The 70,523-nt window shown below is 48.3% G+C and overlaps 4 protein-coding genes across 11 annotated transcripts; 2 read left to right on the forward strand and 2 right to left on the reverse strand.

The window, feature by feature from the left end:
- Window positions 1-4,997: 4,997 nt before the first annotated feature.
- Window positions 4,998-8,523, forward strand: LOC114773214 (zinc finger protein 750-like). The gene is made up of 3 exons (XM_028965721.1): window positions 4,998-5,029; window positions 6,618-7,778; window positions 7,896-8,523. Exons 2-3 carry the CDS (start codon window positions 6,691-6,693, stop codon window positions 8,521-8,523), a joined length of 1,716 nt encoding a protein of 571 aa, XP_028821554.1. The 5' UTR covers window positions 4,998-5,029; window positions 6,618-6,690.
- A 434-nt stretch (window positions 8,524-8,957) lies between these two features.
- LOC114773219 (epsin-3-like) lies at window positions 8,958-28,674 on the reverse strand. 2 transcript variants are annotated; one of them, XM_028965724.1, is made up of 11 exons: window positions 28,441-28,674; window positions 21,986-22,310; window positions 20,638-21,016; window positions 17,291-17,406; window positions 15,958-16,044; window positions 15,498-15,615; window positions 15,233-15,409; window positions 15,062-15,163; window positions 11,345-11,575; window positions 10,962-11,256; window positions 8,958-9,313 (listed from the first exon to the last, which is right to left on the reverse strand). In XM_028965724.1, the coding sequence occupies exons 2-11, from the start codon at window positions 22,211-22,213 to the stop codon at window positions 9,034-9,036; spliced, it is 2,013 nt and encodes a 670-aa protein (XP_028821557.1). In that variant the 5' UTR covers window positions 22,214-22,310; window positions 28,441-28,674; the 3' UTR covers window positions 8,958-9,033. The 2 variants fall into 2 exon arrangements, 1 of the variants encoding a protein (XP_028821557.1); XR_003744250.1 differs by having other exon boundaries at window positions 9,169-9,313; window positions 10,838-11,256.
- Window positions 28,675-29,891: 1,217 nt separating this feature from the next.
- Window positions 29,892-47,332, reverse strand: LOC114773220 (MYCBP-associated protein-like). 7 transcript variants are annotated; one of them, XM_028965731.1, is made up of 20 exons: window positions 45,632-45,935; window positions 44,251-44,405; window positions 43,664-43,766; window positions 42,576-42,738; window positions 41,996-42,102; window positions 40,591-40,765; window positions 40,316-40,431; window positions 39,730-39,880; window positions 39,416-39,522; window positions 35,807-35,934; window positions 35,623-35,731; window positions 35,335-35,527; window positions 34,649-34,836; window positions 34,436-34,579; window positions 33,001-33,126; window positions 32,652-32,797; window positions 32,468-32,571; window positions 30,680-30,732; window positions 30,372-30,518; window positions 29,892-30,023 (listed from the first exon to the last, which is right to left on the reverse strand). In XM_028965731.1, the coding sequence occupies exons 2-20, from the start codon at window positions 44,292-44,294 to the stop codon at window positions 29,934-29,936; spliced, it is 2,394 nt and encodes a 797-aa protein (XP_028821564.1). In that variant the 5' UTR covers window positions 44,295-44,405; window positions 45,632-45,935; the 3' UTR covers window positions 29,892-29,933. The 7 variants fall into 7 exon arrangements, with proteins under 7 accessions (XP_028821564.1, XP_028821559.1, XP_028821561.1 ...); XM_028965726.1 differs by having other exon boundaries at window positions 30,372-30,732; XM_028965728.1 differs by lacking the exons at window positions 44,251-44,405; window positions 45,632-45,935 and adding an exon at window positions 46,878-47,332 and having other exon boundaries at window positions 30,372-30,732.
- Window positions 46,101-47,447, forward strand: LOC114773221 (dexamethasone-induced Ras-related protein 1-like). The gene is made up of 2 exons (XM_028965733.1): window positions 46,101-46,587; window positions 46,902-47,447. Exons 1-2 carry the CDS (start codon window positions 46,185-46,187, stop codon window positions 47,393-47,395), a joined length of 897 nt encoding a protein of 298 aa, XP_028821566.1. The 5' UTR covers window positions 46,101-46,184; the 3' UTR covers window positions 47,396-47,447.
- Window positions 47,448-70,523: the final 23,076 nt, after the last annotated feature.

Below are 70,523 nucleotides of genomic sequence, written 5' to 3' on the forward strand. Positions count from 1 at the left end.
ATAATAAACCGCTTTGTGTATGTATTACAGGCATTACTGAAAATGCATTGAAATGATTACAGTAATAACAGTAAAATATTAACAGTAATACCGTAAAAAAAATACATGGGGGATGTTTTACAAAATGTAATTTTTTAAAAAAGGAAAAATCCGGAGTTGCATTTGTCAAAGTGAGAATCCGAGTTTTCTGGGCATTTACATTTACATTTACAGCATTTTTCAGACGCCCTTATCCAGAGCGACTTACAATCAGTAGTGACAGGGACAGTCCCCCTGGAGCAACTTAGGGTTAAGTGTCTTGCTCAGGGACACAATGGCAGTAAGTGGGATTCGAACCCGGGTCTTCCGGTTCATAGGCGAGTGTGTTACCCACTAGGCTACTACCACCCAGGTCACCCACGGACACTGACACCAAATCGCAGATGACCTTTGACCCCTGACCGTGGAACGTTTGTGCAGGACTGACTTCCTCGCTGTGACCACTCCCAGCACTCAGTCTTTACCGTCACCCGCCTCAACCTCACTGCCCATTATTTAGGGGCAGTGGTGGCCCAGCGGTTAAGGAAGCGACCCTGTAATCAGAAGGTTGTTGGTTCGAATCCCGATCCGCCAAGGTGCCACTGAGGTGCCACTGAGCAAAGCACCGTCCCCACACACTGCTCCCCGGGCGCCTGTCATGGCTGCCCACTGCTCACTCAGGGTGATGGGATAATTGCAGAGGACAAATTTCACTGTGTGCACCGTGTGCTGTGCTGCTGTGTATCACATGTGACAATCACTACACTTTTTTTTCTTTTTCATTTAGCAGTGACCCCAGATCCTGCATCCCCACAGCATCCTGCCTCCTGCTGGCCAAACCATCCTGGCAGCAGAAAGACCTCAGATCTCCAGACAGGACCAGGGCCCAGATCCACAGGAGCTTCAGAGGAGCACATCTGATCTGTCTATTTTTAAATACATTTACATTAAAAAGTACTGTGACGTCACACCTAAGACAAACTAGCTTAGAGTATGAAATAACTCACTTCTTCATAGAGTTTCTCCACTTGAGGCTGGCTGTTGTCTTGGACGCAGAGTCCCTCCTGCTCTGGCGCCCTCTGACGGCCTGGCGGACGAGCGACAGCAATGACACAGGGACAAAACCTTGAGTTTTACAGTCGGCAATGTATTAGAATTACACACAGCAACACGCTGTCAAAATCAGTCTGACTCAACTTCCCCTTTTCTCTTTAGATTCAGGAGAATTTCTGGTCGTAATTATCAAAATGATTTTTTTTTTATTTACAGTCTGGTTTAATAGTCTAATTTACCAAACTATTTACCTCCCTTTTTTTCTTGTTTTGCAAAAGAGTGGCAGCACCCTTGTACTTCAGCGTACTAGGCTGGAAATCCAGCGGGTAAAAAAGTGGACCCGTAATTAGAAGGTTGTCGGTTCGAGTCCCGAACCGCCAAGGTGCCACCGAGCAAAGCACCGTCCCCAAACACTGCTCTCCGGGCGCCTGTCATGGTCGCCCACTGCTCACCAGAGGACGCATTTCACTGTGTGCACCGTGTGCTGAGGTTCACAATGACAATCACTTCAGTTTCAAGTCTTTTTTTGATCCAGTTATGACCTTGTCCCAGTCTCTTAATCCGATGTCCTCTTGCACACGCAAGAAATAATAGTGTCCCTTGATGAGACTCTTCAGGTGGAGGAAAAAAAAAAATTACGAGACCCTTCCAACAGTAAATCACTCAACTTTTACACATAAATGTTTTAACACGATCAATTAAAACTATTTAATGCATTTTCTATCGCAGCACAGTACAATGAAATGTGTCCTCTGCATTTAACCCTGCATCAGCCCTGGTGAGCATTGGGCAGCCATGAGAGGAGAGGTGTGTGGGGACGGTACCTTGATCAGGAGGACCTCAGTGGAACCTTGGCTGTTCGGGATTAAAACCCACAACCCTCCGATTACGGGTCCGAACCTGCTAGCCACCGATACCCCATATAACCCACATATTCACAAATGTATCATCAAAGATTTGTGTATTTTATTAAAGAATTAAAAATAAAAGTGCTCCGTGGGAATCTACTATTTTTAATGTCTGGAGTTCTGGTGGAAGAATATTTTTTTTTTGTAACACCATCCCAGAAGAAGCACTTCTAAAGGATTCAGTATGTTGAGGAATTTTGATGTCCTAATACTCTGGGAATTCACCCAATAATATAGTTAATGTGCAGGACCTTAATTTAATTGAAATGTAATATCTTTTCCTATGAAAATGTCTATACTTGATCAAGAACTTTTTCTACCTCTACCTTTTTTTTCTACCTCTACAGTTTTTTGTTATAAAAATATGAAAGCGATTGTGATGGATGGTAAGAATTGTAAATATGTTATGTTTTATGTATGCTTTGTCTGATCCAATAAAACTGTGAATTAAAACAATGTTTTACACTATTTTAAAAGTTCCTTTAAGAGCCACTAAGCCACACTTGACGGCGACATCAATACGTCCCCACCCTTCTCGAGCTCTCCCGCAGACTCCATGGGAAAGCCTGAAGACGCCACGTCCACGGGCGGAGGCGTGGCCGGGCGACAACTTTCAGTGCAGCGAAAGTGAAACTGGAGTATCGCCTCATTATCAATTCTCCCGCTCTTATTTATTCTGAATTAACTTCAATAAAAATTAACGATATTTCAACCATTACTTTTATTACATTGAACAATAACAATCCTTATGGTTTGTCGTCTCTTGCCCCTGGCAATTAATTCTGCATAAGTGTGAATTTATTAAGCTAAGATACAAATGAAGCCTGATTTACATTAGGTTAATATAAATAATAAATATATTTTGGATAGGAATTTTCACATTTTGCTATTGTCCATTGGGCTTATGGTCATTTCCACCACAATGCTTAAAACATTATGCTTGGATCATTGTTTTTGATTTTGTGTACTCGGTAACCATAGCAACAATGGAAAAGATGGCTGGAGAAAACATTACTTACGCACTGAGCATGTTTGTTGGGTGTGATTCCCAAATAGATCGTATTTCACATCCTGTTTCATGTCACCTATCATTTTTCGAATGTCATTTCCACCGCATTCATTTTCACGACCGTGTTCTCTGGGTTGAAATGTCAAATAAATACTCATGTAAAAATATGCATAAATAATATTTCTGTTCCAGGGTTTGTTTTTGGTGCACAGCTATGAATGTATTACTTCCAGCCACATTTAATAATACAGGGCACTGTCATTTCTGTCGACTTACAAAGTTTGAGTTGAGTTGGAGTTAGGGACTAAACAGGCACAGTGGCTGGTGTCTCACTTCCTTTGGTCACTTCCATATAAAGGTGATGGTCAGCATTTAAAAATTTAAACATTGCTACATGTCGAACAAACTCAGAAATTTTATTCAAATTGATGTAAATGAAAAAGCAAAAAAACATTTTGACAAGTGGACTCCCTTAAATGATGCCAATGATGTAGTCGTGCATGTAATCAGGTTTCATTCAGAATGTTGTAAAGTTTCAGTAAAGCAGCGGACTGTTTTAGGTGGCCTGGGATCGTATGTGGCCTTCAGAATTTTTACTTTACTTTACTTTACTTTACTTGGCACTTTTATCCAAAGCGACTTACAGGAGGAAGACACCAGCAATTCTCATTCTGTTTCTATAGATTTTGAGTTACAAAACTAAGAGCCCTGATAAGGCCGAACTTGTCAAGAATAGAACATGCCAGGGAGTTGTTAAGTGCTAGACGAATATTTTTTTATTGTTTGAAATACTTTTTAAACAAATGGGTTTTCAAATGTTTCTTAAAGGTGGTGGAATCATCCTGCTGCTTGACTGAAAGGGAGTGTGAGAAACGGGAGGGAGTCGAGCTGCTACTCTGAAAACGTTGGACGGGTCCGACTGGACAGCGGATGTGAAAACCAGTTTTGGTTCGTAACTGCCCAGGCCGATAAAGGCCACGTTTACACAAGGCTGAATGTGTGGGCTGCCTATATACAGAAGTTCATTTAAAAACCACCAACTGAAATATATCGTGTTGTTTTAACCCCGAGACTGATGTGAACCTCATTTCCCACAATGCACACTAACACTGCAGCAAATTTACAGGAAACACACGAAACATAATGCATCTTTCAATGAACTGCACTACCCGTCATAAGTCCGGACGCCCCAACTCCATGGCAGCTATGACTGAGATGGAGCCGCTCTGGAGAATCCATATTTTAGAAATGGATTTAGTATTTAGTTGTATCAGGAGAAAGTGAAGTTTCGTCACTGTTGTCTTCATCAAAAGCCGCTTGACGGGCTGCTCATTACCACGAGTGAATGACAAGAAAGTGTTGAGAATAAAACCTTCAGGAGTGCTGGAAACCGTCCCCGCTGTCCAACTTCAGGTGGTGGAGAGAAGACAGGGGTGTGAAATGCTGCCATCAAACTTTCTGTTTATTATGTAACCCTTATGTGTGTAATTTCTTACTTTTGTACCTTCAGTTTTGTTCTACAATGTAAAAACCTTGAAAAACAGACGCTGTAGAAATTTACAAAAATTTGATGGGCAGAAATTAATGAATTGATTTATTTTAAAATGTTTATTTCAAAGGTTTCTGCTTTCTGAATTTCCCCCCAAATGTAGTTTTTTTTAATACTTTTTATTGGCCAAACTCAAACACACTCACACCTTATTCATGTCAAACCTGCATGACTCTACTCCAAAGACGTGGTGTCTGCACGCTGTAAAAACCCCTGTTGCAAGTGAGTGTGTGCGGGGGGGCGGCGGTCCTGAATCTGGACCCCGCCCGATTTACTGTAAAGGCTGAACGTGGTAAAAACAGGCGCGCAGGTCTCTACCGCGGCTGCAGGCTGGATTCATTCTCGGGAGCATCGGTGTGGCCCCAGGGCATCACAAACCAGAATTAAGCCACGCCCAGAGGGGCGGGGCAGGGAGAAACTACCAGGGCGACGGGGACAGCGCACGTACATCAGCAGGACTGAGCAGGTGAAGCGGACGGTGTTTTCTCACAGGTGAGACCATTTCATGAAATATACACGCAGAACAGCCCAAACTTGAACTCTGAACTCCATTCGTCCTTTAGTAAAGACGTGCAGAAGATTTAAAAGGGAAACTAACCATTTACAAAATAATTTTGTTTTTTTGAAATTCCATGAACGTTCATGTACATTTTCCATGTTCATGTCTAGACGTTTTAATGACATTTCAATGTTTGGGAGCAGAAGTAGGAACTGAAGGTCAGGTGAGACCATAGAGACGCTGCCTATGGCAACTGGGAGAACTTGAGGGGTGACTTCTTGCAACATCTTGCAACGAGGGTGGGTCAAAGATTACCATACGAGAACAGAAGAGAGACAGAGAGACAAATAGATGGTCCTAAAATTAAACAAACAAGCAAAAACAGAGAAGTGGGGTGTTGTTGGTGGCCTAGTGTGTCCCTGAGCAGGATACTTAACCCTGAGTGTCTCCAGGGGGACTGTCCCTGCTCTTACGGACTGTGAATAAGGCTGTTTGATAAAAGTGCATTCAGGACCGCAGGTCGGCCAGACTGCCGTTTCCATCTAAGAATAATTCCAGGCGGCTTCATGCAAAACTCCCCGTTCTGGCCCGGGGCAAATTGCAGAACCACGAGTGGGTGTTTGCGCAGGCGCAGCCGGGACATAGCTGTTATTTTGGCCGTGGGCGGCAGTGCAACCGTTGCCTATGACTAGACCCTTAACAAAAAATGCAAAACCAGAAATGGATCACTTACATCCGGGAATTATCACAATTTTGGATGCACATTTAAACATTTACATTTACGGCATTTGGCAGACACCCTTATCCAGAGCGACTTACAACGTTACCATCGATGAAGAGATCAATTCCGGTTCACTAGGACCCCAACTATGAATACATCTATTTAATTCACTCTGTTGTAGATTCTGTACACAAGTTCGACAACAAGAAAATTACAATTTAATCTAAATATTCTCTAAAGAGGAAGGTCTTGAGCTGTCGTTTGAAGGTGCTCAGTGACTGAGCTGTTCTGACCTCGAGGGGAAGTTCATTCCACCACCGAGGGGCCAAGACGGAGAAGAGTCTAGATGAATGTCTTCCTTTTACCTTCAGAGATGGAGGGACCAGGCGAGCAGTACTGGAGGCTCGGAGTATACGAGGTGCAGTGCGAGGTGTAATAAGGGCTGTGAGGTAGGATGGTGCTGCTCCATGTTTGGCTTTGTAGGCCAGCATCAGTATTTTGAACCTGATGCGTGCAGCTACTGGGAGCCAGTGAAGTAGCAGAGGGGTGGTGTGGGAGAATTTGGGAAGGTAGAAGATCAGTCGTGCTGCTGCATTTTGTATTAGTTGTAGAGGTCGGATGGTACATAGTTGTAGACCAGCTTGAAAGGGAGTTACAGTAGTCCAGTCGTGAGACAAACGGGAAGTTTTCACGTCGGGAGGATGTTTTGGTACGTGTATGATGACCTGCTGGCTGGTGCTAAACCTTATCGGGGTATTTGTCACTAAACCAAATCAGAGAACGGATGCAATGACAATGTTTAAAATAGAAATAACTATCTGGACCTCGGTGGTTCTTCATTTTGTCATTTTCCTTTCTAGTCCAGAATCTGGAAAGGTAACTAATTTGGGAAGCCATCCTGCAGACGGAGCTCCAGTACCCTAAAAGAAAAGCATGGATGGAGAAAGTAAGGAGCGCAAGCCAAAAAAGCCTCACTACATCCCGCGGCCGCGGGGAAAGCCGTTTAAGTACCACTGCTTCCAGTGCCCTTTCACCTGCGACCGAAAGTCCCACCTGTTCAACCACATGAAGTACGACCTGTGCAAAAAGTCCATGTCCCTCATGTCCAGGCAAGGGCGGAGCACCGGACCTGCAGTTACTGCCACGTCCAAGGTCCAGGATCCTGACTCTACCACGAAAAAGACCACAGCTTCAACTCACAGTGTGAAAAGGAACCATGAGAAGGAACCACTGGCCTCCTACAGCGGGACCAATGCGGAAGGTCCCAGTGCGAAAATGCTAAACTGCGATGAAGGAAGGGACCAGAGGGAAGAACCTCCAAACAAACCTTCTCCTGCCATTGCCCACAGGGAGAGCGTTGAAGAAGCAGCCTCATCAGATTGTGCCAAGTGTGGAGCCCTCATCCGTCCAGTGGCTCACATCTACGACCCAACTCCAGCATGGATGCTTCCTCCTTATCCTGAGTTCAAAGTATCGCTACATGGTCTGATGGAGCCTTTAACTTATCAACCTTACTCCCTTCCTCATCATCTCCATCCCTTTTTTGACCCCTACGTGCAACCTTCAAACCCAGATTGGTTCCTTGAGAACCAGAGGTGTTACCCTCCAATACCTGGACAACTTTTTCCAGGGTCTTCGTTCATGCCACCTCCAGAGCATTATGGGCAGTATACCTCTCATCTGCATTATGGGCCATATTACTGGAGACACCTCCTGCATCAACCAGCAAGGCATCTTGCAATGTATGTGAGGAACACCGCCTCAACGTTCAGGGATCCTACGTTCCACAAAGAGCATCCGGATAATTGGGATGGTGAAGGAGGAGGCCAGGAGAAGTGGGAAAGTGAAATGCCGTGGATGAGCCCTAGGTCAGGAAGTGCTGCCTCGGGTTCTCCAGAGCGACCCAATACCACAGACCTCAACAAGAGGCACTCCAACTCCCATCAGCCAGTGCATGAGTGCCTGGAGGCTGGCGGCCACAACCGAGAAGTTTCAGAAAGCAGGAGGGACAATTCATGCAGGTATGGTGGTCATTTGGATACAAGCATTTGTCCACTGGTCCTTGAACAAAAAGGGTTGGTGTACACATCCTGTCATGAAATGTCAACCGTTGTTTTTTTTGACTGCTTTTTCTGCAGGTCAGAATCAATGACACCCAACACTGAGGGGGAAGAAGCTCCATTGAACCTGTCTAAGAAGCCTCAGTTTGGGATGGACCATGTCACTGGCGATCAAACCAACATCAGTCCTCAGCCCGAGTGGCCTTTGAACCTGTCTCTTCAGGGTTCTTCTCCTCTGACGGCTCCTTCTGGCCCGTCAACAGAGCCACAGAAAATTACTGCAGTTTTCGATCTTTGTAACCTGGTACAGTTCGGTCATTCGAAGGAAGAAAATCTCATTTCAAACTTCAAAGAAGCTTCTTGTCAGGACCAAACGACACAAAGCTTCACCCAAACCACCTGTGAGGTCATCCCACCCAAATGCCAGACCACCACAACCCTAACCGAAACCGTTCCAAACCCAAACCAACCATCTTCTCCACCAACCACTCATGCCTGTGACACCACCCACGCATCCAGCCCCATAAATAGCATTAACCCCTCACCGGCCACACCCCCCACCCCTGCCTTCTCACCTGGGCCACAGAGCCACACGTCCTTTAGTTCCTCCACACCCACAAGGCCACAACAGAACCAGGGTCGGACTAAAAGACCCCCAACTTCCAGCCCTGACAAAAGGGCGTTACGAAAAAGAAGCCCACGTTAATATAGAGGAAACTATACTGTACAATATTATACATACTACACTATTTCACTTGTATTAATGTTACGAGTTACTATCGATGCGTATTCCTCTTCATCAGTGGACTGGACGGTTTTAAGGTGTTCAGAGCACAACATCATGCAAGAGACAGATGACTTTTCTCCAAAATGATGTAATTTGTGCATGCCGACGGAAAGAGACCACATATGGAACATTTCCTCAAACCACGCATAGTTAAAGCTGTAGACAGCAAAGCAGTGTGCTGTCTAAAACACTACTTAAAAATATATTGTTTACAGGACCAATTTTTCTCACGTAATTCTGCTTTGTGAACTCCCATCAACACCAAATATATAAAAATATACATAAATAGTCTAACAGACAGTGTGGGAGGGAGGGAGAAAAAAAGAGAGGCTGAAAGAGAAAAGGCATAGAAGTGAAACTGCAAACCACATTCATTTATTGGTGCTTCCGGAATTATTTATCCATACTCATCATGACGAGATTACATTATCACCGAGCAACCAGCACATCTTTGCCAGGCCTTTTAAAACACTGAACTTCACTCCGTACAACACAAAGCAGGTCGCACCAGAAAGCAAACATCCCTCTCGCGGTTGGGTGGGGTGACCAGTGTTTCACAGGCCTCTCAGTGGCCTTCCGGTGAGTGGAGCCCCCTGAGATCCCGTAAGCGAGGTGGGCGGGGCCAGCGCCAGCGCATCGTGGGTCTGTTGGTGATGCAGGCACCTGTTTCTGGAAAAGGGCGGTGGGGTTGGTAAGATTCCAGAGCAGCCTGTAGATGCAAAGGCAACAATAAGAGAGCCACAAAAAAAACGACAGAAAAAGGGGGAGTGACAACATTTAACATAAAAATTCTACTTTCCAGATTTGTATAACAATCTTTAGCACTATCCAGATGGAATTCCAAGCCCTGGGAATGTTCATGTAAATTTAACTATATATATAAAGTTTGGACGCACCTTCTCATTCAACGTGTTTTCTTTATTTTCATGACCATTTACGTTGGTAGATTCTCACTGAAGGCATCAAAACTATGAATAAACACGTGTGGAGTTACGTACTTAACAAAAAAAAGGTGAAATAAGTGAAAACATGTTTTATATTCTAGTTTCTTTGCTCTGATTACTGCTTTGTACACTCTTGGCATTCTCTCCATGAGCTTCAAGAGGTCGTCACCTGAAATGCTTCTCCAACAGTCTTGAAGGAGTTCCCAGAGGTGTTTAGCACTTGTTGGTCCAGCTCACCCCAAACCATCTGGATTGGGTTCAGGTCCGGTGACTGTGGAGGTCAGGTCTCCACTTTTTGTTAAGTACATAACTCCACATGTGTTCATTCATAGTTTTGATGCCTTCAGTGAGAATCAACGTAAATGGTCATGAAAGTAAAGAAAAGACTTTGAATGCCAAACTTTTGGCCCATACTGTGTGTGTGTGTGTGTGTGTATATAATAATTATTATAAAGTGTTTAAGAACGTAATAAAACAAAGTGCTGCTCTTTGCTTATCAGCTACCTGTCTTGAAATACCACCACAAGAGGCGATAGAGAGCTGCTGTAGCCTCATCCCTCCGAATCCTCTTGGCTTTAGCACCGAGACTGGTTATTCGGTAGCGCAGTGAAATAAATTTTTGCCAGATTTGCGTATGTTGCCAGAACTGCTTTTTTTGCCAGTTTTAGTTTTGATCAGCACGGACCTGCTTTTTATTCCACCTGATTAGTAAAGTTACCACACGGCCACAGCATAAAATGACCAAATGAAGTTGGGTAGCAACAACACGGTCATAGTCGTGCTTTCAAAAAGGAAGCTAAATCTAACGTTTCTCAGGCAATAGGCTGTAAAAGGCCAAAACAATCTAAATTACTGGCAGCATCTACGAGGGCCAATCGCGGGATGCTGAGGCTTATGTTGGTTTAAAGATGGTCGAAAAATGTGATTTTTGACGTTTTTAAACCACTATACGATGATTCATATTATTCCCAGGTGGAGAGGGCTTTAGAACCTGTTGTAGTTGAGCGCGAGGAGGCGGGTTCTCTCTATAAGGTCTAACGAAGCAGCATGCTAGAAAAGGCTCGATATTGGAATGTGTTTGCGCGTGTGTGTGTGTGTGTGTATGTGCATGCGGTGTGCACATATATTTACGTCGTTTGGTAAAGCAGTCTCACGCCGTGTGTGTCTGCATCACAATTGAGGATATTTGCTGTTGGAAGCGTGTGTGTGTGTGTGTGTGACATACTATGCACACGCGCTCAGGTTTTTTTTTTTTTTTTTTTTTTTGCACGTTGGACAGTCCGACTCACAGAACTGTAACATTCAGTCGACCCCGGACCCCGTCACATTCGAACCAGGGAATAGTGGGTTTCAGTGTAGAAAAATACGGCTGCTGAGCGCAGTCCAAGTCCGCCCCCCCGGCGGAGCTCTCACAGGAAGGGGTTGTTGGCGTGGCGCTCCGGCTGCGGCGGGGCCGGCGAGAGGGGCAGCAGCGGCTGGGGCAGGTTGGGGGGCAGGTCCAGGAGGCCCTGGGCGGGCTGGGTGTAGGAGGAGGGCAGGGAGGGCGCGGGGTGCTGGGGCTGAGGCAGGGGCAGGGAGGCGCTGTAGGGGAGCGCCGCTGCGAGGGCGCCGGGCGGGAGGGGCGAGGTGGAGTTTGGCCGCATCTGGTTGAGGGTCAGCCGAGGCTGGTCACAGTGGAAAGGGTTGGTGGGGGACGGCGCGCTGAGGCCTGCGAGGCAGAAGGAGGAGAGACGGTGGGGTGAACACGCCCTGTACCTCTATTCTGGATTATTGAGGCGCATGGCTCCGCCTCTCACCTGAGAGGAATGGGTTTTTGCTCTTGGCCGACTGTTTGGAGGGGATCAGCGCGTCCAGGTTGATGAGGGAAGCGGCTACGGGACCGAGGAAAGTCTCTGGGGTCCGGCAGGGCCGAGGAGGTGCTGCTGTCAGTGGAGGGCCCAGTCGAGAGAGGTCAAAGGTCACAGGGCTGTCTCCAACTCGCCCGTTCATGTGATGCATCATGACAGAGTCGCCAAAAGGATCCGGACCTGAGATAAAAACAGTCAAACAGGCGGAAAACAGGTGGAACAGAAAGAACAGACGAAAGGACAGCCAGTCAAATGGATAGGCGGATGGATGGACAGACAGACAGACAGATGGTAGACTGACAGATGGATGAACAAACAGACACATGATGGACAAATGAATAGTCAGAAGGACACAGATTGATGGATACAAAGATGGACAGATTCATAGACAGACAGATGAATACACAGGTGGAAAGACAGACAGTTGGATGGAGAGACAGACAGACATAGAAATTGATAAACAGACGGATAGACAGATTGATGGTTGGATTGACAGACAGACGGGTGGATGGACAGACGGAGGGCTGGACACATAGAAAGAGAGACAAACAGACAAACAGATACACAGGAGGAAAGACAGACAGCTGTATGGACAGACAAGATGAATGAAGAACACACAGACAGAAATGGATAGATGGACGGACAGACAGATAGACAGATGGGTTGACAGACAGACGAATAGACAGAAGAATGGATGCATGGAAAGACAGATGGGTGGACAGACAGACAGACAGACAGTTGAATAGACAGAAGAATGGATGCATGGATAGACAGATGGGTTGACAGACATAAAAATAGACAGAAGAATGGATGAATGAATAGACAGATAGACCAATGGGTGGACAGACAGACAGATAGACAGTTGAATAGACAGAAGAGTGGATGCATGGAAAGACAGATGGGTGGACAGACAGACAGACAGACAGTCAGTTTAATAGACAAGAATGGATTCATGGATAGACAGATGGGTGGACAGACAGACAGACAGACAGACAGTTGAATAGACAGAAGAGTGGATGCATGGAAAGACAGATGGATGGACAGACAGACAGACAGACAGACAGTTGAATAGACAGAAGAATGGATGCATGGAAAGACAGATGGGTGGACAGACAGACAGACAGGCAGTCAGTTTAATAGACAAGAATGGATTCATGGATAGACAGATGGGTGGACAGACAGACAGACAGACAGTTGAATAGACAGAAGAATGGATGCATGGATAGACAGATGGGTGGACAGACAGACAGACAGACAGACAGACAGTTGAATAGACAGAAGAGTGGATGCATGGAAAGACAGATGGGTGGACAGACAGACAGACAGACAGACAGTTGAATAGACAAGAATGGATTCATGGATAGACAGATGGGTGGACAGACAGACAGTTGAATAGACAGAAGAATGGATGCATGGATAGACAGATGGGTGGACAGACAGACAGACAGACAGTTGAATAGACAGAAGAGTGGATGCATGGAAAGACAGATGGGTGGACAGACAGACAGACAGACAGTTGAATAGACAAGAATGGATTCATGGATAGACAGATGGGTGGACAGACAGACAGACAGACAGTTGAATAGACAGAAGAATGGATGCATGGATAGACAGATGGGTGGACAGACAGACAGACAGACAGACAGACAGTTGAATAGACAGAAGAGTGGATGCATGGAAAGACAGATGGGTGGACAGACAGACAGACAGACAGACAGTTGAATAGACAAGAATGGATTCATGGATAGACAGATGGGTGGACAGACAGACAGTTGAATAGACAGAAGAATGGATGCATGGATAGACAGATGGGTGGACAGACAGACAGACAGACAGTTGAATAGACAGAAGAGTGGATGCATGGAAAGACAGATGGGTGGACAGACAGACAGACAGACAGTTGAATAGACAAGAATGGATTCATGGATAGACAGATGGGTGGACAGACAGACAGACAGACAGTTGAATAGACAGAAGAAAGGATGCATGGATAGACAGATGGGTGGACAGACAGACAGACAGACAGACAGTTGAATAGACAGAAGAGTGGATGCATGGAAAGACAGATGGGTGGACAGACAGACAGACAGACAGACAGTTGAATAGACAAGAATGGATTCATGGATAGACAGATGGGTGGACAGACAGACAGTTGAATAGACAGAAGAATGGATGCATGGATAGACAGATGGGTGGACAGACAGACAGACAGACAGTTGAATAGACAGAAGAGTGGATGCATGGAAAGACAGATGGGTGGACAGACAGACAGACAGACAGACAGTTGAATATACAAGAATGGATTCATGGATAGACAGATGGGTGGACAGACAGACAGACAGACAGTTGAATAGACAGAAGAATGGATGCATGGATAGACAGATGGGTGGACAGATAGAAGAATAGACAGAAAAATGGATGAATGAATAGACAGCTAGACAGATGGGTGGACAGACAGACAGACAGTTGAATAGACAAAAATGGATGCATGGATAGACAGATGGGTTGACAGACAGTTGAATAGACAGAAGAATGGATGAATGAATAGACAGATAGACAGGTGGGTGGACAGACAGACAGACAGACAGACAGTTGAATAGACAGAAGAATGGATGCATGGATAGACCAATGGGTGGACAGACAGACAGACGGACAGTTGAATAGACAAGAATGGATTCATGGATAGACAGATGGGTGGACAGACAGACAGTTGAATAGACAGAAGAATGGATGCATGGATAGACAGATGGGTGGACAGACAGACAGACAGTTGAATAGACAGAAGAGTGGATGCATGGAAAGACAGATGGGTGGACAGACAGACAGACAGACAGTTGAATAGACAAGAATGGATTCATGGATAGACAGATGGGTGGACAGACAGACAGACAGACAGTTGAATAGACAGAAGAATGGATGCATGGATAGACAGATGGGTGGACAGACAGACAGACAGACAGACAGTTGAATAGACAGAAGAGTGGATGCATGGAAAGACAGATGGGTGGACAGACAGACAGACAGACAGACAGTTGAATAGACAAGAATGGATTCATGGATAGACAGATGGGTGGACAGACAGACAGTTGAATAGACAGAAGAATGGATGCATGGATAGACAGATGGGTGGACAGACAGACAGACAGACAGTTGAATAGACAGAAGAGTGGATGCATGGAAAGACAGATGGGTGGACAGACAGACAGACAGACAGACAGACAGTTGAATATACAAGAATGGATTCATGGATAGACAGATGGGTGGACAGACAGACAGACAGACAGTTGAATAGACAGAAGAATGGATGCATGGATAGACAGATGGGTGGACAGATAGAAGAATAGACAGAAAAATGGATGAATGAATAGACAGCTAGACAGATGGGTGGACAGACAGACAGACAGTTGAATAGACAAAAATGGATGCATGGATAGACAGATGGGTTGACAGACAGTTGAATAGACAGAAGAATGGATGAATGAATAGACAGATAGACAGGTGGGTGGACAGACAGACAGACAGACAGACAGTTGAATAGACAGAAGAATGGATGCATGGATAGACCAATGGGTGGACAGACAGACAGATAGACAGACAGGCAGACAGTTGAATAGACAGAAGAATGGATGCATGGATAGACAGATGGGTGGACAGATAGACAGATACCTGCTGGGCTTTCGGAGCGGGGGCTGAAGAGGTCAGGTAGCCCATCATCTCCGTTTTTACCCTCCGGTTCCTGTAGGCTGAATGGATGCGTCCCAGCAGCCCCTGGAACATAACGCCGTTCGGCCACAGCGCTTGTGGTAAAGACGGAAGGTCAATTAGTGGGAATATTACCTTTATTAGCCGGACTTCTCCAAGTTTGATCACCAGGGCTGGAGCTGGGATTCACGGGTGGGGCTTCCCAAGGATCAGTCGGTGACTGGCTGTTGCCCCATGGCTGGGCGGGGCTGCTGGACACAGGGCGGGACATCCAGGGACTTCCAATTTCCGGTGTGCAGTTATTCACTGCAGCTGAGAGACGAGGAGAGACGAAAGAAAGCGGTAAGCATCACAAACCATCTTTTCTTTGTGCGTGTTTATGTGTGTTTGTGGGCGCTACCAGCAGACTCCCAGGGGTCCGAATTCACGGGGCAGGTAGGCTGGGCATCCCAGGGGTCATCGCCAGGTGGTTCACCAGATGCAGGCCCAAATATGTCCACCAAGTCGATCATGGCCGACTGTACACACAGGAACGAGCACGGCTACATCTCTCATGTGACAGTGAAGTGATTGTCATTGACACACGGGGTGGCACACAGCACACAGCACTCTGCTTCGAACCCGTCACCCTTGGTGAACAGTGGGCAGCCATGACAGGCGCCCGGGGAGCAGTGTGTAGGGATGGCACTTTGCTGGGTGGCACCTTCGAACCAGCAACCTTCCGATTACGGGTCCGCCAGGCCACCCCTGTCCCACGTACACACACCGTTCTTTTCACACTTCCATTTACACGTAGACAGTACACTGTACGTCGCTCTGGACAAGAGTGTGTACACACACACACACACACACACACACACCTCTCCTGTGCCTGGATCAGTGTCTCTCCTACTGTTCTGTAAGGATTTCTGGAGCAGCGACTCGTCTCCTTGGCGACTGCGGTGTTCCTACAGAGAGAAGAGACTGATGGTTCTGTACTTCTACACACACACACAGTACTCGGACATTAAACGACGTTAGCACATTTTTACATCAGGGACTTGGCCATGGAGTTTCAGTACAATTGTTCATGATATCTGCGCAATCTCTCAAATTACAAAAACTACAGTTCAAAAATTCACCGTAAAACGTCCATACATCAACGAAACAATAATTTTTTAAATGCTAACAGACAGATAGGCAGACAGACAGACGGATCCATATCCTGAAGCAGCTACGGAAGACCCTTAGAGGGAAGGACGATGATCCGGGAACATTGCCCGTGTCAGGGAGACCAAGTGAGACCAATGACGATTTCATCATTTATGATTAATATTTTGACAGATTTTTAAACAGTTACCTCTACCACTCTAACCTAAACTCAGTCTCCATAGCAACGGGGGTTGGAGGAAAGGGCTACCTCCATGCAAGATGAACAGCCACCTCTGAAATTCTCTCAAAATGAAAAGCCAAACTGACGAAAAAAAAAAAAAAAACTTGCCCGATTGTATGAATTAAAAAAAAAAAGATAAATAATGTTAATAAAGCCTTGAGGAAAAGCAAGCACATCCATGAGGCATTATATTATGTTAATACGAAAAACCTTTTAACAGGATGTGTTTGGGATAAAGGTCTGAAAAAATAGATCACAGGGAAAGTTTCAGACTGCAGTTCCCAATCGTCGCCATGTGGTGGCAGCACAAAACCTAAAAATGAACATCCTCACACACACAGGTGGACGGAAGTTTTTCTGTGTAAGAAGTGAATTTATATTCCCAAAGACAATCAGCCACAACATTAAAACCCCCTGCCTGATGTTGTGCCTGTCCCTCTTATGCCACCGAAACAGTTCTGGAGGCTTCTGGTGCCGAGATATTTACCAGACGGCCTTATCCAGAGCGACTTACAATCAGTAGTTACAGGGACAGTCCCCCCCTGGGGACACTCAGGGTTAAGTGTCTTGCTCCGGGACACGATGGTAGTGAGTGGGATTTGAACCTGGGTCTTCTGGTTCATAGGCGAGTGTGTTACCCACAAGGCCACTACCACCAGATTTAATTTCAGCAGCAAGCATGGAACCAGGAAGCAGCTCCGGGCATCATTTATTTCCTGCTCCCTTGGCCCTGTTGCTTATGAACTCCGTTTGTTGAATGACCCAGCCGAGTGTGTTCGTACGTGTGTGTGTGTGTGTGTGTCTGTGTACAGCGTGTGTACCCTCTGGCTCTCCTCCCTGCTCATGGCGAGGGCCAGCTGTAGCTGCAGCTCCTCCTCTCCGCTGGTCTGCGGCCGAGTCTGCTCCAGATCAGACGCCCGCGGAGACGACGACGAGGCTGCAAGAGAAACAAATGACGCTGTTGCTTTTATTAAATTCTATTTAACATGCAAATAATATTCCATTAGAATTTAAGTGGACAGAAGTAAACTGAATGTACCAGTGACATCAATAAGGCACCATGGTGTGCATGCAGGGGGGGTTTATTTATATGCGTAATCTATCTAATTGATTTCTCCTTATTTATGAGGCAGGACACGGATGCTGCTCTCGGGTCGATATCAAATGTCTAATAAACAACACAAGTGGCACCCAATGCCCATTATAACAGTAATAAAAATGATTAGAATAATAATATTAATGCTAAGTAGGTAAAAGTGGTAGTTTCATATGTTTTTTATTCAGATGTTATTAAGAGTTCACGCTGGTAGCATCTGGACAAAACCTAGATTTCTGCTCTCGTGCATGGTGGGGTGGAGGGGTGATGATTTTGGGTTGTGGATGCTTGTGAGGCAACATCTGGCAACCGGAGCAGCTTCAAAACTGGGTCACACAACAGGAGCCGGCTAAATTACAACCGAATGGCTAGAGAACAGTCCGCTACATCATCGACATGACAGAACAGTGCCACATATAAACAAATGAACGTGTATACTACATAAGGACATTAACATCTCCAGAGATTTATGAAAATGATGTGAAACAGCTGGAACTAGATAATATCTGGTCAGTAACAGCTGGGACTAGATGGGATCTGATCAATAACAGCTGGAATTAGATAAGATCTGGTCAGTAACAGCTGGAATTTGATAAGGTCTGGTCAGTAACAGCTGGGACTAGAAGAGGTTTGGTCTGTATTAGCTGGGACTAGATAAGGTCTTGTCAGTAACAGCTGGGACTAGAAGAGGTTTGGTCAGTATTAGCTGGGACTAGATAAGGTCTGGTCAGTAACAGCTGGGACTAGAAGAGGTTTGGTCAGTATTAGCTGGGACTAGATAAGGTCTGGTCAGTATTAGCTGGGACTAGATGAGGTTTGGTCAGTATTAGCTGGGACTAGATAAGGTCTGGTCAGTAACAACTGGGACTAGATAAGTTCTGGTCAGTAACAGATGGGACTAGAAGAGGTTTGGTCAGTATTAGCTGGGACTAGATAAGGTCTGGTCAGTATTAGCTGGGACTAGATGAGGTTTGGTCAGTATTAGCTGGGACTAGATAAGGTCTGGTCAGTAACAACTGGGACTAGATAAGTTCTGGTCAGTAACAGATGGAACTAGATGAGGTTTGGTCAGTATTAGCTGGGACTAGATAAGTTCTGGTCAGTATTAGCTGGGACTAGATGAGGTCTGGTCAGTAAAAGCTGGGACTAGATGAGGTTTGGTCAGTAACAGCTGGGACTAGATGAGGTTTGGTCAGTAACAGCTGGGACTAGATGAGGTTTGGTCAGTAACAACTGGGACTAGATGAGGTTTGGTCAGTAACAACTGGGACTAGATAGGTTCTGGTCAGTAACAGATGGAACTAGATGAGGTTTGGTCAGTATTAGCTGGGACTAGATGAGGTCTGGTCAGTAAAAGCTGGGACTAGATGAGGTTTGGTCAGTAACAACTGGGTCTAGATAAGTTCTGGTCAGTAACAGATGGAACTAGATGAGGTTTGGTCAATATTAGCTGGGACTAGATGAGGTCTGGTCAGTAAAAGCTGGGACTAGATGAGGTTTGGTCAGTAACAACTGGGAGGAGATAAGTTCTGGTCAGTAACAGATGGAACTAGATGAGGTTTGGTCAGTATTAGCTGGGACTAGATGAGGTCTGGTCAGTAAAAGCTGGGACTAGATGAGGTTTGGTCAGTAACAACTGGGAGGAGATAAGTTCTGGTCAGTAACAGATGGAACTAGATGAGGTTTGGTCAATATTAGCTGGGACTAGATGAGGTCTGGTCAGTAAAAGCTGGGACTAGATGAGGTTTGGTCAGTAACAACTGGGAGGAGATAAGTTCTGGTCAGTAACAGATGGAACTAGATGAGGTTTGGTCAGTATTAGCTGGGACTAGATAAGTTCTGGTCAGTATTAGCTGGGACTAGATGAGGTTTGGTCAGTAACAACTGGGACTAGATAAGTTCTGGTCAGTAACAGATGGAACTAGATGAGGTTTGGTCAGTATTAGCTGGGACTAGATAAGTTCTGGTCAGTATTAGCTGGGACTAGATGAGGTTTGGTCAGTAACAACTGGGACTAGATAAGTTCTGGTCAGTAACAGATGGAACTAGATGAGGTTTGGTCAGTATTAGCTGGGACTAGATAAGTTCTGGTCAGTATTAGCTGGGACTAGATGAGGTCTGGTCAGTAAAAGCTGGGACTAGATGAGGTTTGGTCAGTATTAGCTGGGACTAGATGAGGTCTGGTCAGTAAAAGCTGGGACTAGATGAGGTTTGGTCAGTATTAGCTGGGACTAGATAAGGTCTGGTATATAACACCATAAGGCAGAGTCAATGGCCTGTGAGTGTGTATTGAACAATGTGTACTGTGTTGCTCCTCAGGGGTTAGTCAGTATCGATGAGCAGTAGATGACTCGTCCACCCACCCGTCCACCTGACGTGGTACAAACCCACACACACACATTTAGGTACAAATAAATCAATGTGCAGGACACACAAGCACACACACTCGCTTTAGAACCAGGTGTGAAAGAGTGGCGGTTTGCGCAGAGCCGCAAGAAGCACTGTGCTCAGGATACAGGAGAAAAGCTGCTGACTCTGCAGAAAGCCAGCATGGATGCAGCCTGGGAACTGTTCATATCTGATAACGCGATGAACTCTGCTGACAGCACGTCCCTCGGATGCCCTTGGCGACTGTTCGTGTGTCTATTCTGACCATGGCTGAGTTCAGGACTGTTAAAGAACAGTCAAACATTCTAATCTCCAGCAATCAACACCATAGCCACTCTTTATTATTCAGTAGCTGTGAAGTGAAGTGATTGTCACTTGTGATACCCAGCAGCACAGCACACGGTGCACAGAGTGAAATTTGTCCTCTGCATTTAACCCATCACCCTGGGGGAGCAGTGTGTGGGGACGGTACTTTGCTCAGTAGCACCTCGGCAACCTTCTGATTACGGGGCCGCTTCCTTAACCACTAGGCCACCATCGCCCCACTGAGCTGTTTCTGCTCAGTTGACGCTCCTGGATTGTATGAGATGTCACTTGCCGGTGAATTTGTGGAGAGACTGTGGTGAATTAGGGACTAATTGTGGTGCGTTTTCCCGTTCGATCCATGCAGTTGTGGCAACTCACAGTTGAAGGAGGACGGAGACCCGCGCGAGCGGCTGAACTCCTCGCCGTACAGCGCCGCCATGCTGGGCTGGCTGGTCCTGCGGCCCGGATGAGCGGGCGGGACCGCGGACGTCCCGCCTCCTCCGCTTCCTCCTCCCCCTCCCGCCATCCTCTCCTTGGTCTTGAGCGCCTGCGCTCGCTCCTGCCTCAGCCGGTCCTCGTCCCTCAGCAGCGCCACCAGCTGCTTGGCCTTCTCGCGCACGTTCACGCCCTGGTCACGCCCGTCGCGGTCCACGTACTGGAAGTCCCGCAGCGTCTGGATGGTGAAGGCGTTCTCCCGGCACTGCTGCGCCACGCGCTCCGAACCCGTCTTCGCCAGGTAATCCAGGAGCGTCAAGGCCTGAAACAGAGTTTATTATTAATTTTTTTAAGATATCATTTGTTCACTTATTAACCCATTTACTCCCACAATTAATCCAGAGGGGGGACTGTCCCTGTAACTACTGACTGTAAGGGGCTCTGGATAAGGGCGTCCGGTAAATGCTGTAAAATGTAAATGTAAACTTATTAACCAGGACTGTGACCCTTCACCCGGCAACAATAATCGGGGGTGGATTATTGTACTGCCCTGCAGCATATTTAATACTAACCTCCCCATAAACACCCACACACAATACGAATACTGAGAAAACGCTTTAGTTGTAGCTCAAGGCGTTGCGAATTTATGATTAATTTGCGACACACACACACACGCTGCATCGCGTTTGTGGTTGTAGACGCATTTCCTGTTCTGGTCTTGTTTGTCGCGCGCACGGGGCGCGAATCTTTTTTTTCTTTCGTGATGTGATTCATCTAAAGTTCAATTATAATTCTGAGGGTACTGATCCTTGATGCATCATGCATTAATTGCAGGGGGTGGTAGTATCTTAGTGGGTAACACACTCGCCTATGAACCAGAAGACCCAGGTTCAAACCCCACTTACTGCTGTCGTGTCCCTGAGCAAGACACTTAACCCTGAGTGTCTCCAGGAGGGGACTGTCCCTGTAACTACTGATTGTAAGTCGCTCTGGATAAGGGCGTCTGATAAATGACGTAAATGCGCTAATTCAATGAATCACCAAGGGATGCTGTGGGCGTGTTCAGGCCGGTGCCACTACGTTGCCAAACTGGGCACATTCCCACCCACTGAGGCGGTATGCTCGATGAGGAAAACATTACTGTTTACCTATAGTAATTGATGAAGGCAAATATTACCTTTTAGCGCTCATGCACACACACAAGGGCACCATGGGTAATAATGATGTGACTATCTGCATAAACGAACATTGCTTCTGTCTCTGATGCCTCTTTCCTACGCGCACACACAACCTTGTAGACGTGTCTCCAGTTCTTGCCGTGGTCGTTGAGACGTTTCCACACCATGCTCATGACCTCGGAGAAGGCCACCACGCTGAAGGTCAGGTCGGCGATCTCCGACATCAGCGAGCTGGACGGCCCCCACGGGTCGTTGGAGGTGGCCTCGCGCACCTTGATCTCCGCCTCCGAGTAGTTGTGCACAATGTTCTTCACCTGCCGGCGCAGCGCCGAGGTCGTCATGGCGACAGCCGGCGTGTAGGACGGGCCAGGAGACGCGTGAGCTCGGAACAGCCGGGCGAGGCGCCCTCGGTGCCAGTTCACTCGCAGACGTCTACAACTGAAAAGAGACAAAGTCGTGATTTTGCTTCTTAATTTATGACAAAAGAGAAAGATCTCTCTGCATATATCCATATATCCTTAAATGGGCATTTAAATAGACACCCTAAAGTGAAGCGATTGTCAGCACAGCACACGGTGACACGGTGAAACGTGTCCTCTGCATTTAACCGTCACCCTTGGTGAGCAGTGGGCGGCCATGACAGGCGCCCGGGGAGCAGCGCGTGGGGACGGTCACCTTGACCGAACGGACCTCAGTGGGACTCGAACCCGCAAGGCCTCGGCTCCGGCCACCCCGCCACTCAGAGCGTTTCGAACCTCGTTTGTCGGATCACGTTGTGGATGGGATTCAATATCGGTCCCCCTGATCGTGCGGAGTGTAACGAACCTAGATCCACGTGAAACAGAGCTCAGTTCAGCCTTTTAATCAGAATCAAGTCAAATAAAGCGGTTGTGGGACGTTCGAGTTTCGTCTTCATTTCCTGTCTGGACCCTCCTGGGGTTTCTTCGGTCTGCCGGGTAAATCTCCGACCGCTGTTCCACATTCCCGGCCGGGGGGCTTCGCTGGAGGCGCCGGTGCCATTTATCTAGCTGACAAGTATCGAGCTATCCAGGCCACGTTACAGCCATGCTTACACACTCCTTTAACTGGCAGTCGGGCAACACACACACACACACACACAGCCAAACAGCAACCCAGTTTCCAAATCCGCACTTCACAGGACGGAGTTTTAATGGTGGAGCCCCAGTTACTCGGTGTGTGTGTGTGTGTGTGTGTGTGAGCGAGAATCATAACACACACTGGCTGGAGAAAGACACCCTGGCAACCACACTGTCATATTCGAGTGTGTGTGTGTGGGGGGGTGTTGTCATGGCAACCGTGGCCACGTGAAGCAGGGCAGAGAGAGAGAGAGAGAGAGAAAAACCCTCTAAATTACACACCCACACACGCACACATTTCGATTCACACCGCCGTCATTCAGTTGGAGGCGAGCGGTTGGAGAACGGGGTCGTGGCGGCCGCCAGTCCCGGCATCAGAATGGACGTGATGACAGGCGTAAAACGTGTACGACTGGAGAACCGTGCCGACTGAACCTGTGGGGAGACCTTCAGCACATTAATCAAGATCGACGGAGTATGCTGGACACACACACACACACACACACACACACACACACGTTTGCGGCTCTTTGTGACTGTCAACTATTTAACATAGAGGGTGGTGGTGGCCTAGACACTCGCCTCTGAACCAGGAGACCACAAAGTCCCAGGTTCAAAAGCACATAAAACACCCATAAAGCCCTCTCTCCATAACTGGAATACTCAGGCTGAGGCTGCAGCCGATCTCAAACTCACACACACACACACACACACACACACACTTTACTTGCTGCTTCCACACAGTTTAGGTCAAATCTCATTATTATCCAGTTTGTTTCTGTACAAATGATCCTCGGCGGCCATCGTCGATCCCCTCCGTCAGACGGAGAGTTTCGGTGATTGTCAACGAATGGAAAATGCAGCAAAACTTGGGCAGTCGCAAACTAGGCTACTACCACCCTACTTGAGTAAAATATTTGGCTACTCTAACCACCTCTGGTTTCTGTCTCTCTGCTCCCTGCATGGTAGACACGCCCACCCTCAAGCAAATCAGGGGGCGGTGGTGGCCTAGTGGTTAAAGAAGCGGCCCCGTAATCAGAAGGTTGCTGGTTCGAATCCCGATCCGCCAAGGTACCACTGAGGTGCCACTGAGCAAAGCACCGTCCCCACACACTGCTCCCCGGGCGCCTGTCATGGTGCCCACTGCTCACACAGGGTGATGGTTAAATGCAGAGGACAAATTTCACTGTGTGCACTGTGTGCTGTGCTGCTGTGTATCACATGTGACAATCACTCCACTTTAAACATCTAATTGCCATCCAAACGTTTGTCTTTATTAATTGACACACTTTTAACTGGCTGTCACACAGCACACACACGCAGACACACACCCAGGTTACAAAACCGTACTTGGCAAATCTGCTTGTCTTAAATAACTGATATTAATCAACCTTGTTATACACGCCTTACTTCGAATGGGAGTGTCTGTTGTGCCCTTGTGTTCAGGACGTCCACAGGACGTCCCACCAAAACGTATACATTTCAGCCGCCTCGGCAGAATTTAATATCGGGTCTCTGACACACCGCCTTAGCCCTGCTGCGGAAGAGCACAGCAGATGCCTACGGCTACGGATTTTGAGAATAAAAGCAAAATGGTTACCTTGGACTCAATCAAAGTGCTTTTTTTTTTTTTTTTTAGACAAATGCTGGGGCGGTGGTGGCCTAGCGGTTAAGGAAGCGGCCCCGTAATCAGAAGGTTGCCGGTTCGAGTCCTGATACGCCAAGGTGCCACTGAGGTGCCACCGAGCAAAGCACTGTCCCCACACACTGCTCCCCGGGCGCCTGTCATGGTGCCCACTGCTCACTCAGGGTGATGGTTAAATGCAGAGGACACGTTTCGTTGTGTCACCGTGTGCTGTGCTGCAGTGAGTCATAATGAACAATCACTTCACTTTCACTTTAAATACCATCCAATTTCATCTGCAGGTGGGGTAGTTTAACGTCCCAACCCAACCCTGTCCCTATCTGACGTCCTACACATTTCCTCAGGGTGACGTGCATGACGAAGTTTAATCAGTAATTGGGGTAGAGTGCAGATGAAAAGTATAATAATTAGTCACAGAGCGGATCGCTGTGATTCACCGTTTTTTGTGTTCATCTTGTGTTTAATATGCATGACCGCTCACCCCCCCCCCCCCCCCCCCCCCCATACACACATACACACAATCTCTTCTGCTCTCTCACCCACACACACACCTACGCAGTTACACACACTGCTGTAATCCATGCGCACGCGCGCACACACACACACACACACACACACACACACACACACACACACACACACACACACTTCTATTGTCAACAGGAGGCCGGCCTCGAACACACAGAGACCAGAGGGAAGATCTGCCGACGGCGGAGAATTCCTCTCCACGGCAACATAAATAAACAAAAACCTCCTTCAGACGTTAAAGGGACATTTATGTTTTAAATTAAAGTGAGTGAAGTGATTGTCACTTGTGATACACAGCAGCACAGCACACGGTGCACATAGTGAAATGTGTCCTCTGTATTTAACCATCACCCTGACTGAGCAGTGGGCAGCCATGACAGGCGCCCGGGGAGCAGTGTGTGGGGACGGTGCTTTGCTCAGTGGCACCTCAGTGGCACCTCGGCGGATCGAGATTCGAACCGGCAACCTTCTGATTACGGGCCACGAATGTCCTGTTCTTCACATTTACCACCTTCATGGAGTCCGTTTCTGGACCAGGAATGTCCTGTTCTTCACATTTACCACCTTCATGGAGTCTGTTTCTGGACCACGAATGTCCTGTTCTTCACATTTACCACCTTCATGGAGTCTGTTTCTGGACCACGAATGTCCTGTTCTTCACATTTACCACCTTCATGGAGTCTGTTTCTGGACCAGGAATGTCCTGTTCTTCACATTTACCACCTTCATGGAGTCTGTTTCTGGACCAGGAATGTCCTGTTCTTCACATTTACCACCTTCATGGAGTCTGTTTCTGGACCAGGAATGTCCTGTTCTTCACATTTACCACCTTCATGGAGTCCGTTTCTGGACCACGAATGTCCTGTTCTTCACATTTACCACCTTCATTGAGTCCGTTTCTGGACCAGGAATGTCCTGTTCTTCACATTTACCACCTTCATGGAGTCCGTTTCTGGACCAGGAATGTCCTGTTCTTCACATTTACCACCTTCATGGAGTCCGTTTCTGGACCAGGAATGTCCTGTTCTTCACATTTACCACCTTCATGGAGTCCGTTTCTGGACCAGGAATGTCCTGTTCTTCACATTTACCACCTTCATGGAGTCTGTTTCTGGACCAGGAATGTCCTGTTCTTCACATTTACCACCTTCATGGAGTCTGTTTCTGGACCAGGAATGTCCTGTTCTTCACATTTACCACCTTCATGGAGTCCGTTTCTGGACCAGGAATGTCCTGTTCTTCACATTTACCACCTTCATGGAGTCTGTTTCTGGACCACGAATGTCCTGTTCTTCACATTTACCACCTTCATGGAGTCTGTTTCTGGACCAGGAATGTCCTGTTCTTCACATTTACCACCTTCATGGAGTCTGTTTCTGGACCACGAATGTCCTGTTCTTCACATTTACCACCTTCATGGAGTCTGTTTCTGGACCAGGAATGTCCTGTTCTTCACATTTACCACCTTCATGGAGTCCGTTTCTGGACCACGAATGTCCTGTTCTTCACATTTACCACCTTCATGGAGTCTGTTTCTGGACCAGGAATGTCCTGTTCTTCACATTTACCACCTTCATGGAGTCCGTTTCTGGACCAGGAATGTCCTGTTCTTCACATTTACCACCTTCATGGAGTCTGTTTCTGGACCAGGAATGTCCTGTTCTTCACATTTACCACCTTCATGGAGTCTGTTTCTGGACCAGGAATGTCCTGTTCTTCACATTTACCACCTTCATGGAGTCCGTTTCTGGACCAGGAATGTCCTGTTCTTCACATTTACCACCTTCATGGAGTCTGTTTCTGGACCACGAATGTCCTGTTCTTCACATTTACCACCTTCATGGAGTCTGTTTCTGGACCAGGAATGTCCTGTTCTTCACATTTACCACCTTCATGGAGTCTGTTTCTGGACCATTCTCAAAGGTACAACAGGGATCCTTGCGGTTTAAGTACGCTTCTGGAGACCATGAAGCACAAGTGAGGCTGGAAAAACAAATTCCTGGACATTTTTTACACAATAAAATTGAGACTTCTCCTCATTTTAGACAAATTACGGTCTCTCATTCCTCCAAAAATCCAGCATTTTAATATGTAAAAGTATCCAAGAGCCAAGGTTGGATTTTTTTTCACGGTCGAGCCCCGCTTCTAAACTGGTTCCGTGTGGATTTCTTACTCCGGATTACTGGCTTTTGGAACTTCGTTTTTGGATTTCTGCTTCGGATTAACAGATGGCTGCTCGGGATTTCCGGCATGGACTTTGGTCCGCCTCTCGGCTTTTCCCGTGGATTACCCAGTTCCGACCCGTAGCTCAGTGTTGGACGAACTCCGAGACCCTGAACTTCACCATGGGGTCTGGAAGACGGACGGGCGTTTAGTTTAGGGGGGTGTGGCTGGAGGATGGGAATCACATGTGATACACAGCAGCACAGCACATGGTGCACACAGTGAAATTTGTCCTCTGCATTTAACCCATCACACTTGGTGAGCAGTGGGCAGCCATGACAGGCGCCCGGGGAGCAGTGTGTGGGGACGGTGCTTTGCTCAGTGGCACCTCGGCGGATCGGGATTCGAACCGGCAACCTTCTGATTATGGGGCCACTTCCTTAACCGCTAGGCCACCACTGCCCCAGCATGGCCTCCCGCGTGACGGGCGGGGATACTCCGCACAGGCCCGTAAACCGTAAATCGGGTCGAGTCAGCGGCAGGGATGAGTAATGGCGCGGGGACAGAAGCACGGGACTTCAGGGGCGCAGAGGTTGGACAATCACGGTACTTAACACCTGGGGTACACACACACACACACTCTTTATTAAGCATCGCTATTACATCCTTAGTAGCCAAAAAATATTTCTCCTCAAATGTCCACAACTTGACTGAAAACACAAGTTTTCATTTTTTCTTTGCGAAGAAAGGACCTTAAACAGATTTAAGGAGCTTCTTTCAGAGTGGGAACTTCTGAGAACGTTGTGTATCTGAATACAGACACCCACACACACACACAGCCGATTCTTAACTGATAATCGGGACAGTGGCGGCCTGGCGGGTGAGGAAGGTTGCCGGTTCGAATCCCGAGCAAGGCACCGTCCCACAGGGTGATGGTGTCTCACAATGACAATCACGTCACTTGAGAAAACGTGAAAGTTAGGCGCTGGAGGACATCATCCAGCCTGTCAGAGCGCAGCATCACCGGACCGGGTACCAGCATCATCTGCTGCGGAACCTCCAGAAGTTACTCCGTCATAACGACACACTGCGGCACGCACCACACACACACACACACACACACACACACACTCACCTCCGGCGCCGCGCAGCATCCCCTCCTGCCTCTGGAGCCCATGGTCCGCAGCGCGGCCGGCCTGCCTGCCCGCCTCCCCTGGATCCGAGACGCTCCGCTGGTCGCGGGGATTGTCGCTCACGCCTTCATGTCCACGCCGGTGCCCACACGGAGCGAGGAGGGCCGGGATAGAGGGATGGAGGGAGGGATGGAGGGAGGGAGGACGCGGCGCGTCCCTGCCGAGTCAGCCGTTAACTCCCTGCGTACCGGGAGCGACGGGCCGGGTTGCCAGGTCCAATCTTTTTTTTTACTCCGACTGGTCTCGTTAATATCAGTAAACACGTCATGTCGCAACATCGACATGTTGTAACATAGAATAAAATATATATCGCAATACACGTCGAATGTAGACAGTTTCAGAAGCAAGACATAAGATTTATAACTTACAATAGGTCCTCTATTATGAAAATGTCACTATATGACATTAATTTGAGTAGAAATGGCGATAGGGGTAAAGCGTGCTTTGGTCGTTCTTGTCCCCTAATGACATCATAAGGGGAAAGGTTACCTCCGGCTGTTTACTGGTTACTGTCACGGCTTAAAAACGTGTGAAGCGTTGCAGTTGCTCGTTGAATGGATGTTAAAATTTGTAAAAATGTATTTGTTAGTTCCGTCAGGCAAGACGCTGAACAACTGGTGAGATCTTTATATTTTTTTCTATGAAAAAAAAGCTACAGACACCGAAACGACACTTCCTGGGAAAATCTCATTGTGGGTTTGCATCAAAGTGGCTGTAATTCTGCACCAATCGATACAGTATTAGGGGACCAATAAGATATAAAAGCAAAATATGGGACCTTATTTAAAAGAATCCCAAGAATGCCACCACAACTAATAATATTACATGTGGTTCTTGTCATGTCTTGACATGAATAGCTCGTGTTACAGTTTGCGTTTAGTGAGCCGCTCGCTTCCTTTCCGGCCGACACCTGGCAACACCCGTTTGAAAATGGAGGCTGGAGATGCGCTGACCTGCTGTAATGGGGTTTATAGTGGACCTAAACACAACATACCATGACTTTCCTAAAGCCTTCAGAAATATGCACGTCTACCAACCCTTATCGAGTTTGAGATTTAATTGCATCTATGTTGACAAAAAAAAAAAAGCATTTTTTTTTTTTATATTTTGAATTTTTTTATTGAAGAGCGGAGGGAGTGAGAGATGGATGTGAAGAAAGACCCTTTTCCAGCCATTGATTTCTGTTTTTTACCTTGTTGAAATCTCTAATCACCCAGTGTTGGGTGTAATGGGAGATGACATCCCTGGTCGATTTGACATCCATTGTCACCAAATGCCCTTGAGTCAGTCGTTCAGCTCTGTATGATCAGGCTGAATTTAGAGCGCTCGCATACAGATGGGTCGCTTATGAAGGCAAAAAAAAAAAAAAAAAAAGGCGTGGAGCTTTAAAAAAAAAAAAAAAGAATAAGAGGGTCGTGTGAATGAAGAAGGACATTTATGCTTTCTGGCTGTGTGACTGGTTGTGGAGGCATTCATCATGCAGGTCACAGAAAGAGTCCACCAGTCCCTCCATCAGAACATACACCTGCACAACCAGAGAAAGACCAGTACTGAATACACACAGACAAAACGCTCTCAGACAACACATTTATATTCATCTGAGTGGGTGGTAGTAGCCTGTAAAACAGAAGGCCGCAAAGTCCCAGGTTCAAACTCCGCTTACTACCATTGTGTCCCTGAGGACACTTAACCCTGGGTTTTCTCCCTGGGGGGGACTGTCCCTGTCACTACTGACTGTGAGGCGCTCTGGAGAAGGGCGTAAATGTAAATGTTTTCCCGCCAGCTCTTGCTTGTGGAAACGATGGCCCTTTAATTCGTTTAATTTGTGGCGTGAATATCAAGGTTCGTTTTATTGAGGGTCGAACGTACGTACCTGCTGGAACAGTCGCTGGCGGAGCAGCTCGGGTTTTCGGGGCTCCGCGTGGTCCCCTGTTCCGTCAGGTTCCGGACTGGCTGTTGAGGAGGACAGGCCTCTTGCCGGGTCCTCCTCAAGACTCCTCCTTTTTCTGCCAGCAGGATCCTGCACGAAAACCATAAAAACGCTCTTTCTGTCACCGACGTCTCAGATGCCTGTAGAGCATCCCCACCTCCCCGTGAATTGTCCCCGCAGCACGGCCTGGGTGAAGCTGCGGAGGAGCAGTGCTGCCCCCTCCTGGTCTTTGTTACAGCAGGCACACTCACCTCTACAGGGGGCGCTTTCTTGTCCTCTCTCGGGGCGGGGACTCCTTTCTTTCCTTCATTTATCCCAAAGGGAAAATCTTTTGTCATAAACATGTTTCAGGGCAGCAAGAGGAGTAAAGACTCAAACAGAACCACACATTTCATTTACAAATGTCTAAAGTAACAAATAACTGTAACGATAGCAGATTTAGGCTTTAAACGCCCTGCAAAAGTATTCACGTCCCTCTGCGTTCTTCATGTTTTGTCAATTTAAAACTCGGAATCAAACTGGATTCCTTAGAGAATCTGAGAATTTCGTTTGCAGAACGTGAACAAATAGTACAAAGCGACAGAAAACATCACCCCCCCCTAAAATCAGTGCTTTGCAGGGTCACCTTTTGTGGCTGCTACATCGGCGAGTGGCCGAGTGGGGAGCCTTCTCGTGTTCACCGCTGAGTGATGGCACGTTTCTGGCCACCCTTCCATGAAGCCCAGGTCTATCGAGTGTACGTCTTATTGTTCTCAGCCACCCCAACAATGGACAATGGATTGCGGGGACCCAAATTTTCACTTTACTTTACACATTTGCACACCTTCACCCTACCTGTTACACATATTTTATGTTAAAAACATTAATTTGTAATATTTGGTTAAGTTTGCCATATTTGCATATTGGTTCAATATATACTTGCAATATTTGCATATTGAGGTCTATAGCAGTCGCTAAAGCATTTCGTACCGTGTACGACTGTGTATGTGACAAATAAAATTTAAATTTGAGTTTATTGTGGTCCTATAAGCAGATCCTCCAGCCTCTACTCTGGAAAGCTGCAACTTCTGCCGTCCTGATTAATTGCCCGGTCTGAGTTTTGGTAAGTTCTTTCTACGTGAAGATGACTGATGGTGCTTCAGATATTTGGATATCTTGACTCGCTCGTCTCGACAACTTTGTCTCTGCCTTGTTGGGAGAGTCTTCTTGGTCTTCACAGTTTTGCAGCCTCTGGGGCCGTTCAGAACCGGTGAGTGTATACCGACTCTTCATGTGACGCTTAGACACGGAGGTGAACTTCATTTCACTAACTGGTAGTAGCCTAGTGGGTAAGACACTCGCCTATGAACCAGAAGACCCAGGTACAAACCCCACTTACTACCACCGTGTCCCTGAGCAAGACACTTAACCCTGAGTGTCTCCAGGGGGGGACTGTCCCTGTAACTACTGATTGTAAGTGGCTCTGGATAAGGGCGTCTGGTAAATGCTGCAAATGTAAACTGTGCAACTTTCGAAGGTAACTGGTTAAACCGGAGCATTTAAGGGGCTTCACAGCACAACGTTGCAGATACACCTGCACATGGCAGGTTGCAGGTTTTTTTTTTTTTTTTTAATATTTTACAGATTTCGTTTTCTTTACACTTTGCCAACATAGACTATTTTGTGCAGAACAATAATTAAAAGAACATTTCAATGACGGGTTGGAATGTAAGAGGGTCGGCACTGCACCCCTCCAGGGTTGTACTGAGCGCTGTAAACGAGCTATTTCATCGTTTCCAGTGGGATGATGTGCTGAATGAGGACTGGTGTCTCCAGCTGGTAGAAACGCACCAGAGCGGGACGGTCATGTCACTTTCTTTCTGCAACATGACAACGGCGCATGACAGGTTGCTGGCAGTAGCCTAGTGTGTAACACGCCCGCCTATGGACCAGAAGGTCCACAAATTACCAGCTTCAAACCCCACTTACTACCACTGTGTCGCTGAGAGTCTCCCGGGGGACTGTCCCAGTAACTGCTGGTTGTAACCGCGTAACCTCACCGCTGTTAAGGTCCTCGGTTTCCGTATCCAGGAACGCCAGCGCCCGTCCCAGCCGCGCCGCCTCCTCCTCCAGCCCATCCAGCAGCTCCCTCCACAGCTGCAGCCTGCAGACGCCATGCTGTTAACGCGGAACAGAAATGATTAAATTAAAGGGAAATGTTGATGGGATGATGAGAACGTTCACCCGGTAGACAGAAGAGACAGGGATGGTGCAGGGAAGTGGGGCTTGTGGAGCTCTGACAGCAGGGCGTTGTATTCGGCCAAGGCAGCTTCCCTGCAGACGCCCGCGGGGGTCAGACTGGGGTCACTCTCAGGCAGAGACAGCACAGCCTTGGACGTGAGAAGCAACCAATCAGAGACAGGCTGAAGCTGACAGTGACAAATGGCATCACAATGACAATGACACTTTTAAAAACGCGACGCAAGCTTGTCCATTTCAAAAGGAATGAAAGGAATTCATCACAAATCACGCAATTAATGACATGCTGGATATGAAAAAAGAAGGTCCTGTACAGTGCATATTTGCACTCTACCTGTCTGAGGTTGGACAGTGACAGGTCCCAGGCGTGGCCCTCGGGCGAGTCGCTCCTGGCCGTGGCGGCAGTGACCTCGCACCACAGCGTCTTCAGGGCCTCGATGGTCTCGCGGTGGAAGTGCAGCTGTGGAAATGGCGTAGCACAAATAAACCACGTTAAAGCAGAGCCAGAGAGAAGTAGATGATGAGAACACCCCCGTGTGGGTGTGTAAGGGGGGTCTAATAGACAGCGTGTAATCTCCAGCCCCAAGATCAAATCTGGCAGCCTGACGTGAGACGGACTCACTCTCGCTCATAGACACACGCGCATCCGCTACCGAAGCACCGTCATTCACAGCGTTTCAGGCTCTTTGTCTGATTTGCCTGGAATATTTGTGACATTAAACTGTAATGATGACCGATTGTTATTTGCCTGCATCTCTCACCGACGATCCGAAGTTATTATTCTGCATGTATCAGTAATGCTGCTTCAGTGTGCACGGTCTGAAGGCAGGCAGGTTTATTATTGTCCTATGTAATGTGCAATGAGCAGGATTGTCAAACTTGCGCAGAAACGTTTCTCAGCTCGGTTAGGAACAGTATGTGTGCACCTGAAAAAAAGTGAACACTGACTAAACCTAAAAAAAAAAAAAAAAAAAAAAAAATTATATATATATATATATATATGAATCTGCCACACCTAATATTTTAGCATCACTAAATATTGCTTAACAAACCTGCCATCAGTATTATGGTAACACACACACACACACACACACACACACACACACACACACACACACACACACATATAAAACTCATTAACATAAATTACAGCATAGTTTAAAAGAGCAAACTAATAATTTTTAATTATGGTTTACTTTTTTCAGTGCATCCATACACTTTAAAAAGTGAACACTGGTAATCTGTCTAATATTTTTATATTCATATAATTTATATTTACATTTACTTTAAATTCCCTGATTTTTCCCTGACATTCCATAACCGAAAAGGAGAATTTCTACGAGCTCCAATATAAAGAAATGTCTACTCTGCCGAGCAGAAAAGGGCAGAAAAGGGATTCTACACATATCTTTTATTTTAGCACTAAATTCTTCATTTTCAAGCCAAATCACTTGTTTGGCATGTTTGGTAAGTTAGTGAGTGTAAGGACATTTCGACACAGATTTTGCGTTCTAGAATGTTGAGCTTTTTTAGAGCAGGAGAAACTAAAGTCCGCACTGTCAGGTTTCAGCCACTGCACTATATGCTGTTAACTTTTTCCTCATAATTCCCTGACTTGGCAGCCAAATAATGAAATTCCCTGACTTTCCCTGCACCTGTGGGAACCCTGGGGGATCATTTCCGGGTGGGATTCTCTCTGCGTGTTTGTAAGAGGACAGGTCTGGACCAGAGGGTTCCAGCGCTCCTGTTTGATGATTGCGGGGACCTACTGATGGGTTGATGCTGAGGAACTCCTCTTCCTCTGTGCCGACTGGGATGGGGGATTCTGGCCTCTCTGGAGTCCGAACACGGCGCAGCACGTCCGACAGCATGGACCGACACGCAGACAAGGCCTCCTTATGCTGCAGTTCCCGCTGTGCAAGAGAAAGCACATTTACACACTTATCACCGTCATGATAAAAACCAGAGAAACACACTGGCACCTCGATGGCTGCTCTCCGCTCTGCGGTTCTGTCCTGGCAGAAAGCGACCCCACGAAGTGTCACTTGCATTGCTGCTCCTCCCAGCAGCACAGGATGTGTGTTCAAATGCCAAACCTCCGTCGTGATCCCTGCACGAGCGGGCTTGAAGGTGCACGTCACCCTCTGGGTGTCACCAGGGAGAATCACGCCTGAGGCCGAGAGAGTGAGTGAGTGAGTGAGTGAGAAAGAGAGAGAGCATTTACCAGACGCCCTTATCCAGAGCAAATTACAATCAGTAGTTACAGGGACAGTCCCCCCCTGGAGACACTCAGGGACACAATGGTAGTAAGTGGGATTTGAACCAGGGTCTTCTGGTTCACAGTCGAGTGTGTCACCCACTAGGCTACTACCACCATACACTGATACATGATCAGTAAAAAAACACATTAAAACACATTATTAGACCAGCGTCAGTCCTGCCCATGGGTCAGACTGACAGATAGAAGTATTTCATAATGTGCTGAATGTGATTCCAAATGAATAATAATGAATGATTTCCACATTTTAGTATTAGATTATTTATGTACTCATCTATTTAATTTTGCACTTGTAGCCCCTCCACACAGAGGGGCAGAATGGCTTAAATACATATCTGTAGGGAGGCAGTTTGCTGTGTGTGTGTGTGTGTGTGTGTGTGTGTGTGGTACCTGCAGATGTGTTAAAGTAGAATTGCTGTGTGCCCATCGCTGGCCTGGCCTCAGGAAAGCTGTGGGGTGCTGGGATCCTCTGCCAGTTGTAGTAGATGGCAGTGCTGCCCTCGTTCTGCAGCTCCACGTGCGAGTTCACGCTGAGCCCCACCTCGGCCTCGAACATCAGCCGTGCCCTGATGCCCACTGCGCCCTGAAGAAGACCAACACAGGGTGGCCTTTTCTCTCACAAGCCGAATCAATCGACAGTAATCCATGAAATCGGAACATTTAATACGCCATGTATACCCTGTGCAAGGGGGAGCTGCCAGTCCAGCAACTCAACTGGCCACAGAACCTCAGCGCTGGCACCAGCAACGGCTCGGTGACCACGTCCTCGTACTGAGCCAGAGGGTCCCTTGCAAGCACAGAATGAGATGGAGTGGCAAATTTCAAGAACCATGAGCGGGCGTTGATCATTCTGAGGGTTTACTCATGTTCTCTCGGCTGCTGGTCACTCCTCTTCTCCTCCTCCTCCTGTTCCTCCAGCAGAGGTGACCGCTGGATTGAGACACAGGAGAAGGGCTGGCCTGAGCCGATCACCGCCAACGCGTCCATGTCCTGACAAGAAAAAAAAAATTGAACCGCGTACCGCACATACTACCACTTAAACGTGGGGGCCAGTTATAACATCACCTTCTTTCATAGTTCAGTATAACTAACACCTGCTACATTCTTATTACATTTACAGCCCATATCCAGAGCGCCTTACAACCAGTAGTTACAGGGACAGTCCCCCCGGAGACACTCAGGGAAGAACTGTCTCCTGCTGCTGTTCTACTCTGCAATAACTCACGTACATTTTACAGTATTTACCAGACGCCCTTATCCAGAGCGCCTTACAACCAGTAGTTACAGGGACAGTCCCCCCGGAGACACTCAGGGAAGAACTGTCTCCTGCTGCTGTTCTACTCTGCAATAACTCACGTACATTTTACAGTATTTACCAGACGCCCTTATCCAGAGCGCCTTACAACCAGTAGTTACAGGGACAGTCCCCCCGGAGACACTCAGGGAAGAACTGTCTCCTGCTGCTGTTCTACTCTGCAATAACTCACGTACATTTTACAGTATTTACCAGACGCCCTTGTCCAGAGGGCCTTACAATCAGTAGTTACAGGGACAGTCCCCCCGGAGACACTCAGGGAAGAACTGTCTCCTGCTACTGTTCTACTCTGCAATAACTCATTTACATTTACATTTTACAGTATTTACCAGACGCCCTTGTCCAGAGCGCCTTACAATCCCCCCGGAGACACTCAGGGAAGAACTGTCTCCTGCTGCTGTTCTACTCTGCAATAACTCACGTACATTTTACAGTATTTACCAGACGCCCTTGTCCAGAACGCCTTACAACCAGTAGTTACAGGGACAGTTCCCCCTGGAGACAATCAGGGAAGAACTGTCCTGTTCTACTCTGCAAGAACTCACTTATTGACTCTAAACTTTTAACTCTTACATAATGTGCAATGCTGATTGGCCATTACTGCATACTTATTTTTATTTATACTCCTAAATGTATGTCAGTCTCTCCGTCTCTGTGCACTTGTATGTTGTATGTCTTTCCCAATTGTAGCATAAGCAACCTCCATGGGGATTAATAAAGTTTTCCGATTCTGAATTTAAGTGAAATTAAGTGAGGGACACGATGGTAGTGAGTTGGGTTTGAACCTGGATCTTCTAGGCTATTACCACGCCATCGTTAAAGTAATCAGGCTCGTCCCATTTGGAGACGATGTCCTGCCACATTTTGCTGTGGGAAAAGCTCTTCTGTGCTGAGGTGAGGTTCTCCGGGAACTGCGGCTCCTTTCATCGGCCCTCAGTACGGCACCTCGTGTGCCTCCGGCCTCCCTCCCTTCCTCTCGCTGTCCTTTTCCACCTCGGCGCCGTTCGCTCCGCTCCTGCGGGCGGGTGGACGCGCGGGATAATGAGCGGCGGCCCGTTACATCACGCTCGTTACAAAGTGCCGGTGTATGTGTGTGGAGGCACGATCGCCGCGATCGCCGCTGTTACTTAAGCTGCTAATTGGAGCTAATTGCCGCAGCCAATGCGAAAAGGCGGACTCCAGATGGTTCCGAGTGTGTGTGTGTCTCCAAATGCTGGTCCAAATGTGTGCTGAAGACACACTGCCGTCCATACGTTCACAATTCTGTCCAGCGAGCGAGACGGAGGAGGCACGCCGTGTTCCTCGGGTTCCCCCTTCACCCGCCGCGGTGTGCGTCCAGGAAACTGTGTCTGTGTGAGCAGGGTACATCCAGTCTACAGGGACTTGTCCAGAGGACAATGGCAGAACAGGCGTGGGGGGGCAGGGCGGCAGTCACGACCTGCACGTAGCAGCCTAGCGGGTAACGAACTAGGGATGTGCGGATCAATACGAAACGTCCATACTCTCCACACCTACCTGGTGTCCTCAACTTGCAGTGCCACGTTCCAGCTGAAAGTAGACGTGTCGGTAGAAATACGGCTCCTGGCACATCAACGTGACGGCCCCAGCCTGTTCGGCAGCTCGGAACTCTCAGTAGGGCGGTAGTGGCCTAGCGTGTAACACACTCGCACATGAACCAGAAGACCCAGGTTCAAACCTCACTTACTACCATCGTGTCCCTGAGCAAGACACTTAACCCTGAGTGTCTCCAGGGGGGGACTGTCCCTGTAACTACTGATTGTAAGTCGCTCTGGATAAGGGCGTCTGATGAATGTAAATATAAATGAGTTCGGTAAGACACCCGGTTTAACGCGTCGGTCACATGCTGTGGCACAGATGGAACGGGGTGGCGCCGCCATGAAACCCCGCAAGACATACACTTCGTAATTAATTTAATTTCTTAACACATGTAGTTTTGGTATTAAGTGTCAGTACTGGATCAGTACTTGGTATCGGATCGAATAGGAAATCAGTGCTATCGCACATCCCCACCATCGTGTCCCTGAGCAAGACACTTAACCCTGAGTGTCTCCAGGGGGGGACTGTCCCTTAATTTACTGGTTGTAAGGCGCTCTAGATACGGGCTTCTGATGAATGTAAATATAAATGACACTCGGTTTAACGCGTCGGTCACATGCTGCGGCACAGATGGAACGGGGTGGCGCTGCTGGGTGGGTCAGGGAAGATATTTCACCGCGCCTGCTTTTCTGCCTGATTTACATACAGTACGAAGGAGACGCTGTGTGGCTTCGTTCAAGGAACAAGATATACCAGGAACTGATATTACGTACAACACTATAAATTTGCACACAATCTAGCATGTCGTAATGCCGCATTATTTTAGACACTAGTGTGCTAAGCACGGCCTTGTTAGTAAAGTGTGGGACTTGTTTGATTGGTTCTTATCCATGTACTACCGGAAAGAACCAAACTACCCTTTTTATTTTCATATATTTACTCAATCTTTAATGATGTTTTAATAAACCGGGTATAAACTGGGAGGAGCCTGATGTTTATATTTCACATTTAAGGTCCCCTATTATGAATTTTTCCCTAGCGGTCCCTTAATACTGTATCTGAAGTCTCTTTCCAAAATTCAGCCACTTTGATCCAGTCCCACAACGAGATTTCCCAGGACGCGCCGTTTCCGTGTGTTTAAATGCTAATGAGGAGGAAAGAGTCTGGACGAGGAGGAGAACGGCCTATAGAAGTTGAGGGGTCATGCATGGAAATGACGTCATCAACACCATTCACGGCGTTTTTCCAGACAACGAGTCTCGCGTGGCGGAACTGCAAGGTGCGTGCGACGTCATTCGAAACCGTAACTATTCAGAGCAATGAACTGAAATGTACCCATGATGTGCAGGCAGTTACATTTACATTTTACATTTACAGCATTTATCAGACGCCCTTATCCAGAGCGACTCACAATCAGTAGTTACAGGGGACAGTCCCCCTGGAGCAACATAGGGTTAAGTGTCTTGCTCAGGGACACAATGGTAGTAAGTGGGATTTGAACCCGGGTCTTCTGGTTCATGGGCGAGTGTGTTACCCACTAGGCCACTACCGCCCCATACAACCGCCCCAGGCAGTTGTGTAGGCATGTGTGCGCCTTACAGGCTGGTTGAAGTCCAGGTCTTGCAGCATCTCCCGGAGCTCGTCCCTGCGTTGATGCAGGTACTCACTGCTCTCCCAGCCGCTGGGAGGATCACGAAGGACATTGCCTGATACAGATGAAAAAAAACAGAGGAATGAAACCACTAGACTCTGTGCAGCCGAAGCGCTATATCAAATTTGGACGTTTTTGAATCCTTGTTAATGTCTGAGTTTGAGTCTTTGGTCCCATAATGTGTTGTGCATGCGGTATCTTTGGAGGTAATAAACGAATGCATGTGATGTGTGTGTGTGTGTGTGTGTGTGTGTGTGTACACCTGTCTCCTGCAGTATGCAGTGTGGTTGGCTGATGTGTGTTACGGGTTCTGGGTTGCCGCGTTCTGTCTGCGTAAGAGTGGCCGCGATGCCACTCGACTCGTCCCCAAAGCGCTGAGGCTGACTCCAGAACTCGCTGCCCGCACCACGACCCTAAAGAGAGAGGGGTGGAGATCAGACGCATTAAATGAATCCTGTCTGTAAATACTTTTTTTTTCATTTAGCCAGACCCCTAAACTAAGCAATTTCAAGTCTACTTTTGATCAGATTTATTATAGAAATCTTTATCAGGTTGTTCAAGGGAGGAGGTCACTGAGACTTGAAAAGGGTCCCATGTTATGAGTCTGCAATGACCAGTCCCAACTACTTTACTTCACTTTACTTATTAAGCCTCTCAGCAGCATCGTTTGTTTTGAGGGGTGAGGACGATGTGGGCGCAAATGAAAGCTCTTGATCAGTTCTTTTTACCGGCAATTTGAATAAATTCTAAATACTTTATAGCTGTCAGCCATGTGTGTGTTTTATGAAATGATCTTATGAACTAGGTGACAAAGCACCTCGGGGAAAGAGGTAAAGAGGGCATCTTACGAATCCGGAATGAAGTGCTGGCAGCGCTCGTGAGAGCAGCTCCCTCTGCTCCTGAATGTGCCTGTATCTGTAGGACTGGCTCATCAGCAGACCCTCTGCTGGCCTCTGCAGCAACCCTGCCTCAATCAAAGCGACACGGAGCAAAGGCCACTTTCATTCGTTTGTTGCCGCAAAAACACAGGCTATCACGCACGAGCACGCCATATCAGGAGTCGGCACGCACTGTTCATGGCATGCGGCGTGCTCCTTGGGCACATTGACCCTCGCTGACTCACGAGAGATGAAGTCCCGCTGGCGTCGTCGCTCGGACATTTGGCCCTGCCAGTGCCTGAGAGCGTGGCTCTGATGATCATAGCCATGGTGGGGCCGCTCTCCGGGCCCCTCCTCACTCCTCCGGCCTCCCACGGGCAGATCTGGGAGCTCCTGCCTGTCTGGCACTCGTTTTATCAGCTGGGGGAGAAGCTCATGGCTTTAGACGAGGAACAGCCCACGTGTCGTCCACAGAATATGGAAGAACTGTTCATATGTGGAATACTTGGAGAAAACAAATGCCCATAGCGGGATGTAGTAGAGACAAGTAACCCTTTTAAAAATATAATAGTAGTGTAACTATTTCAATGAATGTATAAAAGTTATGTCACTGATTATATTTGAGTACTTTTAGATTACTTTTGTGAATGAGTATTCTAAACTATGACTCCAGGCCTCATTTTAATGTAAGATCATACAGTTATAGACCACTGTTAAATCAAATATTTAACATTCAATAGCACTGAATAATACAAGGAACTTTAAGATTGGCCGGGGTTCCTCCGCACTTCCTCACCTACGCAGCATGCCTGTAGCATGTGACATTAAATCGCTATAATTGACAACGATCACTGCTGTAGTCAATCGCTCCTCCATCTTGGTTTCAGAGCCGCTTCAAGGCTTTGTTTCTATTGGTCACGTGACAATGCCGCACAGCACGCAAAGATCAAATAGTAATAATAAATAAACTTAACTTTGACCATGGTGTGCGCAGAAGCCGTTTATGCCAATAATTATACAGTAATTATTGGCATAAACAGTATTTATACTTATTTATAAGTATTTATACTTATTTGTAGTGTGTTTCTTTTTTGACTTTGAAATTGAAATATTGTGAAAGTGACATGATTGTCATTGTGGTACACAGCACAGCACACGGTGCACACAACGAAATGTGTCGCCCGGGGAGCAGCGTGTGGGGACGGCACTTTGCTCAGTGGCACCTTGACGGATCGGGATTTGAGCCGGCAACCTTCTGATTACGGGGCCACTTCCTTAACCGCTAGGCCACCACTGCCCCACTGTCACCCTTTACTTCATAATGGCAACACTTTAGTGATGGATTTCACGGACAGTCCAGCTACAACAGTCGAACAGACAGGTTCGTTGTCAGGACCGGAGACCCATCACCTGCAACTAACAACGTCCACGTCACAAAGGTTTTTATAGGTACTGAGCACTGATTGCCCATCCTGCTACACCACTATTATTGAAAATATCGGAACATGTAGCTAAAATTGTAGTCATGAATTTGTTTTTTAATGAAACCTTTTCCTACAGTAACTGTAATGGAATACAATTTTTTATTTAATACTACGTAACGCCGTAAATTGCATTACACCGGTGAGATGTTTGACTGTAACTTCTCACCTCCAGCTCTCCTCTTGCTTCCATGTCTTTCTTAAATTCCTCCAGGCTTCCCAGGATGCTGTGAGGCAAGATCATCCCCTGGCTGTCAAAGCGTGGACCACCTGGCCCTAAATAAGAAGTAATGAAGTCATGAAGTCATGAAACAGAACTTTTGGGGTCCATTTCACATTAATGAGTTCGTCCTGGTCCTAGACTAGTTCTCAGTTCAAAAAGTCTAGGCTCAATCCATGAGCTGACCCGCTGTCACGTGACTCTGGTCACATGACAGTAGGACCGCGGGACACGGTTACATGCTCCCTATTTAAACTGGCTTCTCATCACTCAGCTCTTCTTTGAACCAGTAGCCCTGATCTGTGTTTTGTCTCGCTCCCACACCGCATCGTCTCCTTTTTCGTGTTTGTTTTATGAGCGTCAAGCTGATCCCCTTTGCGCTGCTCCACACTGAGTTATTCGTCCCCTCCGACATCTGCCCTTTCTTCCTGTCCCGTCCTGTGACACCCTCAGTGTGTACAGTGGTGGCCCAGTCAACTGAAAAATACAACAGATCCCAACTTCTTCCCACAAGATAAGGACACCTTACCGCTGTAGTCCACAAGCTGTGGTGCCGTGTCTTCTGGGAGAGGCCGGGCGACAAGCACCGTCTTTTTCTTTTTTATTTCGTCTGCAGGACGGTTCCGCCGCACCACAACACGCGTGACTGTTGGAGCTTTGTGGGAGTGCCTGGGTGGCTGGGGCATCCGAAGCTGCACAGAAAAATAATAAAAACCATGAAAGGGAATGGAGAAATCCTTGTGGGAAGGAGAACCTTCCAGATTTTTAAAACCAAACATGTAAAAAAAATTCGACCCATTACATTACATTTACGCCATTTACCAGACGTCCTTATCCAGGCGACTTACAATCAGTAGTTACAGGGACAGTCCCCCCCTGGAGACACTCAGGGTTAATTGTCTTGCTCAGGGACACAATGGTAGTAAGTGGGGTTTGAACCTGGGTCTTCTGGTTCATAGGCGAGTGTGTTACCCGCTAGGCCACTACCACCCTGCCCTTCACAAGGCACGTCTAACTTGGAACAGTTACCCGAGTTTGCACTTTTTTTCACCTCATGCACGCCATTCCAAACGTTTCCAGCCAATCAGTTGCTCATTAGGCACTCGATTAGCTAAATCATAAGTGGAACAGAACAAAAACATGGCACAGCTCCGGGCCCACGCTGTCCCCTACCCGTCCCACCAGCTCGCTTTACATGTTAATGCCTGATTTCTGAGCAACGTGTATGCGGTTTTCCTCACAACCCAAATCCCTCAAGGAAACTCAACTAAAACTGGGGCTGGTAGTAGCCTAGAAGGTAAGACACTCACTCTCTTAGCCAGAAGGCCACGCGGTGACACAATGAAGTGTGTCCTCTGCATTTAACCCATCACCCTTGGTGAGAAGTGGGCAGCCATGACAGGAGGCCCGAGGCTGCAGTGTGTAGGGACAGTGGCACCTTGCCGGGTCGGTATTCAAATCGGCAACCTTCTGATTACCGCTGCCCCAAAAACCCTGAGTGTCTCTACAGGGACTGTCCCTGTCAGTACTGATTGTAAGTCATTCTGGGTAAGAGAGTCTGAAATATGCTAGAAATGTATATTTTAATGGCATAGTGAAGTAGCAGGTTCCCCTTACCTTTTCTAAGTCCTCCTGTTTGATGATGAGAGCCTGGACATCCTCTCTTCTCGGGCTGTGGTTCTGGAGCTGCTCCATGTTTGCAGACATGGACAATTCCTTTCTGCAGAGCACGGCAGAACCACGTCACTTAACAACAGAGAGTAATGGAGCAACCTCAGCAGAACGAAAGTGACGACCTCTTGAAGCTACATTTTACATTTACATTTAAGGCATTTGGCACATATATATATATTAAATGTAAAAAATGCCATAAAAATAAAGGGAACCCTAAAACAACAGAATGCAGCTCCAAGACAATCACACTTCCGTGAAATTAAACTGTCCACTTAGGAAGCAACACTGATTGGCAATCGATTTCACATGCTGTTGTGCAAATGGAACAGAGTGGAAATTATAAGTAATTAGCAAGACGTCCCAGATAAAGGCGTGGTCCTGCAGGTGGTGACCACAGACCACTTCTCAGTTCCTGTGCTTTCTGGCTGATGTTTTGGTCACTTTAGAATGCTGCCGGTGCTTTGGCTCTGGTGGTAGCATGAGACGGAGTGTACAACCCACCCAAGTGGCTCAGGTAGTGCAGACCTGACCTGAATCTGACTGAGCACATCTGGGACATCGTGTCTCGCTCCATCCTCCATCCATGTTGCACCACGGACTGTCCAGGAGTTGCGGGATGCTTTAGTCCCTCAGGAGACCATCCGCTACCTCATCAGCAGCATGTCCGGGCAGACACACTACTGAGCTTCATTTTGACTTGTTTTAAGTACATTACATCAAAGTTGGATCAGCCTGTAGTGTTTTTTCACTTTAATTTTGAGTGTGACTCCGAGGTTGGTAAATTTGATCCCTATCGATAATCAAATATGTAAAGAACAGATCTAGGATGTCTTATTTTTGTGTTCCCTTTACTTTTTTGAGCAGTGTATATACAGTACAGGCCAAAAGTTTGGAACACCATTCAATGCGTTTTCGATATTTTCATGACCGTTTACGTTGGTAGAGTCTCACTGAAGGCATCAAAACTTAACAAAAAGTGAAGACCTGGCCTCCACAGTCACCGGACCTGAACCCAATCCAGATGGTTTGGGGTGAGCTGGACCCCAACAAGTGCTAAACGCCTCTGGGAACTCCTTCAAGACTGTTGGAGAAGCATTTCAGGTGACGACCTCTTGAAGCTCATCGAGAGAATGCCAAGAGTGTGCAAAGCAGTAATCAGAGCAAAGAAACTAGAATATAAAACATGTTTTCACTTATTTCACCTTTTTTTGTTAAGTACATAACTCCACATGTGTTCATTCATAGTTTTGATGCCTTCAGTGAGAATCTACCAACGTAAATGTTCATGAAAATAAAGAAAAACATTGAATGAGTTCTGTCCAAACTTTTGGCCTGTACTGTATATATGAAAATTGTGCTTCTTTACTGGACTTTCTCTGGTGTAGGCAAGTTATTGTACCAGAAAAAGATCTCGTTATAAAACGTCTATTATGACAGGCAGGAGATCCTGCTTTTCCTGCCTCCCCCACCCCGGGAGGGAAAGTACGCTCCGAACGTCCTGTATTGTTTCATGCACCTGATGTGTGACCCAGAACACGGCGAGAAGAAACATGCTCCGTCTGAAAGGGAGACCACAGGAAGCCTCTCTGCCTCGAGGGTGGCGATGGACAGCGGGGATAAAGCAGGCTCGGCGCCTTTTTAATACCCTATAGCTTTTTAAAAAACGTGGCCGTGTTTGATGTCATCCGCAAGGGTCCCTGGTAGACAATGTTCATAAGCAATCGAATGGTGACAGCAAGTAAGGCCAGTCCTGTAGGTGAAATAGAATTATGGAGCCTGAGATAAAGCACCCATAATGCTCCAGACCTCCTCACAGAGCTTCTGAACAGACCAGGCGGCCTGGACGTGGTCTCCTGATGCGGGTTGTCTAGTTAGTTAGCGGGTTATCTAGTAACGTGGAGGGCAGCTCACCTCCTTCCTCCTGCCCAGGTCTTCTCCGTGCGCCTGTTTCTGGTTTTATCGCTATTTACTCGAGTTTACCCCCCTTTACTCGAGTCCCGTCACGTTGCAGTTGCCTCGGACGTTCACGCTCTCCCGGTTAGCGAGAGAGAGAAGGTTAATGTTTGGACGTGTGCAGCTTTAAGCGTAGTTACGCCGAGGAACGGTACAGCCATGCTAACGGCTAGCTCTGGCTGTTAGCGCGCGTCCTGGCCGTATCCATGGTAACGGGCGCGGGGGCGCGCCTCTCTTAAATTATTTTATAAAAATACAGAGAAAAACTTTAAACTACAAAACAATATGCGAACTAGATGGAACACACCCACGCACAAAAAAGACTAATTAAAAAATATATTTTTTTGTTATTATGTACGCTGCGAAACAATAGTTGTAAAATGATGCGTAATTTATTCAAGCGTGCCAGTTCCCCCGAAAACGTTATGTTCTCTTTGTGCGTCGTGTGACGTGAACGGGCAGGCCGGTATAAAACCCTCCCGCACCTCCGTCCGACCCCGCTCCCGGAGACATGGAGTTCAAAGACGCGCACCACGGCGCGGTCTCCGCCATCTCCAAGGCCGGCGTGGGGATACTGAAGCTGGCCACGGCCCACTGGAGGCACCCGGACGGCGACGGCGGCGGCTCCGCGCTGGAGCGGCTGGCCGCGCTGGTGCGCCGCCGACGCCCGGACCCGTGCGCCGCCGAGCCGCGGAACTGCCGCCGCGTCGTGGTGCTGGGCGCGCCGGGGGTCGGCAAGACCTCCATCCTGCGCCGCTTCCTGCGGGACGGCTTCGACGACCGCTACCAGCCCACGTCCGAGGACTTCCTGCGGAAGCTGTACCGCATCCGCGGCGAGACGTACCAGATCGACATCCTGGACGCGTCCGGGGAGAGGAGCTTCCCCGCCAAGCGCAGGCTCTCCATCCTGACCGGTGCGTAAAACCGCGAACTGCTCGGGAATTATTATGAATGCGTGAACGGAATTTGCAGTGGTGGCCTAGCGGTTAAGGAAGCGGAAGGTTGCCGGTTCGAATCCCGATCCGCCAAGGTGCCACTGAGGTGCCACCGAGCAAAGCACCGTCCCCACACACTGCTCCCCGGGCGCCTGTCATGGCCGCCCACTGCTCACCAAGGGTGATGGTTAAATGCAGAGGACAACATTCACTGTGGGCACCGTGTGCTGTGCTGCTGTGTATCACAAGTGACAATCACTTTCACTTACACTTTGAACTTGGTTGTTCTGCAGGTGACATCTTCCTCCTCGTCTTCAGCGTGGACGACCGGGGCTCCTTCGAGGAAGTGGTCGCTCTGCGCAACGAGATCTTCGGCGCCAAAGCGGCGCTGCTCAACGGCAGAGAGCCCACGCGGGTCCCCACGGTCGTCTGCGCCAACAAGGTGGACCTGCCCGCGGAGGAGTGGGCCGTGTCGCCCGCCGACGTCCGCGGCGTCTTCGAGACGTCCGCCAAAGACGGCCAGAACCTGGACAGCGCGTTCGAGGCGCTGGCGAGGCGCGGCGGGCTGCCGCCGGAGACCGGGCCGTCGCGGCACCGCAGGGTCTCCCTCCGGTCGTACCAGGCGCTGTGGCCGGGGAGGGGCGGCGGCGAGGCGGATGGCGCCCCCTGCGGGGCGCTGTACCCGCTGGCGCGGCGGCCGAGCTTCGGCAGCGACCTGCGCCGCGTCCTGGGACCCCGCGGTGCCAAGAGGCGCAACGGCCCGCTGGAAAAGTGTCCGGTCCAGTGAAGGGAGAGAGTGGGGCGGCGCAGGGTCAGAGGTCACCGGCTGCTTTAACACAACAGGCCATTTACAGAAATGCAGAGATTTTTCAATAAAATATTTTGATATCTGAACGTCTGAATCGAGCTCATTTCGTGGAATGAAAGTCCTTTGTTAAACAGACAATATTTAGTGGTCAGTTCAACCACTTAATATTGTCAGGGCAGCGGCGGCCTGGCGGTTAAGGAAGAGGTTCGACTCCCGATCCGCCAAGGTGCCACTGAGGTGCCACCGTCCCCACACACTGCTCCCCATGCGCCTGTCATGGCTGCCCACTGCTCACCAAGGGTGATGGGTTAAATACAGTGGACGCGTTTCGTTGTGTCACCGTGTGCTGTGCTGCAGCGTATCACAATGACAATCGCTTTTTCATATGAGCGAAGTACTGTTTGGTTGAAGAGGTCATCGGATGAAATGAGCCGGCATTCGTGCATTGACAGGCAGCAACACAGGGTTTTCAAAGAACCCTGCTGTCAATATCAGTTCGGAAAAGTGACTCTGCGCTATTAAATTAGGCAGAATGTGTGTGCACCGTGTGCTGTGCTGCGGTGTATCACAATGACAATCACTTCACTTTGTTTACTTTATTACTTTAGAAATAATGGTGCCAGGAGAGAAAAGGACATGGCTTTTAACTACACATGGACACACGCGTTTGGCTGATATCCAACATACGAGTTAAACAAAGTCATTATTTGTACCTCTCACACAGAGACCAAAGAACAAAAATATTTGGAGCTTTGAATGTTCTGTAATAAGACATGATGATTCATTTACGCACAGACAACAAAACCATAGACATCTACAGTACAGGCCATAAGTTTGGACGCGCCTTCTCATCCAACGTGTTGTCTTTATTTTCATGACCATTTACATGAAGGCATCAAAACTATGAATGAACACATGTGGAGTTATGTACTTAACAAAAAGTGGAGACCTGACCTCCACAGTCACCGGACCTGAACCCAGTCGAGAGGCAAAAGGGGTCAAAAAGTGCTAAACACCTCTGGGAACTCCTTCAAGACTGTTGGAGAAGCATTTCAGGTGACGACCTCTTGAAGCTCATCGAGAGAATGCCAAGAGTGTGCAAAGCAGTAATCAGAGCAAAGAAACTAGAATATAAAACATGTTTTCACTTATTTCACCTTTTTTGTTAAGTGCATAACTCCACATGTGTTCATTCATAGTTTTGATGGCTTCAGTGAGAATCTACCAACGTAAATGGTCATGAAAATAATGAAAACACATTGAATGAGAAGGTGTGTCCAGACTTTTGGCCTGTAATGTATACTGCTTCGCCCCGCCCAATGCACACCACTCTAACAGATCGCCATAAGAAATCAGCTGAAATGTGTACATTTCACATTATTCCCAGTTCTATGTCTCATAACGCAGCTTTACCTGCAGATGAAGCGGTTAGTTGTGGGTGTGAAACAGTCCCACTTTTACACCTGGTTGGGGGGGGGGCATAAAGCAATTTTTTGGAGTTGCATGAAAATGATGTGTTGCTGGGAGAGGATAATTAGGTGTCCAGTACACGTAGTACTCGGCTGTCCTTCTTTAAGTCACCTTTTTAAAAAAAAACACTCTTTTAATGCATCCATCAATGACGAACATTACTGATGCATCTCAAAAAAGATTTTAGCATGGATCATGTCGATTTCATGTATAAAAATTATACAATTTTTTAGTATTTTGAGTTTCATTTTGGGTTTTGATTTCCATGACCACCCAGAATAAGTAAGATTAAAAAACAAATAAGTAAAGTACAAAGTGTTTTGAGTGTACAGTATGCAGTATTCATCAACGTGAGAACACCCAGTGTACAGCCTGCGGCCCCCTCAAAATAATTAAACACACGGCCGTTAACGTCTAAACTGCTGGCAACAAAACTGAGCACACCCTCGACTATGAACCAGAAGACCCAGGTTCAAATCCCACTTACTACTATTGTGTCCCTGAGCAAGACACTTAACCCTGAGTGTCTCCAGGAAGGGGACTGTCCCTGTAACCACTGATTGAAAGTAGCTCAGGCTAAGGGCGTCTGTCATGATCCGGACCGGCAAGGGTGACTCCGGATCCGGAGTTTCATGTTCGTCCTGTGTAATGTTCCCTGATGGTGTTCACCTGCTGTCTATTTATATAATTGTATAAAACTATCCTGTTCGTGTCTGTTCGCCGTCGGGTCATTGTGCGTGTTAATGTTCCCCTGTCTCGTGAAGTTTGTATTAAACCCCTGTCCTGTGAAATGATGCATCCTCCTTCATCGTCATGTCTGATAAATTCTGTAAATGTTAATGTAAATGGTTACACTGAAATATTGAACATATTTTTTTGTATCTCATTTCTCTAATTTATTAACCAGATGGAATAAACATGCTGTTTGTTTTTACAGTTTGCAATGCTCCTGTAAAATCAAACTTTTAGAAGTTGAGAAGTCATTCTAAATTATTATTATTGTGGAGGATTTAGAGCCAGGACCCACTTCAGGCCAAGAAATGTCCATCACTTGTGGGGACCATGGGGACTAGGATTGCTAGCGGCGCTCCTGGAAGAGACGGCTGTATAGAAGATTTACTACCAAATAATAATATTATAGTCATTTATTTCCTGTTGCTTCCAGTGGTTTACCACAGTTTAGAGATGTGACTGTATCTGATAGTATTTCTGGCTCAACACGTCTGCTGCTCTGGCCTTCACTCCTCAGCAGATAACAGTGTTACGTACGGTTCAGCAAAGGCCAAAACTGCAGGGAAGACACCGTGGCACATATGGATGAGGTAACTCTTCCATTACTTACAAGTGATAACAAGGATCTTAAAGCTAGATACACTACATCTCCTCTGACAGACAGTCACGTTTATAGAACAGCAACTTCCTTGATATTCTGGGTGTGAAAGATAATCGCGTAAGACACTGTCTCCAGGGGGACTGTCCCTGATTGTAAGTCTGCCCAAATATGTGAACGAGAGCCGGCGTGAGCCGCAACACCACACGGATGTTGTCGTTCACGTTTTAAGTTGAATTGGGGAAGGGACAGGATGAACGTGAAGAGTGGAGAGGTGAGGAGATGATCAGGATCAATCTTACATTTTGAGAACCAGAAGCCGAGTCGAGTGGACGAATGCCAATCAATGACTAAGCAGCTGGCAGTGACCATCTTGTCAATTCATAGGAGTCATGTTACCTCATTTCCGTTTTGGAATCATGTGACACCCTGCAGCACAGCACACGGTGACACAGTGAAATGTGTCCTCTGCTTTTAACCATCACCCTTGCTGAGCAGTGGGCAGCCATGACAGGTGCCCGGGGAGCAGTGTGTGGGGACAGGACCTTGATCAGTGGCGCCTCAGTGGTTCAGCATATGAACCCACAACATTTTGCCTACAAGGCCGCTTTTTTATCCGCTAGGCAAAAGCTTCTTTGTTGTATGTTTCCTCTGGTGATTTCTAAGAATATGGTAATGGTTAACCCTTCCCACACTGTTCATACAGGTATGGCACACTGTGTCCATTGTGCACGACTACATGGCGTCTGAGCTCACCTGAGTTTGCAATGCATTTAGAGCAAAGCTGGCAGTGGAAAGTCTTCTCTTCGTTATGTCTTCTCTGGTGTGTTTGCAAGTAATTGAGATGTGAAAAGTTGCTCCCGCACTCTTCACAAATGTAGGGCTTCTCTTAGGATTTAAGAGATTTTGTGTTCACAGAAGTAAGGCTACTCTCCAGTATGGATCCTTCAGTGGGATCAAACATTCGCTGGATTTTTAAACCTCTTTCCTCAATGATAACATGGGAAGAGTTTTCTTCAGCATGTATCAATTTATGTCTATTAAGGTTTGCTTTTGAAAAGTAAGAAAAATTAAACACCAATTCTATGCAACTATAGGACTTCTCATCAATGTGTGTTTCCTGGTGTGTTTTCAACTGTGATTCAAGGTGGGTGGTAGTAGCCTAGTGGGTAACACACTCGGCTATGAATCAGAAGACCCAGGTTCAAATCCCACTTACTACCATTGTGTCCCTGAGCAAGACACTTAATCCTAAATTGATCCAGAGGGACTGTCCCTGATTGTAATGTCTGAAAAATGCTGTAAATGTAAGTTGAGGCAGACCTTATGGGAAATACTTTTATTTTTAAGAAGACTGGTGACTATCTGAAGGAGAGAATCAAAACAATGCACTCATGATATCAGCTGGTACTGCATGGAATTACTGCTTGGGCTGATTTCATCACTTGACATTTTTATTGTTGCCTTTTTTGCATACTAAGTCATTCCCATTGACCTTTCACACTAGTCCTATTTAATGCTTCCCAACTGTTCATTTTCATACAGTTGGGAAGACAACAACAACAACATTTATTTCTTATATAGCCCAAAATCACATACAGTATGTCTCAATGGGCTTTGACAGGTCCTACAGTTGACACCCCCCACACTTGACCCTTCTGCACACAAGGAAAAACTCCACACAAAAAAAACTCTAGGAGAGAGAAAAAAAAAGAGAGGAAGAAACCTTGGGAAGGAGTGATACAGAGAGGGACCCCCTTCCAGGGTAGAGTGAGCCTGCAAATGGTGTCAGTGCAGGGTTGGGGATGATATAATAATAAGTCCTACAGTTGTAGGGTTGGAGAAGTCCAGGATGTATTCAGTGTCATGGTCTAGATTACGTGTCCATAATGATGTTACTGGTCCATTTGAAGATCCCTATAGCTGTAGTTGTAACGGTGGTGGTGGCTGTGGTGACCCTCTGGTTTGTTTCATGTTTTGTCCTTGTAAAGCAGTTGTCAGGAACCAGGATGTATCTGCTTGTCTCTTCACTGGGGTCTGCCAGTAGTCTGGGTGCTTGATTCTGTGTCTCGGAGAAAAACAAACAGAAGCAGCGGCAGACGGTTGCACTGTACGACCTATACTGAAATATGTGGTGATAGTGGTATATTGGTGCTACAGTGGCCCGGTACCCTAACTAGGACAGCCTAACTGGTGAATTTAACTTTGTCTGTGTCTAACAGGGGGACTCTGTGATAAACTGGACTTTATAATTGACACTGCGTCAAAATCAAGTGAAATGAGGGTCTAGGACTTTAGCAAAAAGCCAGAGAAAACATTGGATTTAAACACTGAGACTGTGTCTGAATCCCGGACACTGACAGGCAAGCTGTTCCACAACTGCGGAGCTCTATAGGAGAAGGATCTGCTCCCAGCTGTGACCTTCTGCACCTTTGGTACCAATAGTGACCCCGCACCCATTGATCGAAGGGGGCGTGGCGGTTCGCAAAGAACCAAAAGTTCACTCAGGTACTGTGGGGCGAGACCATTTAGAGCTTTATAGGTTAAAAGTAGGATTTTGTAGTCAATCCTAAATTTGATGGGTAACCAGTGCAGTGATTGTAAGACTGGGGTGATGTGGTCAAATTTCCTGGTTCTGGTTAGAACTCTGGCAGCAGCATTCTGTACTAGCTGGAGTTTACTCATGCACCTACTAGAGCATCCAGACAATAATGCATTTCAGTAATCTAACCTTGATGTAATAAATGCATGGACCAACTTTTCTGCATCATGCATTGAAATGATATTTCTTATTTTCGCAATATTTCTAAGGTGAAAGAATGCTATTCTAGTGACATTATCTACGTGCGAATTGAATGAGAGACCTGCATCAATGATGACACCTAGATCCTTCACTTTAATACTCGGTGAGATAGAAAGGCTATACAGGGTTATTGTGTAGTCAGACAGTTTATGCCTGGCTGCTTGAGGCCCAAGTACAAGCGCTTGTAAAAACAATGAAGACCATGTGGTGTGGGAGAAGAGAATAGAGTGTGTAGAAAAAAACTCTTTCTCCCTCCACACAAAGCACTGTATTCAACCACTCCAATTTGATGTTACCTGGCAGAAAGAGGCATGGCACAATAGAGGTTAAAAATGAACAGTTTCTAATTTATTAACACCGGTAAATAATTATTGTAGTTACATGTGAATATTGAATGTAAAAAGGTACCAAGGTTGCAGAGAAAATAAACATGAGAAGCAAGAGTAAAGAGGGAGAAGAGAAAAAGAGGGGGAGAGAAAGTCTCAGAAGACTTCTGGATTCCGATGGAAAACCCCCTGAGCAAGATAGCTCAGAGGTCCCTTTTTCCACATGTGAGCAGACTTTTATACCCCTGGCCTACAGGAAGTTGTCACTCGCCTACAGGAAGTTGTCACTGACCAATCAGAACCTGTTGTTTCTGATGTCACGCCCCCGGTGCCTCCCATTTGGGGAAGACAAAGAGGGTGGGCGGTCCTGACGGCTGATACTTCACACGTAACCGTCAGACAAAAGGCATGTAAAACAGAGGTGTCAAATCTTCACGCACAACCATCGACATAGGAATGTCACACTTACCCCTGCAGACATCTGTTATGCAAGGCAAAAGCAGGCTCCCGTGATGTCCTTTCTTACACGCTTCTGTCTTGTCAGGGTTTAACAGGAGAAAGTTGGTGAGCATCCACTATCTAATGTCCTTCAGACAATTCTCTATTTTGTTCAGCTGCTGCCTCTGATCTGGCATTGCTGACAGATACAGCTGTGTGTCGTCAGCGTAGCAATGAAAGCTAATACCGTGTTTGTGGATGACGTCGCCTAAAGGTAACATGTATAGAGAAAAAAGTAACGGACCTAGGACAGAACCTTGTGGAACACCAAACTCTACTTTACTATGTGAAGACGAAACACCATTGATGTCCACAAACTGATATCGGTTGGTCAAATATGATCTGAACCATTCAAGGGCTGTTCCCTTAATCCCAATAATATTCTCTAACCTGGCAAGGAGAATAGCGCGATCAATAGAAGACACATTATTCATTCACAACAAGACAATTGGAACTACATTCAGCCTTGTGAAACATGTAGCTGTCTGCAATCTAATAAAGTTAAATGACTGAAAATGGTCAGAGTGAGGCCACACCTCATCTTACACAATGCTGAATGTAGTGAGGCATCATGGGTTGGTAGTCAGTAGTAGCGATATTGTGGGGAAGTGTTTTAGGTGTTTGCATGGGCGCTGTTTTGTCAGGTTTTAAAGGTGTACCGGGCCCAGCTCCTGGTCAACCAATTTCATGGCCTGCAGTAACGCCTCCTCAGGTGCCTACAGGGCTATTGCATCAGGTTCCCGCCAGTCCCCCATTTGTGCCCGTTATGCCTCGGCAGCGGGTTCCCGCCAGTCCCCCGTTTGTGCCCGTTATGCCTCGACCGCGGGTTCCCGCCAGTCCCCCGTTTGTGCCCGTTATGCCTCGACCGCGGGTTCCCGCCAGTCCCCCGTTTGTGGCCGTTATGCCTCGGCGCAAGTTCCCGCCAGTCCCCCGTTTGTGCCCGTTATGCCTCGGCCGCGGGTTCCCGCCAGTCCCCCGTTTGTGGCCGTTATGCCTCGGCCGCGGGTTCCCGCCAGTCCCCCGTTTGTGCCCGTTATGCCTCGGCCGCGGGTTCCCGCCAGTCCCCCGTTTGTGCCCGTTATGCCTCGGCCGCGGGTTCCCGCCAGTCCTCCGTTGTGCCCGTTATGCCTCGGCCGCGGGTTCCCGCCAGTCCCCCGTTTGTGCCCGTTATGCCTCGGCCGCGGGTTCCCGCCAGTCCCCCGTTTGTGCCCGTTATGCCTCGACCGCGGGTTCCCGCCAGTCCCCCGTTTGTGCCCGTTATGCCTCGGGATCCCGCCAGTCCTCCGTTTGTGCCCGTTATGCCTCGGCCGTGGGTTCCCGCCAGTCCCCCGTTTGTGCCCGTTATGCCTCGCCAGTCCCCCGTTTACAACCTCTCTCAGATGGCAAAAACACTGAAAAAATTGCACTTTGTCGTCTTTATTTTTCTCTGACCCGGTTGACATTTATGCTGATTCCTAAAATCTGGAGGAGTTTCAGCAGCAATATGATTTTGAATAAAAATTATATTAATAGACCATGCAGTTGCAGAGATATTCTCTTTTTCCTTTTGGGTATATTTATTCAAAAAAAGGCCCTGGGCTGAACAGGTTTACTGTTCTGTAATGTTTTAATTAAAAAGTTTGTCTTTGGCATGGATTTAAATATTGACACTGTGTCTGAGAAAAAAAAAAAAGTTTTATTGTCTTTGATCAGCAGTTTGTCTCTTTGAATCTTTGTCTGATGAAGAGCATGTGCTCTGCACAGAAGAAGGGGTGGTTGTAGCCTAGGAGGTAACATACTCGCCTATGAACCAGAAGACCCAGGTTCAAATCCCACTTACTACCATTGTGTCCCTGAGCAAGACACTTAACCCTAAGTTGCTCTCGGGGGACTGTCCCTGTCACTACTGATTGTAATTCGCTTTGGATAAGGGCGTCTGAAAAATGCTGTAAATGTAAGTTGAGGCAGACCTTATGGGAAATGCTTCTATTTTAAAGAAGATTGGTGACTATCTAAATTCTGTTAAGGGGAGAGAAGCAGGAGTGGCAAAAAATGAATCAAAATAACGCACTCATGATATGAGCTGGTACTGCATGGAATTACTGTTTGGGCTGATTTCATCACTTGACATTTTTATTGTTGCCTTTTTTGCATACTAAGTCATTCCCATTGACTTTTCACACTAGTCCTATTTAATGCTTCCCAACTGTTCATTTTCATACAGTTGGGTAGACACATTATTCATTCACCACAAGACAATTGGAACTACATTCAGCCTTGTGAAACATGTAGCTGTCTGCAATCTAATAAAGTTAAATGACTGAAAATGGTCAGAGTGAGGCCACACCTGATTCAGCTCAAGGTTTTGGCCGTAACGAGTTGACAAAAGTGAACTCCAGGTGACCCCAATCTAGTCTTTTTAAAACTGGTACTAGTAATCTACTGAGTGCAAGACTTAGCAGATCTAGAAGGTCATTAATGCTAATAATGTTTCCTTTAAAGGTGGACATCTTACACAATGGTGAATGTAGTGTGGCATCATGGGTTGGTGGTCAGTAGTAGCGATACTGTGGGGAGGTGTTGTAGGTGTTTGCATGGGTGCTGTTTTGTCAGGTTTTAAAAGTGTACTGGGCCCAGCTCCTGGTCAACCGATTCCATGGCCTGCAGTAAATCCACCTCAGGTACCTACAGGGCTGTTGCCTCAGGTTCCCGGCAGTCCCCCGTTTGTGCCCGGGATGCCGCCGCCTCAGGTGCCCGGCAGTCCCCCGTTTGTGCCCGGGATGCCGCCGCCTCAGGTGCCCGGCAGTCCCCCGTTTGTGCCCGGGATGCCGCCGCCTCAGGTGCCCGGCCAGTCCCCCGTTTGTGCCCGGGATGCCGCCCGCCTCAGGCCTGCAGTCCCCCGTTTGTGCCCGGGATGCGCCGCCTCAGGTTCCCGCCAGTCCCCCGTTGTGCCCGTTATGCCTCGGCCGCAGGTTCCCGCCAGTCCCCCCGTTGTGCCGGGATGCCACCCGCTCAGGTTCCCGCCAGTCCCCCGTTTGTGCCCGGGATGCCACAGCCTCAGGTTCACGCCAGTCCCCCGTTGTGCCCGGGATGCACCGCCCTCAGGTTCCCGCCCAGTCCCCCGTTTGTGCCCGTTATGCCTCGCCGCAGGTTCCCCGCCAGTCCCCCGTTTGTGCCCGTTATCGCCTCGGCCGCAGGTTCCCGCCAGTCCCCCGTTTGTGCCCGTTAGCCTCGGCCGCAGGTTCCCGCCAGTCCCCCGTTTGTGCCCGTTATGCCTCGGCCGCAGGTTCCCGCCAGTCCCCCGTTTGTGCCCGTTATGCCTCGGCCGCAGGTGCCCGCCAGTCCCCCGTTTGTGCCCGGGATGCCGCCGCCTCAGGTGCCCGCCAGTCCACCTCTTGCTCCTTTGCCTCAGGGAACAGTTGGGCAACTCCAAGATTCTGGCAGTGTTCAGCAGCAGTTGCTTGGCCCAGTAAAGGAGCTGACCTGGAAGTATCCTGAAATGCCAGTGGAACCCACGTCACCCCCAGTGCAATTTCAGCTGAGGGAGCCGGTATCTGTCAGCAGCGTGGCTGCTACCTGTGACGAGAATATGGTGCACGTGCAGGTTAAGAAGGACTTGTTTGGTTCTGGAGAGCTCATCCGGGCATCAGACATCTCACTAGGAGGCTGTGGGGTGACTGGAGAAGATTCTGTGGCTCAGCTGCTGTATTTTCAGTCTTATTTGCAGGCCTGTGGCAGCCAAGTAGTGGTGAGTTCTGGTTCCTTCTCGGTCAAGAATCTGTTTCTTTTCAATTGAGGCTTTAATTTTATTGCCCCGCCTCCCTTCCAATACAGATGACCAACGATACCCTGGTTTATTCCTTTTCCCTGACTTACATACCAACGGCAGCTTCCAACACTTCTGCTCCAATTGTCAGGAGCAGTGGAGCTGTTATTGGTATTGAATGCCACTATTTGAGGTGAGCTCTAGCTTAATTGCTCTCTTATGCCTCTCTTTTAGCAATGACCTTTTAATAACGGTTTCTTCTTCCATGTGACCAGGTTTCACAATGTGAGTAGCAATGCCCTGCAGCCTGCCTGGATCCCATATGCTGCTACTAAAATTGCACAGGAGCTTCTGGTGTTCTCGCTCAAGCTCATGACCGGTAGGTACATGTTTGTTCCCTTCACATTGTAGGCTCTTACTAAAACTGCATTTCTTTTCAGATGACTGGCAGTTTGAGAGGCCTTCCAACGTGTATTACATGGGAGATCTCATCCATTTTGAGGCTTCTGTCAAGCAGTACAACCATGTTCCCCTCCGGGTGTTTGTTGATTCCTGTCTGGTTACCCCTTACCCTTATGCAGCTTCTGCTCCCAGCTATCTCTTCATTCAAAACCATGGGTGAGGTGCAGCTTAATTTCCTCATGGGTTTGTTTGCAGTGTGCTGTATTCTAATTTTACCCTCATTTCTTCTAGGTGTCTGGTGGATTCCAAGCTCACTGGCTCCTCCTCTCGCTTCCTGCCACGTACACAGGATTTCAAGCTCCAGTTCCAGCTGGAGGCTTTCAGGTTTCAGCAGGGTGACACTGGCTCTGTATGTGTCTGAAGCAAGCCCTTTGCTCTCCTGGTTCCATCACCTTTTGCATGGTGCTTGACCCTCCTCTCTCTTGTTACAGCTGTACATTACTTGTGTGCTGAAGGCAACTGCGGCTGCTTCCCCCACTGATGCTGAGCACAAGGCCTGTTCTTTTGTTGGCCAGAAGTAGGTCTTGACTAGCTGGCTGCATCACAAAAAACATCCACGTGTGCTTTTTATTCAGGACCTGATCTTTGTATGAAGGTGGGCTGGTGCGGGTGGAGAGGACCAACTGTGTAGCTGCTGTGATGGCACTTGTGGGTCCAGGAAGGCAAGAGATCTGACCTCTGTCTCGGGTATGTGAACATGGTATGCATGTTTAGGGTTTGTGCTGAGCAAAATTGCACGTTTTAACCCCCCTGTTGCGTGTCCTTTATTTCCAGACTCCATGTGGGAGAAAGAAGTGTCTGTGGGACCAGTGTTCATCAGAGATTGACCAGCCTGTGTCTCTTGACCGTTCTGTTTTTAAAGGCAAAATAAATGCTGACATGGATTGTGTATCAGTGTCTGCTGTCTTTCCTTTTGATGCAAACCCAATTTACATTTCTGGCACTTCTCCGGTGCCTTAGTTACAGGGACCGTCCCCCTGGAGACACTCTGGATTGGATTTGGTGCCTTGCTCCGGGACCCAATGCTCGTAAACGTGGTTTGAACCTGGGTGTTCTGGGTCATAGGAAACTGTGGTACCCACTATGCTACTTCCACCACACAACTACGGGTCCATTTTTTTTTTTATTAGTTTCAGTTTGGGATGTGGTGATTGTGACGCCTGTAGCCCTTAATCCCCGTATGATACTGGTTTGTGGGGGTAGCTTTGCTCTGCTTTTCGGAAGCATGAAGGACCCAGCTGCCAGTGCTTGATTGGACACTAGAGAGGATTCTCACAAAGTTGAAGCCATGTCCTAATCTGTAATTCTGTTTCCTTCCATTATGGCTACTCCTGGTTAGCGCATGCATATGTTCCTTGGAAGGCTCTGTTCTGAGGTCACGTCTCATCAGCTCTGTATTTTAATTCTTTTGTGGGTGAATTTAATAACATTGTGGTAGGTGAATACAGAAACTGGCAACTTTCTTTCATCCAATTAGCATTAGAAGGGGCATGCGATGTACACCATGCCATTGGACTTACAACGACTCTACAGTGTCCAGTAGGAGTTTTTGCACACTGTGAATCTGTGCAATGTTGTGTATATAGTGAAATGACAATGAAGAGCTCTTTGACTTTGGAGCTCCAAACATGGACTGATGCTCTATGCTACACTTTGGACGACTCCACCAACACAAGTCATCACCAACCCTGCACTGCCGCCAACTGTTCACCCCCAAGCAGCCCTGAACACCATGCTGCCCCCCTTGACACACTGAACAGTCTAGTCCACAGCGTCTCTTGGACTTCGGGGTGACTGTTCCTAGTCCCGTTTCCTTCCGAGTGCCCTTTGGCACGAATAGGGATCCTCCCAGGTGTAACAAGCATCAGGGGTGGCTTGCTTAGTCTCATCCGCTTCTCTGTAACATTAACAAAGTGACCCTACAGGTTGGTTGCACTAAACTGTCCCTTTTTACATATCAGGATGACAGCTCCATCAGATTTAGGAGTGGAGTGAAATACTTGGTCCACTCCGGATGTCTAAATCTAACTTGATATTTCATCAACGAGTGAGTTATTTGCAATAATTAGAACTGGTTGTAAGTGCTTATGGTGGTTAACACAAATTTTGTCCATGACGCTCATGTCTTTGCGTGCTTTCTACGTCTTTTGTTTTCTGACAACAACTGCACAACCAGCACCACCCCACCTTCCCCCTAAACGGAGACTCTCCAATACACTCCGACCCTTTTAACTCCTCCCTCGTCTGCCACCGCTGAATACACAACCAACACACTCCACTAATCGTTGATGTCTTTGTGTACAATCTGAAAAACATTCTTCCAGCCTCATCATCCTGCTGACTTGCTGGATGACTCAGGAGAATGACTGTGCACTCGGACTGTTGCAGAGAACTGTCCTCCAAGCCACGGTGTGGCCTGTCTCTGGTGCCCCAAGGGAAATGCCGCCGCAAGTGGTACACGAGAAACCGGAAGCGCGGGAAACAGGCGGGGATCCGTGCTAGGATAAGGGCTAATCATAGCCGGCTCTCCCAACTACCCAACTATCCAACAAACTGGACTACATCAAACTTCAGCAGACCACCCAGCGGGAATATAGAGACTGCTGCGTCTTTGTTTTTACTGAGACGTGGCTAAGCAACAGAATTCTGGACGCTGCCATTCGGCTGGGCGGCCTTACGGGGCAGTGGTGACCAAACGGCTAAAGAAGTGCTACACTAATCGGAAGGTTGCTGGTTCCAATCCCCAAACCGCCAAGGTGCCACTGAGCAAAGCACCGTGTCCACACAATCACCAAGGGTGATGGTTAAATGCAGAGGACACGCACCGTGTGATGTGCGGTGGTTTACAATGACAATCACTTTCACACATATGGGGAATATACATAAAACTGTCACAAAACTGCTGTAATTAGTTGGAATTAATTACTAAAGTCACAAGTAAGTAAACAGGTTTAAAGGTTCCTGAGAAATCTCTAATGGCACCAAAACATCACCAATGTGCACAAATGGACAGGTTGGAAATCTCTCTACTAATGCTCCTTGTTCATTGTCATAGCAACATAATTAATGCAGGTTTATTGTTAGGATCTATTAATATGAGTTAATATAGAAATAGGATACTTTATTTTTCTCTGACCCGGTTGACATTTATGCTGATTCCTAAAATCTGGAGGAGTTTCAGCAGCAATATGATTTTGAATAAAAATTATATTAATAGACCATGCAGTTGCAGAGATATTCTCTTTTTCCTTTTGGGTATGTTTATTCAAAAAAGGCCCTGGGCTGAACAGGTTTACTGTTCTGGAATGTTTGAATTAAAAAGTTTGTCTTTGGCATGGATTTAAATATTGACACTGTGTCTGAGAAAAAAAAAAGTGTTATTGTCTTTGATCAGCAGTTTGTCTCTTTGAATCTTTGTCTGATGAAGAGCATGTGCTCTGCACAGAAGAAGGGGTGGTTGTAGCCTAGGAGGTAACATACTCGCCTATGAACCAGAAGACCCAGGTTCAAATCCCACTTACTACCATTGTGTCCCTGAGCAAGACACTTAACCCTAAGTTGCTCCCGGGGGACTGTCCCTGTAACTACTGCTTGTAATTCGCTTTGGATAAGGGCGTCTGAAAAATGCTGTAAATGTAAGTTGAGGCAGACCTTATGGGAAATGCTTCTATTTTAAAGAAGACTGGTGACTATCTAAATTCTGTTAAGGGGAGAGAAGCAGGAGTGGCAAAAAATGAATCAAAATAACACACTCATGATATGAGCTGGTACTGCATGGAATTACTGTTTGGGCTGATTTCATCACTTGCCTTTTTTGCATACTAAGTCATTCCCATTGACTTTTCACACTAGTCCTATTTAATGCTTCCCAACTGTTCATTTTCATACAGTTGGGTAGACACATTATTCATTCACCACAAGACAATTGGAACTACATTCAGCCTTGTGAAACATGTAGCTGTCTGCAATCTAATAAAGTTAAATGACTGAAAATGGTCAGAGTGAGGCCACACCTGATTCAGCTCAAGGTTTTGGCGGTAACGAGTTGACAAAAGTGAACTCCAGGTGACCCCAATCTGGTCTTTTTAAAACTGGTACTAGTAATCTACTGAGTGCAAGACTTAGCAGATCTAGAAGGTCATTAATGCTAATAATGTTTCCTTTAAAGGTGGACATCTTACACAATGGTGAATGTAGTGTGGCATCATGGGTTGGTGGTCAGTAGTAGCGATACTGTGGGGAGGTGTTGTAGGTGTTTGCATGGGTGCTGTTTTGTCAGGTTTTAAAGGTGTACCGGGCCCAGCTCCTGGTCAACCGATTCCATGGCCTGCAGTAAATCCACCTCAGGTACCTACAGGGCTGTTGCCTCAGGTTCCCGGCAGTCCCCCGTTTGTGCCCGGGATGCCACCGCCTCAGGTTCCCGGCAGTCCCCCGTTTGTGCCCGGGATGCCACCGCCTCAGGTTCCCGGCAGTCCCCCGTTTGTGCCCGGGATGCCACCGCCTCAGGTTCCCGGCAGTCCCCCGTTTGTGCCCGGGATGCCACCGCCTCAGGTTCCCGGCAGTCCCCCGTTTGTGCCCGGGATGCCACCGCCTCAGGTTCCCGGCAGTCCCCCCGTTTGTGCCGGGATGCCACCGCCTCAGGTTCCGCCAGTCCCCCGTGTTGTGCCCGGGATGCCACCGCCTCAGGTTCCCGGCAGTTCCACCGTTGTGCCCGGGATGCCACCGCCTCAGGTTCCCGCCAGTCCCCCGTTTGTGCCCGGGATGCCACCGCCCTCAGGTTCCCGACCAGTCCCCCGTTTGTGCCCGGGATTGCCACGCATCAGTTTCCCGCCAGTCCCCCGTTTGTGCCCGTTATGCCTCGGCCGCAGGTTCCCGCAGTCCCCCGTTTGTGCCGTTATGCCTCGGCAGCAGGTTCCCGCCAGTCCCCCGTTTGTGCCCAGTTATGCCTCGGCCGCAGGTTCCCGCCAGTCCCCCGTTTGTGCCCGTTATGCCTCGGCCGCAGGTTCCCGCGCAGTCCCCCGTTTGTGCCCGTTATGCCTCGGCCGCAGGTTCCGCAGCCAGTCCCCCGTTTGTGCCCGTTAGCCTCGGCCGCAGGTTCCCGCCAGTCCCCCCGTTTGTGCCGTTATGCCTCGGCCGCAGGTTCCCGCCTAGTCCCCCGTTTGTGCCCGTTATGCCTCGGCCGCAGGTTCCCGCCGTCCCCCGTTTGTGCCCGTTATGCCTCGGCCGCAGGTGCCCGCCCAGTCCCCCCCGTTTGTGCCCGTATGCCTCGGCCGCAGGTGCCCGCCAGTCCCCCGTTTGTGCCCGTTATGCCTCGGCCGCAGGTTCCCGCCAGTCCCCCGTTTGTGCCCGTTATGCCTTTGTGCCCGTTATGCCTCGCCGCGTTCCCCGCCAGTCCCCCCGTGTTTGTGCCCGTTATGCCTCGGCCGCAGGTTCCCGCCAGTCCCCCGTTTGTGCCCGTTATGCCTCGGCCGCAGGTTCCCGCCAGTCCCCCGTTTGTGCCCGTTATGCCTCGGCCGCAGGTTCCCGCCAGTCCCCCGTTTGTGCCCGTTATGCCTCGGCCGCAGGTGCCCGCCAGTCCCCCGTTTGTGCCCGTTATGCCTCGGCCGCAGGTTCCCGCCAGTCCCCCGTTTGTGCCCGTTATGCCTCGGCCGCAGGTTCCCGCCAGTCCCCCCGTTTGTGCCCGTTATGCCTCGGCCGCAGGTTCCCGCCAGTCCCCCGTTTGTGCCCGTTATGCCTCGGCCGCAGGTTCCCGCCAGTCCCCCGTTTTGTGCCCGTTATGCCTCGGCCGCAGGTTCCCCGCCAGTCCCCCGTTTGTGCCCGTTATGCCTCGGCCGCAGGTTCCCGCCAGTCCCCCGTTTGTGCCCGTTATGCCTCGGCCGCAGGTGCCCGCCAGTCCCCCGTTTGTGCCCGTTATGCCTCGGCCGCAGGTGCCCGCCAGTCCCCCGTTTGTGCCCGGGATGCCGCCGCCTCAGGTGCCCGCCAGTCCCCCGTTTGTGCCCGGGATGCCGCCGCCTCAGGTGCCCGCCAGTCCCCCGTTTGTGCCCGGGATGCCGCCGCCTCAGGTGCCCGCCAGTCCACCTCTTGCTCCTTTGCCTCAGGGAACAGTTGGGCAACTCCAAGATTCTGGCAGTGTTCAGCAGCAGTTGCTTGGCCCAGTAAAGGAGCTGACCTGGAAGTATCCTGAAATGCCAGTGGAACCCACGTCACCCCCAGTGCAATTTCAGCTGAGGGAGCCGGTATCTGTCAGCAGCGTGGCTGCTACCTGTGACGAGAATATGGTGCACGTGCAGGTTAAGAAGGACTTGTTTGGTTCTGGAGAGCTCATCCGGGCATCAGACATCTCACTAGGAGGCTGTGGGGTGACTGGAGAAGATTCTGTGGCTCAGCTGCTGTATTTTCAGTCTTATTTGCAGGCCTGTGGCAGCCAAGTAGTGGTGAGTTCTGGTTCCTTCTCGGTCAAGAATCTGTTTCTTTTCAATTGAGGCTTTAATTTTATTGCCCCGCCTCCCTTCCAATACAGATGACCAACGATACCCTGGTTTATTCCTTTTCCCTGACTTACATACCAACGGCAGCTTCCAACACTTCTGCTCCAATTGTCAGGAGCAGTGGAGCTGTTATTGGTATTGAATGCCACTATTTGAGGTGAGCTCTAGCTTAATTGCTCTCTTATGCCTCTCTTTTAGCAATGACCTTTTAATAACGGTTTCTTCTTCCATGTGACCAGGTTTCACAATGTGAGTAGCAATGCCCTGCAGCCTGCCTGGATCCCATATGCTGCTACTAAAATTGCACAGGAGCTTCTGGTGTTCTCGCTCAAGCTCATGACCGGTAGGTACATGTTTGTTCCCTTCACATTGTAGGCTCTTACTAAAACTGCATTTCTTTTCAGATGACTGGCAGTTTGAGAGGCCTTCCAACGTGTATTACATGGGAGATCTCATCCATTTTGAGGCTTCTGTCAAGCAGTACAACCATGTTCCCCTCCGGGTGTTTGTTGATTCCTGTCTGGTTACCCCTTACCCTTATGCAGCTTCTGCTCCCAGCTATCTCTTCATTCAAAACCATGGGTGAGGTGCAGCTTAATTTCCTCATGGGTTTGTTTGCAGTGTGCTGTATTCTAATTTTACCCTCATTTCTTCTAGGTGTCTGGTGGATTCCAAGCTCACTGGCTCCTCCTCTCGCTTCCTGCCACGTACACAGGATTTCAAGCTCCAGTTCCAGCTGGAGGCTTTCAGGTTTCAGCAGGGTGACACTGGCTCTGTATGTGTCTGAAGCAAGCCCTTTGCTCTCCTGGTTCATCACCTTTTGCATGGTGCTTGACCCTCCTCTCTCTTGTTACAGCTGTACATTACTTGTGTGCTGAAGGCAACTGCGGCTGCTTCCCCCACTGATGCTGAGCACAAGGCCTGTTCTTTTGTTGGCCAGAAGTAGGTCTTGACTAGCTGGCTGCATCACAAAAAACATCCACGTGTGCTTTTTATTCAGGACCTGATCTTTGTATGAAGGTGGGCTGGTGCGGGTGGAGAGGACCAACTGTGTAGCTGCTGTGATGGCACTTGTGGGTCCAGGAAGGCAAGAGATCTGACCTCTGTCTCGGGTATGTGAACATGGTATGCATGTTTAGGGTTTGTGCTGAGCAAAATTGCACGTTTATAACCCCCCTGTTGCGTGTCCTTTGTTTCCAGACTCCATGTGGGAGAAAGAAGTGTCTGTGGGACCAGTGTTCATCAGAGATTGACCAGCCTGTGTCTCTTGACCGTTCTGTTTTTAAAGGCAAAATAAATGCTGAAATGGATTGTGTATCAGTGTCTGCTGTCTTTCCTTTTGATGCAAACCCAATTTACATTTCTGGCACTTCTCCGGTGCCTTAGTTACAGGGACCGTCCCCCTGGAGACACTCTGGATTGGATTTGGTGCCTTGCTCCGGGACCCAATGCTCGTAAACGTGGTTTGAATCTGGGTGTTCTGGGTCATAGGAAACTGTGGTACCCACTATGCTACTTCCACCACACAACTACGGGTCCATTTTTTTATTAGTTTCAGTTTGGGATGTGGTGATTGTGACGCCTGTAGCCCTTAATCCCCGTATGATACTGGTTTGTGGGGGTAGCTTTGCTCTGCTTTTCGGAAGCATGAAGGACCCAGCTGCCAGTGCTTGATTGGACACTAGAGAGGATTCTCACAAAGTTGAAGCCATGTCCTAATCTGTAATTCTGTTTCCTTCCATTATGGCTACTCCTGGTTAGCGCATGCATATGTTCCTTGGAAGGCTCTGTTCTGAGGTCACGTCTCATCAGCTCTGTATTTTAATTCTTTTGTGGGTGAATTTAATAACATTGTGGTAGGTGAATACAGAAACTGGCAACTTTCTTTCAGCCAATTAGCATTAGAAGGGGCATGCGATGTACACCATGCCATTGGACTTACAACGACTCTACAGTGTCCAGTAGGAGTTTTTGCACACTGTGAATCTGTGCAATAGTTGTGTATATAGTGAAATGACAATGAAGTGCTCTTTGACTTTGGAGCTCCAAACATGGACTGATGCTCTATGCTACACTTTGGACGACTCCACCAACACAAATCATCACCCACCCTGCACTGCCGCCAACTGTTCACCCCCAAGCAGCCCTGAACACCATGCTGCCCCCCTTGACACACTGAACAGTCTAGTCCACAGCGTCTCTTGGACTTCGGGGTGACTGTTCCTAGTCCCGTTTCCTTCCGAGTGCCCTTTGGCACGAATAGGGATCCTCCCAGGTGTAACAAGCATCAGGGGTGGCTTGCTTAGTCTCATCCGCTTCTCTGTAACATTAACAAAGTGACCCTACAGGTTGGTTGCACTAAACTGTCCCTTTTTACATATCAGGATGACAGCTCCATCAGATTTAGGAGTGGAGTGAAATACTTGGTCCACTCCGGATGTCTAAATCTAACTTGATATTTCATCAACGAGTGAGTTATTTGCAATAATTAGAACTGGTTGTAAGTGCTTATGGTGGTTTAACACAAATTTTGTCCATGACGCTCATGTCTTTGCGTGCTTTCTACGTCTTTTGTTTTCTGACAACAACTGCACAACCAGCACCACCCCACCTTCCCCCTAAACGGAGACTCTCCAATACACTCCGACCCTTTTAACTCCTCCCTCGTCTGCCACCGCTGAATACACAACCAACACACTCCACTAATCGTTGATGTCTTTGTGTACAATCTGAAAAACATTCTTCCAGCCTCATCATTCTGCTGACTTGCTGGATGACTCAGGAGAATGACTGTGCACTCGGACTGTTGCAGAGAACTGTCCTCCAAGCCACGGTGTGGCCTGTCTCTGGTGCCCCAAGGGAAATGCCGCCGCAAGTGGTACACGAGAAACCGGAAGCGCGGGAAACAGGCGGGGATCCGTGCTAGGATAAGGGCTAATCATAGCCGGCTCTCCCAACTACCCAACTATCCAACAAACTGGACTACATCAAACTTCAGCAGACCACCCAGCGGGAATATAGAGACTGCTGCGTCTTTGTTTTTACTGAGACGTGGCTAAGCAACAGAATTCTGGACGCTGCCATTCGGCTGGGCGGCCTTACGGGGCAGTGGTGACCAAACGGCTAAAGAAGTGCTACACTAATCGGAAGGTTGCTGGTTCCAATCCCCAAACCGCCAAGGTGTCACTGAGCAAAGCACCGTGTCCACACAATCACCAAGGGTGATGGTTAAATGCAGAGGACACGCACCGTGTGATGTGCGGTGGTTTACAATGACAATCACTTTCACACATATGGGGAACATACATAAAACTGTCACAAAACTGCTGTCATTAGTTGGAATTAATTACTAAAGTCACAAGTAAGTAAACAGGTTTAAAGGTTCCTGAGAAATCTCTAATGGCACCAAAACATCACCAATGTGCACAAATGGACAGGTTGGAAATCTCTCTACTAATGCTCCTTGTTCATTGTCATAGCAACATAATTAATGCAGGTTTATTGTTAGGATCTATTAATATGAGTTAATATAGAAATAGGATACTTTATTTTTCTCTGACCCGGTTGACATTTATGCTGATTCCTAAAATCTGGAGGAGTTTCAGCAGCAATATGATTTTGAATAAAAATTATATTAATAGACCATGCAGTTGCAGAGATATTCTCTTTTTCCTTTTGGGTATGTTTATTCAAAAAAAGGCCCTGGGCTGAACAGGTTTACTGTTCTGGAATGTTTGAATTAAAAAGTTTGTCTTTGGCATGGATTTAAATATTGACACTGTGTCTGAGAAAAAAAAAAGTGTTATTGTCTTTGATCAGCAGTTTGTCTCTTTGAATCTTTGTCTGATGAAGAGCATGTGCTCTGCACAGAAGAAGGGGTGGTTGTAGCCTAGGAGGTAACATACTCGCCTATGAACCAGAAGACCCAGGTTCAAATCCCACTTACTACCATTGTGTCCCTGAGCAAGACACTTAACCCTAAGTTGCTCCCGGGGGACTGTCCCTGTAACTACTGATTGTAAGTCGCTCTGGATAAGGGCGTCTGATAAATGCCATAAATGTAAATGTAAAATAACACACTCATGATATGAGCTGGTACTGCATGGAATTACTGTTTGGGCTGATTTCATCACTTGCCTTTTTTGCATACTAAGTCATTCCCATTGACTTTTCACACTAGTCCTATTTAATGCTTCCCAACTGTTCATTTTCATACAGTTGGGTAGACACATTATTCATTCACCACAAGACAATTGGAACTACATTCAGCCTTGTGAAACATGTAGCTGTCTGCAATCTAATAAAGTTAAATGACTGAAAATGGTCAGAGTGAGGCCACACCTGATTCAGCTCAAGGTTTTGGCCGTAACGAGTTGACAAAAGTGAACTCCAGGTGACCCCAATCTGGTCTTTTTAAAACTGGTACTAGTAATCTACTGAGTGCAAGACTTAGCAGATCTAGAAGGTCATTAATGCTAATAATGTTTTCTTTTAAAGGTGGACATCTTACACAATGGTGAATGTAGTGTGGCATCATGGGTTGGTGGTCAGTAGTAGCGATACTGTGGGGAGGTGTTGTAGGTGTTTGCATGGGTGCTGTTTTGTCAGGTTTTAAAGGTGTACCGGGCCCAGCTCCTGGTCAACCGATTCCATGGCCTGCAGTAAATCCACCTCAGGTACCTACAGGGCTGTTGCCTCAGGTTCCCGCAGTCCCCCGTTTGTGCCCGGGATGCCACCGCCTCAGGTTCCCGGCAGTCCCCCGTTTGTGCCCGGGATGCCACCGCCTCAGGTTCCCGCCAGTCCCCCGTTTGTGCCCGGGATGCCACCGCCTCAGGTTCCCGCCAGTCCCCCGTTTGTGCCCGGGATGCCACCGCCGCAGGTTCCCGCCAGTCCCCCGTTTGTGCCCGTTATGCCTCGGCCGCAGGTTTCCCGCCAGTCCCCGTTTGTGCCCGTTATGCCTCGGCCGCAGGTTCCCGCCAGTCCCCCGTTTGTGCCCGGTATGCCGCTGCCTCAGGTTCCGGCAGTCCCCCCGTTGTGCCCGGGATGCGCTGCTCGGTTCCCGGCAGTCCCCGTTTGTGCCCGGGATGCCGCTGCCTCAGGTTCCCGGCAGTCCCCCGTTTGTGCCCGGGATGCCGCTGCCTCAGGTTCCCGGCAGTCCCCCGTTTGTGCCCGGGATGCCGCTGCCTCAGGTTCCCGGCAGTCCCCCGTTTGTGCCCGGGATGCCGCTGCCTCAGGTTCCCGGCAGTCCCCCGTTTGTGCCCGTTATGCCACGGCCGCAGGTTCCCGGCAGTCCCCCGTTTGTGCCCGTTATGCCACGGCCGCAGGTTCCCGCCAGTCCCCCGTTTGTGCCCGTTATGCCACGGCCGCAGGTTCCCGCCAGTCCCCCGTTTGTGCCCGTTATGCCACGGCCGCAGGTGCCCGCCAGTCCCCCGTTTGTGCCCGGGATGCCGCCGCCTCAGGTGCCCGCCAGTCCCCCGTTTGTGCCCGGGATTGCCGCGCCTCAGGTGCCCGCCCAGTCCCCCGTTTGTGCCCGGGATGCCTCGGCCTCAAGTGCCCGCCAGTCCCCCGTTTGTGCCCGGGATGCCTCGGCCGCAGGTGCCCGCCAGTCCCCCGTTTGTGCCCGGGATGCCTCGGCCGCAGGTGCCCGCCAGTCCCCCGTTTGTGCCCGGGATGCCGCGGCCGCAGGTGCCCGCCAGTCCCCCGTTTGTGCCCGGGATGCCTCGGCCGCAGGTGCCCGCCAGTCCCCCGTTTGTGCCCGGGATGCCTCGGCCGCAGGTGCCCGCCAGTCCCCCGTTTGTGCCCGGGATGCCTCGGCCGCAGGTGCCCGCCAGTCCCCCGTTTGTGCCCGGGATGCCGCCGCCTCAGGTGCCCGCCAGTCCACCTCTTGCTCCTTTGCCTCAGGGAACAGTTGGGCAACTCCAAGATTCTGGCAGTGTTCAGCAGCAGTTGCTTGGCCCAGTAAAGGAGCTGACCTGGAAGTATCCT

This window comes from Denticeps clupeoides, unplaced genomic scaffold, assembly GCF_900700375.1.
Source record: "Denticeps clupeoides unplaced genomic scaffold, fDenClu1.1, whole genome shotgun sequence".
NCBI classification, from domain to species: domain Eukaryota; kingdom Metazoa; phylum Chordata; class Actinopteri; order Clupeiformes; family Denticipitidae; genus Denticeps; species Denticeps clupeoides.

Excerpts from the sequence above, each read along its gene's own strand:
- LOC114773219 (XM_028965724.1), bottom strand. The coding sequence starts at position 22,213 with ATGACGACCTCGGCGCTGCGCCGGCAGGTGAAGAACATTGTGCACAAC. Across the intron at positions 15,164-15,232 it reads GAGAAGTCCGGCTAATAAAG|GGGCTGCTGGGACGCATCCA; the intron begins GTAATATTCCCA and ends GTTATGTTCCAG. Across the intron at positions 11,576-15,061 it reads CCGCTCCGAAAGCCCAGCAG|GTCCGGATCCTTTTGGCGAC; the intron begins GTATCTGTCTAT and ends TTTTTATCTCAG.
- LOC114773214 (XM_028965721.1), top strand. The coding sequence starts at position 6,691 with ATGGATGGAGAAAGTAAGGAGCGCAAGCCAAAAAAGCCTCACTACATC. Across the intron at positions 7,779-7,895 it reads AGGAGGGACAATTCATGCAG|GTCAGAATCAATGACACCCA; the intron begins GTATGGTGGTCA and ends CTTTTTCTGCAG.
- LOC114773221 (XM_028965733.1), top strand. The coding sequence starts at position 46,185 with ATGGAGTTCAAAGACGCGCACCACGGCGCGGTCTCCGCCATCTCCAAG. Across the intron at positions 46,588-46,901 it reads CAGGCTCTCCATCCTGACCG|GTGACATCTTCCTCCTCGTC; the intron begins GTGCGTAAAACC and ends GTTGTTCTGCAG.
- LOC114773220 (XM_028965726.1), bottom strand. The coding sequence starts at position 44,294 with ATGGAGCGAGACACGATGTCCCAGATGTGCTCAGTCAGATTCAG. Across the intron at positions 42,103-42,575 it reads ACAGCTTGTGGACTACAGCG|GGCCAGGTGGTCCACGCTTT; the intron begins GTAAGGTGTCCT and ends CTTCTTATTTAG. Across the intron at positions 35,732-35,806 it reads CAGCAGCCGAGAGAACATGA|GGACCCTCTGGCTCAGTACG; the intron begins GTAAACCCTCAG and ends TGTGCTTGCAAG.